The sequence below is a fragment of the Nicotiana tabacum genome, chromosome 12, assembly GCF_000715075.1.
Source record: "Nicotiana tabacum cultivar K326 chromosome 12, ASM71507v2, whole genome shotgun sequence".
NCBI lineage: Eukaryota > Viridiplantae > Streptophyta > Magnoliopsida > Solanales > Solanaceae > Nicotiana > Nicotiana tabacum.
Genome location: NC_134091.1, coordinates 79,780,556 through 79,852,644, shown reverse-complemented (window position 1 = coordinate 79,852,644; position 72,089 = coordinate 79,780,556). Strand labels below are relative to the sequence as shown.

At 38.8% G+C, this 72,089-nt stretch overlaps 2 protein-coding genes across 3 annotated transcripts; one reads left to right on the top strand and one right to left on the bottom strand.

Annotated features, from left to right (window-relative positions):
• The first annotated feature begins 19,732 nt into the window (after positions 1–19,732).
• On the top strand, positions 19,733–51,500 carry LOC107771488 (katanin p80 WD40 repeat-containing subunit B1 homolog KTN80.4). 2 transcript variants are annotated; one of them, XM_016590851.2, is made up of 19 exons: positions 19,733–20,289; positions 20,595–20,725; positions 21,017–21,134; positions 21,228–21,454; positions 21,953–22,055; positions 31,373–31,443; positions 31,588–31,662; positions 31,757–31,900; positions 31,999–32,227; positions 32,414–32,935; positions 35,230–35,289; positions 35,370–35,491; positions 41,107–41,232; positions 50,118–50,192; positions 50,279–50,391; positions 50,484–50,600; positions 50,676–50,744; positions 50,868–51,031; positions 51,136–51,500. In XM_016590851.2, exons 1-18 carry the CDS (start codon positions 20,259–20,261, stop codon positions 50,926–50,928), a joined length of 2,394 nt encoding a protein of 797 aa, XP_016446337.2. In that variant the 5' UTR covers positions 19,733–20,258; the 3' UTR covers positions 50,929–51,031; positions 51,136–51,500. The 2 variants fall into 2 exon arrangements, with proteins under 2 accessions (XP_016446337.2, XP_016446336.2); XM_016590850.2 differs by having other exon boundaries at positions 50,865–51,031.
• A 5,695-nt stretch (positions 51,501–57,195) lies between these two features.
• On the bottom strand, positions 57,196–59,237 carry LOC142167236 (uncharacterized). The gene is made up of 4 exons (XM_075227394.1): positions 58,916–59,237; positions 58,500–58,663; positions 57,754–58,048; positions 57,196–57,296 (listed from the first exon to the last, which is right to left on the bottom strand). The coding sequence occupies exons 1-4, from the start codon at positions 59,235–59,237 to the stop codon at positions 57,196–57,198; spliced, it is 882 nt and encodes a 293-aa protein (XP_075083495.1).
• Between the last annotated feature and the right edge of the window lie 12,852 nt (positions 59,238–72,089).

The following is a 72,089-nucleotide window of genomic DNA, read 5'->3' as shown; positions in this document are numbered from 1 at the left end:
ATTCTGTGAATATGTCTTATTTGAAACTAACGATGTTACTAAATTTTATTGGGATACTTTTGATTATTTTAGGAACATAGGCAAACCTAGGCCCATAGGTAAACAAAAGAGAATCTAAGTTTACAATTATGTCTGCTTTAATACTGTTTATGTTTTAATCACTTATCTCTTCTCATAAATGAAAGATTTTACCTTGCTATCACTAATCATCTTCAACAAAGTTTTGGGGCCAAACAGGTTTAAGAAAGGCAAAAACGAATCTCTCTTTGGAAAGATCAGAAGCCAATTTTAAAAAAAAACAAAACCAAACACAGTCTTAGTTTGCAAACTAAATCTCAAATGTTGTTTCAAAGAAAATACAAGCCCGGTTGAAATCAATTTACAAAGAGGCATACTTATCCCAATTAATGGTAGATTTTCTAATAGTCTTTCATTTCACAAAAATTATACATGAATAGCCTCATTTTTTCAAAAGATGTAAACATTCAAATCTTCTTTCAAAACGTAGAAGTCCCTCACAAGTATTTCTAAACTCTTGTAGGTATAAACATCTCAAAAGAATTTTCATAAGTTGTAAACTTAAAACCCTACAACTCTTTTCCAAAGTATGAATGCAATCCTCTTTTCAAAATAGTAGATCTTTACACTAGACTTAGAACACTTCACAGACTTTAAGCACTTAATTAAGCAGAATATAGACATTTACTTCCCCGAACCTAGCCTAAGTTTAAAGGAGCTACTTCAGGTTGATTCTAAGGGATGCCTAACACTTTTCCCTTAGAATAATTAGAACCCTTACCTAAATCTCAAAGGTTAGTAGACCAATAGGATAATAATCTAACAAACATATAGGTACCCTAATATACCTTAAATATTAGGTGGTGACTCTCTTTTATCAACAATAGAATAACCACTAGTTGAATCTTATTTTAACCTGTGCAAAATAGGGTGTAACGACATGGCGACTCTGCTGGGGACTTTAGACTTAGGTTTTGACCTTAGCAGACATAGGCTAGATCTGAAATTTGGGGATGTTTGTTTATGTTCTACTTTGATTGTGCTTAAATTCTGCAAATGCGGTCTTACATATCTTACTTGTTAATATTTCTACAACCTTTCAATGTGTACTTATTTTCCTGCTTTTAATATTGCTACTGTTATCACAATTATTTGTTACTGTTTTATATACTGTCATCACACTTTTTCCTATCTAGTCTTGGTCGTACACAATCACACACAAATGACACGCGAGGATTGTATTTTATACCCCTCCGAACCTTCTTTCAAAATTCTCTAGTTTTAGAGAACGACTTTGTCAAGTCAACTGACATAATGTCTCGCAGTTGTTCAGTCAAACTCTAAAACTAGGAAACACTCTACTCTAATAAACATAGGTCCTGCTACATAAACCTTAGGTGAGTCGTTCCTTGGTATTGACTCACGATTAGGAAAGCCACCTTAATGTCAATGGGTCATGCACCCAACGACATACCTTTTGTGAAACAACGAACCAATCAAGATAAGACGCTAAAAATCCGGAGCAAACACTTACTAAACCTCTTCACTTCTTTATATGGAAATCAACTGGAATGTCCCTAAGATTAACATGGTCATGGGTGCACCACACAAGCTGAAGCAGTGGTGGAGAAATATTCATCGGGAGCATGGGGATGAGATTAGACACACTCGGGAGCACTGACCGCTTTGATGAACATTCGAGCCGACAAAGTCCTTACCAGACTATTGATAGAGTTTTGGGACCCAGCTAAGGTGGTATCAAGTTTGTCGATTGTGAATTAATACCAATACTGGAGGAAATCACTAGCTTCATAGAGTTACCATTTGCCATGCGAAAACCAATACTGCCAGTTGTCATACCTGACCACAGGTTTCTTCATGCATTTGGTCTGACAAACAACAGAAATTTGAGAAATGTGAAAGATGGATGGGTGAGCTTGGACCAATTGTTCGACAGATTCGGACACTGGGAAAGTTACGAGTGGCACCTTGAAGAATTTCAATGCGATCAAGTAGCATGGGAGAGTCTCCGCCCCCAAACCTTTTCTCTGGCACTATTGGGATTACTAGTCTTCTCGCAAAGAAAGGGACGAATCAACATCAACTTGTTGCCCCTGATCTTGGCAACTTTTTGAGGAAATCTACAAGTTACCCTTGTTCCTATGATATTGGCAGAGACATTTGGGGTACTATCAGCATGTTCGAGAGGATATGACTTTTTCAAAGGCTGCAACCTACTACTCCAGATATGGGCCAAAGAACATTTCTTTCAGATGGAGGCAACTGTCGACTATTTTGTGGGCATCAGTAACATGATCAGGAGCCATAATGAAAGGATGAGACACTGGGTTACACCGCACGGGCAAGAGGAGTGGCGAGACATATTGACCCATCTGAGTAGAGAATTTGTGAAATGGAAGCTTTCATGGTTAAGTGGCAGGGCAATATTGAGGAGCCCGGGAAAGTATTTCATCAAGTTAGTGGGACTTGAAAGAATTCAGTCGTACGCACCTCTAAGGGTTATAAGGTAATATGGGCTGATTCAAAACGTACCCCTCTGGTCAAGGACAACTTTGTATGAAGATGATAACAATGGACAAATTCTAATCCCGAGTGTGAGGAGGCTTCACGATGAATGGAACGACTTGATCATGATGCCAATGGGGAAGAATTCCTGGTTTACACCCGAATACTTCGTGTGGATCAACGAGGAGGATGAGTAGGCTAGGCCTAGTAGAGAGGGATTGACCGGACTAGAGGATTCAACAGCAGCTCTGCATATATCATAAGATTTTTCCACACTATCTCCTCACCACCGCCATGCATGGACAAGTGGTTTCAGGGTCGGTCGACCACATGTTGCCACCACCGGAGGACGATGATAGGGTGATTGAGTACATACAATTTGCGTTAGAGACAGAGCTGGAGGAGGATCCCAAGGAAGAACTAGAGTACACAATGATGAGGAGGAAGAAGAAGTTGAATATGACCCTAAAGAAGAAATCCTGGGAGGTAACTCCGGGGATGATTATTAGGAGGCTGGTTGATTTCCTTTTATCTTATACCCCCTTTTCGTTTCCCTAAGAGAGAACCTATAAGCCCATGTAACCTTTGAACTTTAAAAACAATGTTGTAACCACCGCTCCTATCTATTGTAATCCAAAGCCTTTCAATGACAAAACCAAAGTTTGCTCTGGCTCGAAGTGCGTCAACATCTTATTATTCGTTAGACATTCGCGACATAGACCTATCTCCGGCAAAGAGAGGTCCTTCGTATCTTATGAAACACGCTTACCTGAATACGTGAATTAATTGCTCTATATGCCTATATTTGTGCAATTTCTGAAGCTAACTTCTACTTTTCCTTATTTTCTCGCTTTATTGCCTAATTTTATCCCCGAAACAGAGGTTGGTTTGTGTTGATACGCAAAACTGGCTGAGCCACCGTACAATCTGAGATCCAAGGGAAAGATGTCTGTAACCGACGACCTGCCGATAATGCTCTAGTAATAGCCGATAACCTAGGGCAATCGGGGGAAAAGGACGAAACTCGAAATTATGAGCACGTTGCTAGAATGGCACAGGAAATGGAGTCGCTAAGAGAAGAAGTACAGTATATCCGGGAGCTAGCACACTTGGTCATGACGACTCTTCCACAACCACCCTCGCTTCTCTTTATTAGATTCAATCCTTGATCATTTCCCTTCAGCACCCAACAAATAACCACTACCCTAACCGTTGTCACTACGAATCCTGCAGCCCAAGTTATACCACTAGTAAACCCCACAAATATGCCAAATCCCCATATACATACACCATATGTCCTAAATTATGTCCAAACACCACAAAATCAACCAGCCACCACAAACTTAATTCACATCCCTCCTCGTGACAACATCACTTTTGCCAACAACCAAACCCAGCACATACCTGCGGCAAACACCGCCACACATGAGCGGTATGTTCCATCTGTATATGCCACCTCTGAACCTACCTTTACCGCGCCCGTCACGGTCAGAGTACCCTACGAGATCAATCAATATTCTGAGATGGAGAAAGAAGAGAAGTATAAGGAAGAGGAGTCAGTGTCAGAACAGCTGTGAATGTTGAGAAAGCAGATGAAGAATCTCCAGGTTGCTAGAGGGAGCGAAAGCCTGGATTATGAGGACTTATGTATACATCTCAATATTGACATGAACGCAGGGTATAAGCCTCCAAAGTTCGATATCTTTGACGGAATGGGTGACCCCCACACATATTTGAGGGCCTACTGCGATAAGTTGGTCGGGGTATGAAGAAAAGAAAAGCTGAGAATGAAGTTATTTATAAGGAGTCTGACAGGAGAAGTGCTTACTTGGTATACCCGGCAAGATACCGGGAATTGGAGAGCGTGGCAGGACATGTCGGAAGATTTTATGAATCACTTCAGATTTAACACCGAGATCACTCCAGACAAGTTCGCTTTGGTGAATTTGCAGAAGAAACCCACGGAGTCATTTCAAGAGTACACTCATTGCTGGAGATCGGAAGTTGCCGAGACCCAATCCTTACTGGATGATAATGAGTTAACCAAGTATTTTCTCTAGGCCCAAGAGGGGATTTATTTTTAAAAGATGATGGGTATGATGGGTCAGAAATTTACCGAGCTGGTTAAAATGGGAGACTTCTTGGAAGAAGGAATCAAATCAGGAAAAATACAGTCAATGGCTACATTGCAAGCTGCCAGCAAGGATATACAATCTGGTTCCATAGGCAGTGGGAATAAGAAGAAATAAGAAGTAACAGCAATCGTCCCCTACTATCAGCTAAGTCCTCCTCGCAGAAACAACTCCTACCCCATAAACACCCATCGCTCATATCAACCCACCTACACCCAGTATATAACACCCAATCGTACGACAATGCTCAACCTCAATACAACCCACCTCAAGCCAATATAAATCCAAACCCACCACAACCATATGCCTAGTTAAAACTACCACCCACCAAAATAAACCCGCCTATGCACCACGACCACGCCCAAACTATGAAGAAAGAAATCCCAAAAGTTTCACTCAAATCGTTGAACCCTTGGCCTAAATGTTTGAAAGATTGAGGAGAGCCGGATTGATATACCCAGTGGAAGGGAGAATTCCCGACCAACCCTCTAAATATTTTGATGCAACCAAGAGTTGTACCTACCACTCGGGTGTTCCTAGGCATGATTTTGAGTACTGTTATAGATTGAAGAATGAGATCGATCTGCTAATCAAAAGTGGAGCCATTCCAATGTACCCTAGATCGACTGAATGTAAACTATAACCCATTGTCGAACCATAAAAATTAGGGAGCCAACATGATTGCATTGGACGAGGATTATGATTTAAAGGGGACCATCATCATTATTGGAAATGCTTAAGTTGCAAGAGGAAGATGCCAACTAAAGATGATTCCGTGGAAGAATAGTTGAGAAAGACTCCTGCTCACATATCGATCATGGATTTGTTGATGAGCTTAGACAGTCATATGGATGCTTTGGTGAAGGTGCTAACGGGAGTAAGTATGCCAAGTAAAGTGAAGCATTAGCAACAACCACTGGAAAGATGGTCAAAGCAAACATGATTTCCTTTCGGAGGAATGAACTTTCTGTGCAGGGCATGGATCATAACAAAGCTTTGCATATCACAGTCAAGAGTGGGCATTAAGTCGTGTCTCGACTACTTATCGACGGAGGGTCCAAAGTAAATACTTGCTCGTTTTCTACTCTACGAGAATTGGGTATCCATTTGAGGGAAGTGAAAGAAATCCATGTAAGAGAAAAAGCTTTCGATGGGTTGCAGAAGGATGTCATCGGAGAGATCTACTTAGCCTTACAGATTGGACCAGTCGAGTTCACGATATTGTTGCAAGTGATGGACATTTTATCGTTATATAACATGTTGCTGGGAAGGCCCTGGATACATATGGCAGGGGCAGTTCCTTCCACCCTTTATCAATGTATGAAATTCGGGTTGGATTGCCAAGAGATTGTGATACATGGGGAATGGAGCCGGTTGACTTACCCGGAGCATGCGGTCCCTTTCATAGAAGGATTAAATGGGGTCGCCTTTTATGCGGTCGAGATCATGCAAGTGACAAAAATGGAGAAAAGTGAGCAGAACCATGGTATGCAGTCACCGTACAGGTCAAAGATGGCGATGCGAGAGATGATTAAGTACGGGTACCGACTAGGGACGGGGCTGGGAGCCCAATCAGATGGGATAACAAAGCTAATTGGACCGAAAGGGAAGAAATATACCGTTGGCTTCGGGTATCAACCTACAGTTGGAAAGACCTATACCGGTAATGCTAGGAAGAAGGTTATTTTACCAGAGCGTGTTTCGGTCCCGAGTCAGAGCTCACCATCAGAGGACGACGTCATTGACGGAATGGGAATATTGTTTATAACTATGATAGAGGAATGTTGCGGTGAAGCTAATATCAAGACACCGACCATTCGGGGTGCCGAACCAGAAGGGACCTTGCAGAATTGGACCGCCAATCCATATCTGGTTCGCCAGGAGTCTTGGTAGTGTAGGATCGTAGTAATTTTGAAAAAAAAATGCACGGTCAATTAAGGCCTGAACCATGCATGTACTTTTTTGTTAATTGCCTCTTTGAATGCTGAGACGTTCCTTTTGATGAAATAAAAAGAATTATTTTCCTTGAAATCATTGCAAATTCTTTTTTAGCTCTTATTTATATTTAGTTTTCCTTTTTAGTAATCAAATCGATAAAAACCAATGTTCCGCGATTATGACATGTAACGAAACCCTTGAGCAAAATGATCCAGACTATGAAGAGTACGACGAGAGCATGATGCCTAAGAACCTCCCACAAAAGATTGAGCAGCTAGAGAGCCAGAAGAAGCCCAACCTTGAAGAAACAGAAGTAATCAACTTGGGAAGTGAAGAGGACGTGAAAGAAACTCGAATCAGCATTCATCTGAAGATAGAATAGAGGGAAGAATTGGTAGAGCTCCTCCGACAATATATCTATATATTCTCTTGGTCATATTACGACATTCCCGGGTTAAGTATTGACATCGTCTCACATCGATTGCCCACCGATCCCGCCAGATCACATGTCAAGAATAAACCCAAAATATTCAAGCCAGATTTGAGCCTAAGCATAAAAGAAGAAGTCACCAAGCAGATAGAGGCGAATGTGGTGAGAGTCACCAATTATCCTACATGGTTGGCAAACATCATACCAGTACCGAAGAATGATAGGAAGATTAGGATATGTGTGGACTAATCGAGATCTCAACAAAGCCAGTCCAAAGGATGATTTTCCTCTACCAAATATTCATATCCTTATCGACAACTGCGCGAAGCATGAATTGCAATCATTTGTGGATTGTTTTGCCAGATGCCACCAAATTCGGATGCACAAAGAAGACACAGAGAAAACAGCATTCACCATGCCATAGGAGTCTATTGTTATAGGGTCATGCCATTTGGTCTCAAGAACATCGGAGCTACCTACATAAGGGTCATGCCGACCCTCTTTCACGACATGATCCACAAAGAAATTGAGGTATATATGGACGATATCATCATCAAGTCTTAGAAGAGTGCAGATCATCAGAGTGACTTAACGAAGTTCTTCGAACATTTGTGGAGGTACAGTTTGAAGTTGAATCCCGTGAAGTGTGCATTCAGAGTCCCCGCAGGAAAACTATTAGGTTTCATCGTTAGTAGGAAAGGGATAAAGTTGGACCCTTCAAAGATCAAGGCCATACAAGACTTGCCACCACCCAAAAGAAAGAAGGACACGATGAGATTCCTCTGTAGATTAAATTACAGTAGCAGGTTCATAGCCTAGTCAACAGTAATCTGCGAGCCTATTTTCAAGTTGTTGAAGAAAGATCCTGCTACAAAGTGGACGGAAGAATGTCAGAAAGCTTTTGATAGGATCAAGGATTATTTGTCGAATCCACCAGTGTTAGTTCCTCCCAAACCCGGGAAGCCGCTATTGTTATACTTGTCCATTTTGGATAATGCATCGGATGCGTGTTGGGACAACACGAAGAGACTGGAAAGAGGGAGCAAGCTATCTATTACCTGAGCAAGAAGTTTACACCGTATAAAGCTAGATATACCTTGTTAGAACGGACTTGCTGCGCTTTGACTTGGATCACTCAGAAGTTAAGGCACTACCTGTCAGCATATACCATGCATCTGATATCCCGACTCGATCCGCTCAAGTACATCTTCCAGAAGTCAGTGCCTATAGGAAAGTTGGCCAAATGGTAGATTCTTCTTAGAGAATTCGATATTGTGTATGTGATGCAAAAAGATGGACGCAGAAAGCTATCAAGGGACAAGAATTGGCCTATCATCTCGCATAGAACCTGGTATTGCATAGTCATGCCCGGGGTGGAGAATGTTTTTCGACCGAGTAAAAAATTCAAAGGTGTAGGGATTGGGGTAGTCCTAATTTCTGAGTCAGGACAGCATTACCCGGCTTTCAGTCAAGATAAGGTTTCCTTGCAAAAATAATATGGCAGAATATGGAGCATGCATCCTCGAGATTAGGATGGCAGTCGACATAAACATCAAGGAACTTCTGGTCATAGGAGATTCTGATTTTCTAATACACCAAGTTCAGGACGAATGGACCACCAAGAATGTCAAGATCCTTTCATACTTGCACTACGTGAAAGAGTTGTGTAAGAAGTTCACCAAGATTGAGTTCAAACATGTTCCTAGAATCCAGAATGTGTTCGCCGGCGCTCTTGCAACTTTGTCATCTATGATCCATCATCCAGACAAGAATTATATCGACCCCATTGAGATAGAGGTTTGAGATTAGCATGCATACTGTTTCCATGTGGGTGAAGAACCAGATAGTAAGGCTTGGTACTACGACATCAAAAGGTTCCTCTAAGTAAGAGAATACCTATAGAATGCCACCAATGGTCAGAAGTGAGCACTAAAAAGACTAGCACTTTTTCCTTAATGGGGAAGTCCTGTACAGGAGGACCCCGGACTTCGGTCTGTTAAGGTATGTAGATGCTGCTGAAGCAACAAGATTACTAGAAGAGATACATGTAGGAACATGCGGTCCTCACATGAACGGCTTCACTTTAGCCAAGAAGATTTTAAGTGCAGATATTTTTGGATGACCATGGAAAATGATAGTATTTGTTACGTGCAGAAGTATCACCAGTGTCGAATTCATGGGGATTTCATTTGGGTTCTACCTAATGAGTTGAACGTAATGGGTTCTCCTTGGCCGTTCACCGCTTGGGGCAGGGACGTGATTGGACCTATAGAACCCGCCGCACCAAACGGACATCGCTTCATCCTGGTAGCCATCGACTACTTCACCAAATGGGTCGAAGCCTCTATATACAAGGCTCTCACAAAGAAAGTAGTGGCAGATTTTGTCCATAACAACAAAGTTTACAGATTCTGGATCCTAGAATCAATCATAACTGACAATGCAACCACTCTCACCAGCGATCTAACGAGGGAGATTTGTGAGAAGTTCAAAATTATCCATCGCAACTCCATAGTCTACAGGTCACAAATGAATGGAGCAGTTGAGGCAGCCAACAAAAACAACAAGAGGTTCTTACGGAAGATAGTGGATAATCATAGGCAATGGCATGAGAAGTTGTCCTTAGCATTACTGGGTTATCGCACCACTATGAGAACGTCCACTGGAGCAACATCATACATGTTGGTATATGGCATGGAAGCTGTGATATGCGCAGAGGTCGAGATACTATCTTTAAGAGTCATTCAGGAAGCCAAATTAGATTACGCAGAATTGATACGAGTCAGGCAAGAATAACTCATGCTCATCGATGAAAAGAGAATGAACGCAGTATGTTATGATCAAATATATCAAAATAGGATGGCCAACGCGTTCAACAGAGACGTGAAACCTAGGCAATTCATATTAGGGGCAGTTGGTTTTGAAGAAGGTATTCCCTCATCAAAAAGAGGCCAAAAGGAAATTCGCACCAAACGTGCAAGGTCCTTACGTGGTCCATCGAATATTGTCGGGAGGAGTATTGATCCTGGCAGAAATGGACGGAAGAGTCAGCACGAAGCCCATCAACTCAAATGCAATCAAGAGATACTACATTTGAAGATAGTAGAATTAGGGTTCGGTTGTAACAAAACTACTCTCGACCTGACTTCACATGGTGGGATATGTAGGCAACCCACGTAGGGTCCGGTCTCCCTATCCCTTTTGTAATAGAAAATCCAAATGTCATTTCGTATGTATTTGGAACTACGCCACGACTTGATTTTCTTTGGCGGGGAATACATAGGCAATCCACATCGGATTCAGTCATCTATTGTAATTGAACTATATTTTGGCCTGATTCCATTTGGATAAGGAGGAAGTCTAAGTCAGACTCGGCCACTTCATTTCAATTTATTATCATTTTACATCCATTGTAACCAAACTACGTTTTGACTTGATTTCATTTGGATACGTAGGTTGCCTGAGTCAAGCTCGGTCATTCTACCATAATTCATTTATCATCCTCGAACTACGTTCAGACCTGATTCCGTTCGGATATGTAGGTAATCTGAAAAGGTTCAATCATATCTCTAGGAAAGCCTTTGTAATACATTTGTTTAGATTAGGACACGATCGCGGCGGCAAGAAATCGTCATCAACGGGGCATCTCCAGAAATCGTCATCAACGGGGCAGAATCAACCAGAAACAATACTCGCGTCAAAGGGAACTTCCAAACATGTCATAATCAGTAACACCAACATTTGCCATAAAAATAAGCGGTTTTCAAAATGTTTTTAAGAAAACTCTATCTTTCCACCTACCGAACATAGTGGCATAATCTACCATATCCGAGGAAGGCCAGGCCCACAATCAACACAAACCAACACCCCCTACTAAGAATTTTTCTTTGAGCGCAGGATTGACAGGAATCAAAGAATACCAGAGCGCACCAGAAACAATGACGGACCCACTACAAGCTCATGAGCCCCTATCTATCCTTTATTATTCAATTTACTTTCTCATATGATCAAGGCCTAATCCTCGTTAAGCCCGAGGTATGTAGGCGATTCAAAGCCAGAATTCAGCACCTATCCTTTCCCTAATCTTACAACTCATAATATTCCCCAAATTCATATGTCATTCATGCAATACATGCCTAAATTTGGGATAAAATTGGTCTAGGTTCAATTGTTTTGCCCGTAAACTCTTTCATCGTCTCCGGTCAAAGAAGGGCATCCGTTGACAATCAATTTTGACCCTTCCTTTAAAATTAAATTATTTATGCTTAATAATTTACAATAAATATGGTAAAATATTTTCTAATCAATAACACCTATTTTTATATAAATATAATAGGAAATTAGTAATTAATAGTGTTGAATTAATAATTCGATATTAAATATTTATAAAATATATTACCCTTACTATTTTTAAACTATTAAAATAACCTTTATATTTTGATACACAAGTTTTAAAATTAATTTAAAAAATTAATCTTTGATCTTTAATTACATCGCTCATTATTTTAAATTAATCGGAAATTAATTTCATAATTTAGTAAATAAAGTGTTTTAATAGATAATTAATTAATTATTAATTTGTAATGTATTTGATGATTATATTTTTATCACATATAATTATAAATAATTAATTTAATTTTAAAAGGATTAAAAGATTAAAAGGCTACAGTTGCAATTACCTAATCAAATATAATGTGGTCATTTGTTAAATAAAAAACCAGTCAATTTAGCCCAAAACACAAGCCCAATATCGCCTAACCCGGTCGGGAATTACCCCCCTCCTATCCACTTTGGCAATTCATGCCAACTCCTAAGGACCAACGGCATCATGTCACGTTCCCCGTCCCACTCACTCACAAAACAAGCACAACGAATTTGAGTCGTTGATCCAAATCATCAACGATCCATATTTATTCTTGGTTTTTCCCTTATTTTAAACCTCTCATAAGATCACTATCCCAACCGTTTGATCACACATATCCAACGGTCCTCGTTTTTTCCATTAACTACGAATTTTATACCTTGAATTGTCAGGGCCGTTGATCAAATGATCCAACATCCCACAATTCATCTGCCACTTTAAACCTTAGAGACCAACCAAATGAACCCTAACCCTAATCATTTCTTACCTTGAATGGCCTCCTCCCTTTCCTCTTTTTCTCTCTGTTCTCTCAAACCCCTAACACTCATCAGTCATGAATCCTTGCACAAATCGGTGCAAGGTCATAAATTCGAACCCTAAAGCACTCAATCTGCCCCTACCTCCGTGAATCCCGTCTAATTCTTTACCCTTTCATCACCCAAATTAAAATCCCCAATCCGAAACCCTAGGCCTAAAACTGTGTAGCATGTAAATCTTTTAATCTGTCCTATGTTCCGTTGAATCGGATCATACATGGCTGTATCTTCAGCTTCATCCTCATTATTATTTGTCCAGAGGTCAAACGCATTGACCTCTGGACATTAGGGTTTGACCACTGTATTGAAGACTTCAACGGTCGACTTTCTCTCATGCTCAGGTAAAATTCATCACGGATTTCCCCTCTTTCCCTTTTGATTTCACCTATTCACTATCGTCTTCTACCATATTATCATCATCCATTACCTGTTAGAACCGATTTGAAACCCTATGTGACTTGAATGCCACTATAAATATGGCATTCAATGTCCTCACCTAATAGACGAACATACTTAACATTACTAGCAAAAAGACATTGAAAGGTTCAAGTCTTTCAGCTAAATTTCAAGTTCCAGTAGCTTCTCCTAACTTCTTCTTTTCCTCTTTACATTTCTGCTCGATTTTGATCCCTGTACGTGATTAGTCTTGGTTTGGACTCCTAAACGGCTAAACAAAGAACTCATGTTTAGTTTGTTGCTCTACAGAAGGTTAGTGTATAACTGACTCTCTCTCTTATTTGATTAACTGTGTTATTTTGTGTGTATGATGTCTTCTTTGTTGATTACCTGTTGATTACCCAAGGATTCTTTTCCTTTGCCTAATATCGATCGTATGATCGATGCCACGACCGGTCACGAGACTCTCAGTTTTCTGGATGCCTACTCCGGGTACAACTAGATACAGATGAACCCGTAGGATCAGGAAAAGACCTCGTTTATCACTAAGTACGACGCCTACTGTTATAATGTAATTCCATCCGGTCTAAAAAATGCTGGTGTAACTTATCAACATCTAGTAAACCAAATGTTTGAAGAAGAAATAGAAAAATCAACGGAAGTTTATATTGATGACATGTTAATTAAGTCTCTGCGAGCAGAGGACCATTTAAAGCATTTGCAGGAGACTTTCGATATACTAAGGAAGTGCAATATGAAGCTCAACCCCGAAAAGCGTGCATTCGGAGTTAGCTCAGGCAAGTTTCTTGGTTTCATGGTATCCAACCGGGGAATAGAAATCAACCCCGATAAAATTAAAGCTATCGAGGATATTACAGTAGTTGATAATGTAAAGGTCGTGTAGAGATTGATGGGGCGGACAACCGCCCTAGGTCGATTCATTTCGAGATCCTCAGATAAGAGCCACCGATTCTTCTCGCTGCTTAAGAAGAAGAGCAATTTTGCATGGACTCCGGAATGCCAGCAGGCCTTGGAGGAACTAAAACGGTATTTATCAAGCCAGCCATTGCTTTACACCCCGAAAGTGGACGAACAACTTTACCTGTACTTGGCAGTCTCGAAGATAGCAGTAAATGGAGTCCTGGTCCGAGAAGAACAAGGTATGCAATTCCCTGTCTATTATGTTAGTCGGACCTTAGGTGAGGCCGAAACTAGATATCCACACTTAGAAAAATTAGCGTTTTCTTTAATAAGTGCCTCTAGGAAACTAAAACTATATTTCCAATATCATCCAATATGTGTTGTAACAACTTATCCTCTTCAAAATATTTTTCACAAACCGAGCTTTCGGTCGATTGGCCAAATGGGCCGTAGAAATCAGTGGGTACGATATTGAGTATCGACCCCGAACCGCCATCAAGTCTCAAATCTTAGCGGACTTCATGGCTAACTTTACTCCAGCCCTCGCACCCGAAGTTGAAAAAGAACTACTGATAAAATCGGGTACATCTTCGGGAGTTTGGACCCTCTTTACGGACGGTGCTTCGAACGCGAAGGGGTCCGGACTAGGCATCGTACTAAAATCACCCACAGGTAATGTAGTTAGACAGTCTATCAGAACTACAAAATTGACTAACAATGAGGCCGAGTATGAGGCCATGATTGCAGGTCTCGAACTAGCTAGAAGCTTGGGAGCGGAGGTCATAGAGACTAAGTGTGATTCTCTCCTCGTGGTAAACCAAGTTAACGGGACTTTTGAAGTCCGAGAAGACCGAATGTAGAGGTACTTGGATAAACTACAGGTGACTCTACATCGATTTAAGGAATGGACCTTGCAACATGTACCTCGAGAACAAAACAACGAGGCTGACGCTCTTGCAGACTTAGGTTCGTCGGTCGAGGATGACAAACTCAACTCGGGGACTGCCGTACAACTCATGAGATCAGTAATCGAATAAGGTCACGCCAAGATAAACTCCACAAGTTTAACCTGGGATTGGAGAAACAAGTACATGGAGTACTTAAAGAATGTGAAGCTTCCATCGGATCCAAAGGAGTCGAGAACTCTGCGCACAAAGGTAGCACATTTCACTTTGTCCGAAGACAAAATGCCATTTAGAAGGACGTTCGATGGACCGTTGGCAATATGTTTGGGACCGGGAGATATCGACTACATCCTACGAGAAGTTCACGAGGGCACTTGTGGAAATCATTCCGGTGCCGAATCGCTGGTCCACAAAGTAATCAGAGCAGGGTACTATTGGACTTTATGGGGAAGGATGCAAGGGAGTTCATTCGAAAATGCGACAAATGCCAAAGGCATGCGACCATGACTCATCAACCCGGGGAACCACTCTACTCGGTTCTGTCCTCATGGCCCTTCATGAAATGAGGAATGGACATCGTTGGCCCTCTCCCGTCATCCCCATGTAAAGTTCAGCTTATTTTGTTTATGACTTATTATTTCTCTAAATGGGTTGAAGCACAGGCTTTCGAGAAAGTCATAGAAAAGGAAGACATACACTCCATTTGGGACCACATCATATGTCGATTCGGGATGCCCTCCGAGATTGTATGTGATAATGGAAAATAATTCATCGGCAACAAAGTAACTAAATTTCTCGAGGATCATAAGATCAAAAGGATCCTATCAACACCTTATCATCCCAGCGGCAACGGACAAACCGAATCGACCAACAAAACCATCATCCAAAATCTTAAGAAGAGATTGACCGACGCCGAAGGAAAATGGAGAGAAATACTACCCGAGGTTCCATGGGCATACCGCACAACATCGAAATCCAGTACCGGAGCAACACCGTTCTCGTTAGTTTATGGCGCCGAAGCTCTGATCCCGGTCGAGATCGGAGAACCTAGCATCAGGTTTCGATATGCAACAGAGGAGTCGAATAACGAGACCATGAATACGAGCCTAGAATTGTTAGACGAAAGACGCGAAGCCGCTCTCGTCCGATTGGCTGCCTAAAAACAGCAGATCGAAAGGTACTACAATCGAAGAGCCAATCTTCGACATTTTAACATCGGGGACTTGGTGCTAAGAAAAGTCACCCTTAACACCCGAAATCCGAATGAAGGGAAACTAGGTCCGAACTGGGAAGGACCGTACCAGGTTCTCGAAATCAACGGAAAAGGATCCTACAAGCTCGGCATGATGAATGACGAACAACTGCCGAACAATTGGAACGTATCGCACCTAAAACGATACTACTGCTAAGGTACGACCCCTTTCATTTTCATTTATATTTTAAACTAACTCTTGCAGGTGTTCAACCAGAAACAACGATGGATTCTTCGACACGAAGCCTTTAGGTCTGAAAGCACGCGTTGTACTCTTTTTTCCTTAGAATGGTTTTTTTCCTAAATAGGTTTTCCGGCGAGGTTTTTAATGAGGCAACCATCGATTGTGCTAACTTAGAACAATTCGACAGTATCTGAGGTTTCTTTACAATCAACCTCGAACACTAGGGGGCATTGCCCTCAAATGTCAACTTTGATGCGAGAAAGTTACTTCACGGCAGCAGGGTCTCGATAGAAAAAATTTGTAAGGGACAAATGGTCAAATGAACCGTGCCCGCGTAGTTTGCTCGAGCCCTGGCACAGAACATGTACGCATGTATAATCATTTATTAAGAGAAGTATTTTTCTTTACCGATATCTCATGCCTTAGAAAATTTTTTCTACTTTACAATTTTATACTCTCGATTTATTATGTAAACAGGCTTAAGGGCCGACCATAACCAGAGTTCGGATAATTACCCCTACGCTCGGGGACTGCCGTCCGAAAAATAAACGAGATCGAATTATTAAAATTCCGAGATCATGAGACCTTTTAGGCAACCCTCGATTTTTATAGGCCACGGCCAACCCACTAGGGGACTGACACTTCGGGCAAGCTCGAAGTAAAACGGGAAAATAAGCCCAAGGAGCAAATTCCGAACTAAAGAGGCTACGGCCGAATTAACACGGGTCGGAGACGTCCAAATTCCGTAACAAAACAGGCCTTCAAATTCTTAAATAAACCGGTTAAAAAGGCTACCCCCGGCAAAATCATAAAAGGCTTCGATAATATCAAGCCTCGAAAACTCTAATGAGTACAAAATTGTTCGAACTCTTGAACGATTCCTTATTTCGAGCTAAGGCATTACGAGTTTTTTGCAAATACAAATGATAAAAAACTTTTTCAAGCCGAAAAGGGGAGAAAGACATAAACAACCTTTCTTACAAAAGCCTAAGGGCTATATTACTTCGAGTTCGAGCAAGCACTCACTTGATCGAAAAATCTAAGGGCTATACTAGTTCGGTTCCAATCAAATTGTCTAAACCTCAGACACAATTTTATGCTAAGGCATTTTCGACCTTAGTAAAATACAGAAAAGCAAAGGAAAAACACAAGAATCAAAAGAGCAAGAAAAGCCTTATATATATATTCAAAAGTTTTTTTACAAAAGGACGAATCGGCCCCAGAAAAGATACAAAAGAAAAACAAGAAACCTAATATCCTAAGTGGCTTGGTCTTCATCGGAGGTTGTGTCCTCGGTATTTTCTCCGTCCTCAAATTCGCTCGAGCTCTCGGAGTCTTCCTCAGGGAAGGCCAGCCTTCGGGCTCTGGTTTCCTCCGCCTTATTAACTGGGCCGACGGGACGTTTGTTACATACGTCATAATCGGGCTCGTCGCTAACATCATCATCCACCAAGTCGGAGCCCGAAAATTCATATCGTTTCTCGTCTTTTTCCTCATTCCAGAAACGAGTGGACTATCTTTATACGGTCAAAACCGAGTTTTGCCCTTCGTATGATTAATCGAGATTGGAACATGATAGTCCAAGGTTCATCATTGTAATATCGAGCCATGGTGCGAAGTATATGTTGTCGAGCTCGAGACCCAGAGACCGATCAAGATCGAGGTCGGCCAAGATCGAGTTCAAAGACCTAGAGACCGATCAAGATCGAGATCGACCAGGATCGAGATCGAGCCAAAAAATAAAAAAGCCGTTATAGCCGCAATTAGGGGGAGAATCTCGGCGAAAATCACGGCACAAATCAAGGAGAGATTAGTTAGCCAATCATGGGATTTCTTACTGTATTTAGAATTGTACCATAAGTAGGATTCCCCTACTATATAAAGGGGATCTAATAATTTGTAAAGGGTGGATATTCACGCAATACAAAGCAATATACTATTCTTTTCTTTAGGTTCTCAATACTCTGTTACTCTGCTCACGCCTCATTTGCTATTTCATTTGGTTCGAGGGTAACTTAGCTCGAGGGCCAAAGCTGCATATCTCATTTGGTTTGCTTTTATTTTTCTTTACAGTCAATTTCAATAACAATTTGCATATTTTCTCAGTTTGTGCCAAGTAAAATCATGTGTCCTTAAAACCATATATAAATTCAATTATTATCCATTTTTAGGGTAAACAATATTGATTAGAGAAAGAGTACAAACAAGATAGAAAAATAAGGAATAATAGTAATTATTCTTTTATAAACGAAGTATTTATAGGCCGGAGGGAGGCATATATAGAAGCGAAAAATGTCCATAGTGTGAATAACAAATGTAAGGAGGAGACGTGAACAATTCAATGTTGTGATATAGAAGAGTGTGAGTATACAACAAGGAAAGGGGGACGAGGATAACGATTGTGTTAATTATCTGTGCAACTCCATTTTGTGTGTCGATATGAGTGCTCTTTTATGACAAACTGACGGAGGACCTAAAATCACCAATTAGTACCTTTTGGAGGTACATTTTAAGTATCCAAATGCAAATAAAAATAATTTAGTTTCAAAAGTTTAATATGATAACAAACAATTACATTACAGTTCTATTTATATTTCCTATTTGCTTCACATCCTCAAACAAAACTAAATCACTCAACAAAAAACGCTGATTTCATTTCACGAATAAACGAAGAAATATGCAACATAAATTCGACTATTAACTTACAGTAATTTTTTACGTTTAACTAAAAATTATATGTGGTTATTATATATGAAAAATTATTAATATTTTAAATACATTCACAGAAAATTAACTAAGCAATCAGAGTAAAAATAAATATTAATGTCTCTAATTTTAATTTGTATTGATATTGCTCCCAACTCTTTAAAATCTAATATTATTATACGAAATTTAATAGACATTACACGAGCATGGGTTTAAACCTAGTTTCTCATTTTTTTTACAACAATGTTATGCAATTTAATAATTTATAAGTTAGAGATCCCCTTGCGCCCTATGTGTCGAAGCTTACCTTCGCTTTATGTTAGGTAAAAAAAAATGTCTCGCCTTACGCCCTTGCCCTCTACTAAGATTTCCTAATTTTAAGAAATACTAGAATTATTAATTTTGCTTTTTTTTAAGTTCAAAATATTATTCTATATGTTAGGACACGAGAGTCAAATATTATTTTTTGATATACCTTTTAAGTATTTTGAATATTAATTATTATGATTTATATTATTTTTTATATTTTATTTTATTTTGAAAAAACTCGGAAAGACTAAGACGGTGTTTGGCTAAGCTTATAAGCTGGTCAAACTGGTTTATGAGCACCTTTTGGCTTATCTACGCGATTGGTAAACACTCAAACTACTTATAAGTCAAGTGCTTATAAGCTAAAACCAACCATAAGTCATAAGTTGGTCACCTACAACTTATGGTTTTTCAGCTTATAATCACTTTTAGTTTGACGAACACTTTTACTAGTTTATCCTTAATAATACTTTCTAATTCACAAAATATTTTTTCCCAAAATAAATTTGTTGACTTTCTCTTCATTCCATATTCGTTGTTAATTATTTTTTTTACAAAATTTTTTTTAATTTATATTCTTTTAAAAAAATTTATGGGTATTTTTGTCATTTTAACAAAAGAATAGCTTATCAACACTTTTTTATCAAACACATTAATTATTTATTATTAGTTTTAGCACTTGTATCCAAATACGTAAATATTTATTTTAAAAATCAGTTTCAGCAGTTAAAACACTTTTCAACACTTCAACTTATCAGCTATTTATAATTAGCTAATCGAAACATGCCTTACCAAAGGAGTATCATTTTAAAAATAATTACTCCTAAGATTAAACATTACTATTATTGTTGTTTGTCTACCTAAGATGGTGAAAGGGGATCTAGAAAACGCCATTTCTTCTCTTCCCCCTCTTTCCTTCCTTGTATATTTCGCCATCGTTCTTTAGAGGAAGCCATCAGAAGCTGTTGGAGCTACAATTGAGTAGAGCAAGGACGAGCCGTTGTTGCTAAACCCATTCCGTCCTCTGCCATTGTTGCAACTCTCAGTCCAGACCTAAGGACGAAATAACAAAAGGGCAGAACTGTCAGGGTCGCACGCTACGAATTGGAGAAGTGGTTCTGTAGGGAGCATTTTGAAAGAGAAGCCCTTTTCCTGCAGTACTAGTAGTAGTTGGCGGTGGTTGTTGCTGAAGAGAGAGCGAAAATGTGCAGGAGGTTCATGGAGATCCTGAGCGTGTCTCGCTCTCAGCAGATTCAGTAATATGACGAGAGCCGTACTGGCATTTCTCGCCTTCTACGCTGCCGTTGCTAGGTTTTTCAGCCGTTTCCATTTCCATTCTCGAGCCCGATTTTGACTTTTCTCCATGACTACTACTAAGCGTGCTTATAAGCTACGTATCCTTTTTCATTTGTTTTATTTATTTTTTGCTTTTTCTGGAAAATGTGGTTTTGATCCTAGCGAGTGATTGATATTTTCTTAATCTCTTGTTTACTATGCTGGAAAATGTGGAGACATACCCTTGAGTTTGCTTGGATCTAGTGGATGGAGAATAAAAATAGCATCTTCCTTCTCCATACATCTCTTGTTAGTTAGTTGAAAAGCTTTGATTAGGTTCTTAATATTTGAGTTAGTTTCTTTGGGTAAAAAGGTAAAGAAGTCGAGCCATATTTTGGAAAACCTTGATAATACTTTGTTATAGAGGAATTCGTAGCACATTCTTTAAGCGTGAACTGCTTGAAGATTGGACGCAAGTCATCCAGGGTTCTTGTAACCGGAGGAGAAGATCACAAGGTTAACCTTTGGGCCATTGGCAAGCCCAATGCCATCTTGGTCAGTTTCTCACTTATCATCTCCTCTTGCTGTTATTTCATTTCAGGTTTGTCTATCTGCATTGAAAGAGAAGCTTTTCGAGTAAAATGGATTGAAACTTAAGAATGTGCAGCCGAATCTGCTGCGTTTTAGTTGTTGTATTTTCCTTTTCTGGATGGGCATAATGCATATTACCTGATTGAGGCCTTTAGTTGGGTGCTATCATTTTTTTTTTGGTTTCTTTTTTCATTGATGAAGAATAAATGTGGTGGCTATGTATTTACGCATGGTCTTCTTTGTGTATTTGTGTAGAGTTTGTCAGGTCATTCAAGCGGAATTGATTCAGTTAGCTTTGATTCTTCAGAGGTGTTGGTAGCTGCAGGAGCAGCAAGTGGTACTATCAAGCTTTGGGATTTAGAGGAGGCCAAGAGTATGCTTGTTGTAATACTTTTCATTGGGGAAAAATCATTTTCTGTTGTTTAAGAAATATATTAATCTCTCTCTCTCGCTCTCTCTCTGTCAGTTGTTCGCACACTCACTGGACACCGATCCAACTGCATATCGTTGGACTTCCATCCCTTTGGCGAGTTCTTTGCATCTGGGTCTCTAGATACAAACCTAAAGATATGGGATATCAGACGCAAAGGATGTATCCACACATACAAAGGTCACAGTAGAGGTGTCAATGCCATCAGGTTCACTCCAGATGGCCGATGGGTTGTATCTGGTGGGGAAGACAATACTGTCAAGGTCAGATCCCTCACTTTTATATTCCAATTATTCAATAATTATTTGATTATAAAGAGCTTGACGAAATAATCCACGCGAGAAATTTATGGAGTATGCCTGGACCTCAGAGTTCAAAATAACTCGCTGACAAAACCAATATACTACAACTTAATAAACATTCACTTTATGTTTTGACTTCAAACTTGCTGCATCCTACTGAGACTATTTTGCGTTAGATAAGTCTATTGCTAGCTTAACATGTTGAATGGATGATGACAACATAAACTTCTGTTAATCTTTGTCTTTTATCCATTTCCATGTCAAGGAAAAAAAGAAAAACCAATGGCCATGTCTGTGGCGGTAATAGCCATCTCATATTTTGAGTAGTTCCCTTCATCTCATGTGCACTAATCTTCTTCTATGATAATAGTGGTGGACATTGTATCAGGTAGATGTATGAACATTTAATCACTTTTTTCATTATTCTAATATTTTGATAATAATTCAATTTTGTGGCAGCTTTGGGATTTGACTGCAGGAAAGCTTTTACACGATTTCAAATGTCACGAAGGGCAGATTCAGTGCATAGACTTTCATCCCCATGAGTTTCTACTGGCAACAGGTGTGCTTAAAAGCTTTGACATAGTGTTACATTGTCTCTTTTATCAGAAGGGTCAATCTGGTATTCAAAATACTGGTCTTATTGCTTGCTGCATTATGCTTGCTCCAGTAACTTTAGTTGTGCTCTTGAAAATGAGATCTTCAATGCATGCTATGTTCTGTGTAAGATTTAAATTTTTTGGCGATCTCTTTCCTAATGCTGTATACCGTCGGTTAAGATAACTGAATATTTGAATTGACAGATGACGTGTGTGTACACAACACATAATGAACTTGTAGTTGATGACATTTGCCTGCCTGTTCTTAGTGCTCTAAATATTTTTTCAGTTTGAAACTTTTTTTTTCCTTCCTCTTTTTGTTTTGACAATGAATATTTTGCTCTCACAATATTTTAAGAAAAAGTGACTCGCTTACCAACCACATCAGTAGAGTACTCCCTCCACCCAAAATTTTGTAGTCCATGCAAACTTTTTATTTTATTTTAAATATCAGTAAATCATGCAAACTTTTCAAAAGTCAAATTGAGCTTCTATTAAATGCTTAATTTTATTTAATTTATACAGGTTTAGAATATTCTAAGCTCTCCCGTGATACACTTTTCTTGTAGTTTATTGTGAACGTTTTTGAAGTTCTGTCCAAATGACTCTGACGAAAGCCCAGTTTGGCTAGTAAAAGTCAAATCTGGCAAAATATTTGAGATAGAGGGAGTGTGGCAAGGAGCATACTTTATGTAACATAGGCTTATTATTCCAACCATGCTTCTCTCCAAATTAGTGGGTCTATATGCATCCTCTGTATTCATTCTGCTTTATTCGGGTTGGTTTCTTCCAATACACTGATGTAGCGAGTGAACAGGTAAGCATGTCCGGCGAATTCAATGTTCAAAGGAACCAGAAAAGTTTGTCTATCTTTTATAGACTAATATATACATTGTATTGAAGTATTGAACATTATTAAGAAAATTTCCATAAGTTTATACTTCCTAATGTTGTAAAATTCAAATCTTGAATTATATATTTAAGGTGTTAAATGATTAAATCATTATATAGCAATTGAGAGTTTTTTGTTTTAAGGTTCTTTAGTGTAAAAGGACCCCATTTATTCTTTAGTTTTCTTTTGTGCCCCATAGAAAAGAATATGTTTAATAAAGTAATGATTTATTAACAAGATAGGGAGAACCCTACACACAGGATGCACATGGAAAAGAATATTAAGTAAGTAGAAAGGCAGAAGTACTGTATGCTGTTAATCAACTTTTGCCATATTGCTATGATTGTCCAAGTTCGAAAGATATACTTCCTTTGTCTATATTTATATGGAACTTCCCAAAAATGCTCGATGCCATCCTACGCAACTTTATCCACTTTCAAGAATTCATATCGTATTAACTATTTAAAATCTAAATGGTGATGTGATATTTTTCTCTTTTAATCAACCTTTTTAACTTTTCAATACTACTGTAATATTTTCTTCCATTACTCATAATATAATATATAAGTCCAATTAACATCTTAAATTCCTTTTCCAATGAAACACCGTCATATAAAATGAGACAAGAGAGTAGGAAAAATTGTAGAAATGAATTGATGTGCGACAGTAGTCATGCATGTAAGTTGAATACACTGATAATTTGGTGATGGAGCTTTAATATTAGAGGATATGCATATTAACAAAAAAATAAAAAACTCAAAGCATTTATTGAGGTTTTGGTCCAGTGAAATTCAAGATATACCTAAAGGACAAATATAGCTTATTAGATCATATCAAAGATTGAGAAGTAGTCAGTTTAGTTCTGAGTATGATGCTAGAAATATATGCCATACATGCCTTGGTCGCATCCAATAACAGTGATTTTGGGTTTTTTGCCATAAGTTTTTATATTGTTGAATGGCTCCCAATTATTCCTTTAAATCTGTTGTACCACAAGGAAAAAGTTATTAGGATAAGTAGGAAACTGTGAAGTAAATTAAAAAACAATACACAGATGAGTTGATGCAACTTGTGTGTAAGTGATGTGATGCAAGATCAAGAAGGCCAAGAATCCAAGAAATTTAAGAAGTCCAAGATCCATCCAAGATTAGGATTTCTTTTCCTTGAAGATTATGATTTCTTATTTCTTGTTTTCTAGTAATTTAATTCTTATTTTAGTAGGATTATATTTGTAGTTCTAGTCAAACTAGGATTGTTAGTTGGTCTCCCATCCTTACTAGAATTCTCTTTTCTATTTTAGTTAGAATAGGTTTTTCTTACCCTTATTCTTATTCTCGTTTAATTAGGATTAGTTTTCCTCAACCTCATCAATTTTACTCACTGTAAGGCCTATTTAAAGGGCTCAATATGCTGAAAATAATGATGGGTGATTAGTTTTTCTAAGCTTTTGCTTCAAAAACGTGATTTACTTTTTATTTCACTGTTCTTCCTTTATTCAACGCTTCTTGTGATCTTTCGGGATTGAAGAACGTGTGCGTGAGGTTTATTTTCATCTTACATTCTTCTAACATGAGTTTGAAGAACGCTTTCGCTAGTTTTGTGAAAAACTTTAGCGAGGTGCTTTTGTTTTGATCTCTTCTTTGTACTTGAGAGGTGCAAAACTTTGAACGTACATCATGATGACTGGTGAATCTTTGGGATACTCTATCTGTACAAAATAGTAGAATCCTTTCGGGCTTGGCCGACCTATTCAACTTATCCATACATATAGTGATTTTTTGGTATCCTTGTGGTCTATGTTATGGGATTACCTGTGGGATTGCTTTTTCTTACTTTGCTGTACATTCCGAGGAGCCTTTGATACCTAGAAAGTTTTCTTCCAAATAGTCATTATAGGGAAGAGAGTTCAACTCAATATAGGCCCTCCTTTCCCAAGTGCAAGATGGAAACCAATGATTCTGAGTTTTCTTGCAGAGTCTCTGGTGAAAATGGACTAAGAACTCACTGTATAGTGATGCTACATATTTGTGTAATTACTGGGTGTTGAGTTTGCTGGATGCTTTACTTTCATGATTGAAATGGCAGTTCAGAAAAGGGGAAGGATAATAGGAATATGTGGACTATTATATGAAGTTTCTAGAAACTAAAAGGTCCTATCATTATTAAACAAAAAAAAAGAAACTAAAAGGTTCTTTTTATGTGAAGTTTGCATATCTAGTGGAAAGGGTGCTGAGTCACACTAGGAAGTTTGGGAGAAGATGGTGGAGAGGAGGATGAGGAGAAGTGTATCTATTTTCGAGAACCAGTTCGGATTTATGCCGGGACGGTCAACTACAGAAGCCATTCACCTTGTGAGACGATTGGTGGAGCAGTATAGGGAGAGGAAAAAGGACTTGCATATGGTGTTCATTGACCTTGAGAAAGCCTATGGCAAAGTCTCGAGGGAGGTTTTATGGAGATGTTTGGAGGTTAGTGGTGTCCCGATAGCGTATATTAGGGTGATTAAGGACATTTTCGAGGGAGCTAAGACTCGGGTGAGGACTGCGGGAGGAGACTCGGAACATTTTCCAGTGGAGATGGGGTTGCATCAGGCAGTGTTGTGAAGAGTGTAAAGCGAGGAAAAGCGACAAGCCAATTTTCGCTTAAAGCGAGAAGCGAAGCGCTCGCTTTTTTGAAATGAAGCGGAATTTAAAAAAAAATTATTGAAATAAATATTGCATGGACAACACATGTAACTGTAAGCAAATGTTCAATACTTCAACGTAAAAACTAAAGAGTAGCATCAATTAAAGCACAAAATGAGCATCCTATTCTTCTACAAGATTGTCAAATTCTTGTATTCCACTATCATTATTATATTGCTCGTCATCTTCTTCAACTTCTTCTTCTTATCAACTAGGGACAAAGTAGCTACTTCTTTTACCTTCCTCCGCGAGCTTGAAATTGAGGTACTCCCCCTCAAACCATAAATCTTCTCCCCAATTTCACGCGCCTCCGCAACATCACCCCAAGTGAAATCAGAAGTTTCCTCAAATACTTCTTCATCTGCATGATCTTCCGGGACTCCAATTAGCCATTCATTAGCATCATCGATGTTGTCCAAACTAATTGGATCAATTATATTGCGAGCGTTGTAACGACGCCTCAATGTTCTACTGTACTTAATGAAGACTAGATCATTGAGATGCTTCGAGGTTAGTTTGTTCCTCTTTTTTGTATGAATTTGCAAATAATAAGTAATTAGTAAGATAGACAATTGAGATATAATTTAATTATCTCAATATACTAAATCTTTCTTCTTAGTTCTTACATGTTCAAACACGCTCTAATTGCTTTCACACCCGGATGAGCTACACGTTAGACTTAGAACCTTGATGGCAAACTTTTGTAATTCTGGAGTGGAATGGCCATATTGCTTCCACCATTCAACTGTAGAAGTAGAATAAATATTCAAAACATAATATTTATAAAGAAATAACTTATTAACTGTAAAGCAACATATAAGCACTCGCTCACCTGGTGACTTCATCTTTCTTTGTCTAATAGCCACGTTTTTCCCAAAAAGTTGCTCATCATTCCTATAAGTACTAAATTGCTCTGTTATTTTATCTTGCACGAATTATTCAGGTATCAACTTCTCAATACATTCAATGTATCCATTCCACAATTCTTCATCTCCTATAATCCTCTCTTCATTGTCATAAAACAGTTCTGGGTTCAAAACAAGTCCAGCTGTATGCAAAGGGCTATGAATCTGATCTGTCCACCTTTTATCTATGATCTCAAAGACTCTTTTATATTTTTTTTGATCGCTAAAAGAGTCTCGAATAGCCTCCTTTGCCCTATCTATTGCTTCGTAAAGGTAGCCCATTGATGGTCTTTGCTCCCCATCCACCAAACGAAGCACTTTAACTAAAGGACCACCAATCTTCAATGCATGAACCACGCTATTCCAGAATAAAGTAGAAAACATAATATCTGCAGATTCTCTCCCACGAGCTTCCCTTCCATAGGCACTGTTAGTGTATTCATTTGAAACAACTGACTTCTTCAAATTGCTTTTTTGCTCATATTCAAATTGCTTTTTTGCTCATACATTCTATGCAAAGTCAAGAAAACGGTAACAAATCTTGTCTTTGCAAGTTTCACCAAGCTTCTTTGTTTAGTGAATCTCTTCATTATATTCAATAACAAAGGCCTTTGAACAATATAGGAATGCATTCTACTTGCCTGATTAAAGACTGAATTGAAGGGTCTTTCCTTGAAAATATCACCAAAGATCAAATTAATGCAATGTGCTGCACACGGAATCCAATAAATGTGCGAGTACGCTATAGACATCAAATCATCAGCTTTGACATTTTCACAGGCATTGTCCGTGACAACTTGAACTACATTTTCTGCTCCAATCGAGTCTATTGTACTTTTGAACAAGGAGTACATTTTGGTTGAATCAGTAGAAGAGTTGCTTGCATCAACAGATTCAAGAAACAAGCTTCCCTTAGGAGAATTCACCAAGATATTGATGATCATTTTTCCATTTCTTGCCGTCCACTTATCCATCATAATGGAACAACCAAACTTGTTCTATTCTACTTTGTGCTCCTCTACGATTTTGTTAGTCTCTTCCACCTCTTTTTTTAGATATGTACCTCTAACTTCATGATAAGTTGGAGGCTTCATTCCTGGACCATATTGGCCTACGGCCTCAATTAAAGCAGAAAAAGTGTCAGTATAATTAACACAATTAAAAGGAAGACCTGCATCATACATCCACCGCGCAAACATTGCAACTGCACGATCCCTCAAAATCGCTTTGGCATCAATTTGATGATTGCCACTTTTCCCTACCATATCTTTTGGTTTTTGCAGGAAATAACAATCCATAGGACCTTTAGTCTTACCAATAGATCCACAACTTGAAGACATTGTTTATATCCTTCCCCGTTTTTGTGGTTTTAATGGAAGCGACGGACCATCGTCACCTTCTTCTATTTCATCATCGTCATCATCATGATTATGCAGTTGTTCTTGTTCATGATGCATTTGAGTCTATAACTCTTTTTTTTTTGAAGGTATGCTTTCATTTCTTCCTTTACATGCGGCAAAACTTTAGAACAAGATGCAACGTTTGGATCACCACCGATTAGATGAAACTTTTGACGATAGATTCCCCCATTCGAAATCTTGTCACAAAAATGACATCTAATTGCCATCTTGTTGGTCTCGCTAACTCTTGCAGAATAAGCCCAAGTCGGGTCTTTCCTATCTTCTTTTGGTGCCATTAAAAGAACAACTGAATAACACATAAAAAAGGCAATAAGAACTAAGTGTAAATGATATGAAAAAATGGCAGTATAACTGAAAAGAAAAAATGGGCAGCATTTCGCTGCAATTTATCACTGAAACAATGAAAGAAATGAAGCAGAAGAAGAGGAGAATGAGAAAAAGAAGAATTGAAAGGGAAAAAAAATTTCGCCAGCATTTCGCTGCTATTTGGACACTGAAACAGTGAAAGAAAAAGAAAAAAAAAAGGAGGAGGAGGAAGAAGAAATCACATACCTGGGACCAAACTTGATGATTTTGAAGTTGAAAAGTGCAGAAAACTTGAACCCTAAGTCGCCTCTGTTGTTCTCTGTTGCTGCTGCTCGATGGTCTTTTAAAAAAAGAGAGCCTTTTTAATTAATTAACGTTGGCAACCCATTTATAAAGAGAAGCGCTCGCTTTGTCGCTTTGTTCGCTTTCTCGCTTCTCGTTTTTTTGGGGGAAGCGATCGCTTTAGTATACCTGATACGCTTTAGATCAGACAAGAGCCAGATGGTCCGCTTCGTATCGCTTCGCGCTTTAAGCGTTGAAGCGGTCGCTTTTAACAACACTGGCATCAACAACACTGGCATCAGGGATCGACTCTTAGCTCGTTTTTGTTTGCCTTAGCGTTGGATGTGCTGACGTGACACATACAAGGGGAGGTGCCATGATGTATGCTATTTGCTGATGATATAGTACTGATTGACGAGACGCGAGGCAGAGTTAACACTAAGTTGGAAGTTTGGAGACAGACGTTGGAGTCTAAAGGTTTTACGTTGAGTAGGTCGAAAACATAATACTTGGAGATCAAGTTCAGTGATGGGATGCATGAACCCGAATTGGACGTGAAGATTAATACTTAAGTCATCCCCAAAAGAGATATTTTCAAGTACCTTGGGTCTATAATCCAAAGCAACAAAGATTGACGAGGATGTTACTCATCGCGTTGGAGCGGGGTGGATGAAATGGAGGCTCGCTTCGGGAGTTTTGTGTGATAAGAATGTGCCACCTAGACTTAAGGGCAAGTTCTACAGAGTGGTGGTTAGACCGACTATGCTGTATGGAGCTGAGTGTTGGCCCGTCAAGAAGTCCCATGTCCAAAAGATCAAAGTAGCTGAAATGAGGATGTTGAGATGGATGTGTGGACATACCAGAAAAGACAAGTGTGAGAATGCACGGGAGAAAAATCTATTTTTTTTAACAATGATACAACGAGCCCTATATATAATGCATATTCTACTCCTACTACATATGAGACTAGGACATATTCTACTCCTACTACATATAGGACTAAAACTATTTACACATAACTATCTAACACTCCCCCTCAAGCCGGTGCATACAAATCATATGTACCGAGCTTGTTACATATGTAACTAATACGAGGACCAGCGAAGGACTTGGTGAAAGTATCTGTAAGCTGATTATTCGACATACAAGGCCACTAGACTCCCCCTGAGCAACAAAATCAAGTGGTTGTTGATAATCAAAAGTTGGCCAAAAGGTCGCCGGAAAAATTTGAAAATAGTGAGACTAAGCCGAATTCCACACTACAAAATAGGTTCTAAAACACCACCAGCAAACATAAACTTTTCTGGAAATTACTGTTCACACCGGGAAATCACCGTTCACGCCGGAAAGAGTGCACTGTTCACGCTGGAGAAAATAAAATTTGTTAGAATTTAAAATTTGTTAGAATTTGATGTAATTTATATGGGTAGGCCCGGAATCACTGGACGAGTAAGTTGTCTGGAATAAGTTTTGTCAAACAGTGGCCGAAATAGCTCACACGCGCCAGAAAAGTTACTGTAGCTCGCCGGAATACTAGTTCTGGCGCGTGACTTTCTGTCGGAGCAATTGACTGTTTCCGAACAAGATAGTAGTGTTGGTTTTCGCACAACGCTTACCGATGAGGAGATAACACAAATCAATCTTGAGTCGTCAACCGGAAAGATGCACGGTGACCGACTTTTCTGTTCCGATGGGGCTGGAATTTCTGGGGTTTGATCGCACAAGGTTTCGGATCCGATGGTGATACTGATATATACACAGTACCACTGTAGTAGTGATGAACCTTGGGAACAAGACGAACTTGCCGGAAAATTGCACGGCGATGAGATCTTTCTTCTCGGATGTCGCTGGAATGATGCAAAGCGATAATTTTCTCACTAAAGCTCTGATACCATATGAGAATGCACGGGAGAAAAATCTATTTTTTAAACAATGATACAATGAGCCCTATATATAATGCATATTCTACTCCTACTACATATGGGACTAGGACATATTCTACTCCTACTACATATAAGACTAGGACTATTTACACATAACTATCTAATAACAAGATTAAGAATGAAGTTATTATGTACAAGGTAGGAGTGGCTTCTGTGGAGGACAAGTTGCGGGAATCGAGACTGAGATGGTTCGGGCATGTGAAGAGGGAGAGACATAGATGCCCCGGTCAGTAGGTGTGAGAGGTTGACCATGGTGGGCCCGAGGAAGGGTAGGGGTGGGCCAAAGAAGTATTGTGGAGAGGTGATTAGGTAGGGCATGTCATTGCTTCAGCTTACCGAGGACATGACCCACGATAGGAAGGTGTGGAGGTCGAGGATTAGGGTTGTAGGTTGACAGGTAGTCGTGAGTTTCTCTAGGCTTACCAGTAATACTAGTACTATTCTTGTATTTTCTTATTCCTGGTTCTTTATTATTACATGTGTGTCATTCGCTTCCGTTACTCTATTACATTGTTGCTGCTATTGTTTGTTGCTTTTTTTTACTGTTCCTTGAGTCGAGGGTCTATAGGAAACAACCTCTCTACCTTTATAGGGTAGGGGTAAGGTCTGCGTACACACTACCCTTCCCAAACCCCACTTGCGGGATTAAACTGGGTTTGTTGTTGTTGTTGCATATCTAGTGGAAAGCTAGTAATGCTGACAACTCAATGAAAGCAGGGATTGGGATGGTGGTGGTGGGAGGATCAAACGAATAAAAAGAGGTCTTCATTGTTAGGTGTTGTATTGATTCTGATCATCATAGCAATAAGTTGCCTCGTTGTTTGTTCTTGTTCTTTTTCTTCACCAGGTTCTGCCGACAGAACTGTAAAATTCTGGGACCTCGAAACCTTTGAGCTCATAGGTTCAGCTGGACCTGAGGTTAATCTTTTCATCCTTTTTGCATCTTCTCTTTGTTCGCACATCTTCAATAAATCAATGCAATATTGCTTCTGAGTGCTTCTCATGTTTCTTGGAAGTCTTGAGATTGTATAAAGCTTAACTATTTGTTTATCTCAATTCTAGACATCAGGGGTGCGTTGTATGACCTTCAACCCTGATGGGAGAACCCTTCTCTGTGGTTTGCATGAGAGTTTGAAGGTAGTCTTGGGTATTTGCTGTTCCTTCAGAAATAGTTGTTCCATGTATTGTAGCATTTATGTTGTTTCCTTAAAACTTGCTCCTTTTTTTGTAGGTATGCTCTTGGGAACCAATTAGATGTCACGATACAGTAGATGTTGGATGGTCTCGGCTGTCGGATCTTAATATTCATGAAGAGAAACTCCTTGGCTGCTCTTACAATCAAAGTTGTGTTGGAGTGTGGGTTGTGGATATTTCGGTAAAAAGTTTTCTTTTGATTGGAGTTATCTTTGATGATATACTTCGTGTTATGATTTTGAAGTAAGGTTTAATTTGTTTCATGCTTTCTTCATGCAGCGTCTTGAACCATATGCAATGGGTAATACTGCTCGATTAAATGGTCACCCTGATGTAAAATCGAATTCGGGTGGGAATTTATCCAATCTGGCGGATGATGGTACCAAAGCCAGTTCTGGTAGACTCTTGATTTCTCAAAATTGTGATCCTGTTAAAGAGACCAAATCTTTTGGAAGACTTTCAGTATCACAAAACTTGGAGCTTCAAAGAGATTCTAGGACCCTTACTAGTATGCTATTTATCTTTTTTTTTTTTAATACCTTTTTCGTTTGCGTAAATTTGTTAGCTTGGTACCTTGTGTCGAGATTCTTTTATTTCCTCCCATTTTGTTAGTTGATAGCATTTTTATTTGTTTCCTTCTCTGAGTTTGGCTCCCCGAAAGTTCTGACAGTCTTCACTTGTCTTCTCAATGAAGCTACTGCAAATGCGCCTGGCACTCCTCAAAGAATAAATCTGAGTGTTGGTGCGAAAGCACCTCCAATTAACACCACAGCATTTCCTAATACAACTGGTCTGAAGAGGAATTCAGCTAAAGCCCAATCAGCAGCAGCTAATTCTTCCATTGTCAATAGGTCAGAGGTCATACCCATTATTGTTCCAAGAAATAATGACAGAATGGAGCAAGTATCTGAACCCAGGAAAGGAGTAGTTGCAACAAGGGCAATGCAGCAGTCATTGCAGACAAAAGTCTCTGATTCACGGAGGTTTTCAACTTTCAAGGAAGACCTTGGGAGACCAAATGCTGTGTCACAGTTTGACATTGAAGTCCCCAAGGCTATTGAATTCAGTAGTACAGCAGACAAGAGCAATTTCCCTTCAGTAATTGCTGGAGCTGCAGCAACTGAGAAGAATGTGAAGGATGACAAGAGTCTGGTCTCAGCAAAACTTGAAACGCATTCAGCACCTGAGTTATTTTCCGGAAACCAAAATGAAAATTGTGCGTATTAACTTGTCAGCCATTTTCTTTTTATCAAATACTGACATTTAGTGATTACTTTCGTCTATCCTATTGTTGTCCTATATGTGCTTGTGCTATGAAATAGCCTATTCATTTATTTCTTTCTGTTATCATCCACTATTTATTAACCTTTGAGTGGTAGAACTTGTATATGAATCGTCGAAAAGCAGTACCAAGTGGACTCTTTTACTAGTAGAACAAATGTATAATAATATTAGCCGCTAGCGAAATATTTGTCATAAATTATGGTTGTATACAGGAAGCCCCCTGACTTTTTCATAATATGCATTTCACCCTTCAAAATTATTAAATTTTGAAAAATTTGTGATCATTTTCTTAACCATTTCTATATGTAGAAAATTTGCCCCTCTCTAGTAATCCTGCATCTGCCATTGATTCTACAAACGTGTGTATATATATATATATATATATATATATATATATATTTGTCACCGAACAATGTTCGTTCATGCTGCCTTTTATGTCAACGCTTGCCTTGTCTAAACTTGATTGATATTTTTCGTTGTTCTTGCGGTTACTTATCTTCCTAGAAGAAAACACGGTGCTAGAATTTGGTCTCCCAGTTGTTTCCCTTATAGATTGGTGGCCTTCACCATCATTGCTGTACAAGGAGAAGACACTTCTTTTCTTTGAGTGGTTTATTTATGCTTTTCACTGATCTTCGCTGCACTTTATTGTTTTCTTCTGTTTATGGGATTTCTTGGAAGGTAAGTATCATTGTTTATTGGGAAAAGGGTCGGATATACCCTTGTACTATTAGAAATAGTCTATATTTATCCTCCGTTATACTTTCCGTATAAATATGCCCTTGCCGTTAATAAAGTAAACAAAAATACCCCTATTACTAACGGTGATCCAACCTGGCTATTGAAATTATACATGACCTGACATTTGGGGTGATGCGGACGCCATGTGGCATACCACCTCACCATCCTCTCCCCTTCTCTTTGTTCCTTCACTCCATCCAAAGCCACCAACACCTCCAACCAACCACTAGGAAGTCTGAGATCTGATCTCTGAGTCCACTCTTATTCGGCTATGGAGCAAGACTTAGCAAATGGGTTTTAAGGTAGAATTGTGTAGAAAGGTGTTTTCGTTTATACAAAAGAGATTGCTAAGGGATTTGCAGATAGCACCAAATTGTAGCTCATTGACTTCATTAATTGTTGTCTTCGCCGTGTGAATTTTGCCAACAAATGAACAAATCATACGAGAAAAATATAAGATGACAACACTTGTGTAACTTGTATTTTCTTTTGCTTTTTTCAGTTCTTGTTTCTAGTCAACTGCGATTGATTTTACTATTTTTATCATAAAAACTTCTCAAGAACACCGGAAACTAATACTCTCGAAGAGACCCCAAACAATGGTGATTTGAGATTTCCTCCGCACAAACTAACGAAACAGCAGTGAAACTTCAAGGTTAAGCTCAATCAAACGAGTCCTAAAACAAATTCGCAAAGAATCATCAACGATTTTCTGATCTGGATTTTGAAATTTCAAACCTCAAGCTTCATCCATGGTGGTTCAACAATGGTAAAGTTAATTTCAAACCTCAAGCTTAGGTGGTATTGAACCATATTGATCTTAGAGTAAACTAACTTCAATAGAGCCAATTTCTCAAGATTGCCTATTGTTTTTAGAATGGAACACTTCGATGAGTTATAAGAAAGACAAGTTTGTTCAAAGATTTCAACTTTGATGGATTATGACAAAGAAATTCTGGAGGAGGAAGAAGGTTGTGATAGAGAGAGCGAAAGGGTGGCCGGGAGAGGTGTTGGGCAGGTCTAGTGAGCAGAGAGAAAGAATAAGAAGGGAATGTGTGGGGGAGAAAGGGAGAGGATGGTAAGGTGGCATGGGTGGCGTCCACCTCACCCAAATGTCAGGCCATGTCTAATTTCAATAGTGATGTTGGATCACCGTTAGTAATAGGGGTATTTTTGTTTACTTTATTAACGGCAGGGGCGTATTTAGACGTAAAGTATAACGGAGGGTAAATGTATACTATTTCTAATAGTACAGGGGTATATCCGACCCTTTTCCCTTGTTTATTGGACCTTTTACCTCTTGGATCGAAATTGACCTAAGTGGAGACAAATTTATATAGCTGAGCCAAACTAGTTCGAGATCGAGTCATTGTTATTGTTGTGTTGTAATTAGCAGATGGAATTTTCTTTATCCCTTTTTCTTTTCTTGAATAATGTGGATTGTGGATTAGATACAGTTTATGAAATCTGGCAATTTTGTTTCAGATGAAACACGTGGAAATGTTATTAGTAGGAGTGCTTATCCCATGGAAGGTCAAAGAAGAGGTAAATTTTCTCTTTAATCTTGAGTCTGTTGCTTAACATTCCTATGAACGTTACTTATTACACTATTTTTGTTAAATTAGCAAGGACACGGTCTGTTGTTGCAAATTGGGAGAAGAGAGACAGGATCCCATCTCACGAGGGTCTTGCTTCCAACACTGTTGTTGGGATAGTACCTGCTCTGAATATGCTTTCCACCAACTTGGTATTTGTCTAATCTGAGATTTCTTCTTTAGTAGTTTTACATATCTTTTAATACTTTGTTAAGCTCTCTCTCTCTCTCTCACACACACACACAAACACACACCTGCTCTGAATATGCTTTCTACCAACTTGGTATTTGTCTAATCTGAGATTTCTTCTTTAGTACTTTTACATATCTTTTAATACTTTGTTAAGCTCACACCACACATATACACAAACACATATATACACACACATTCTTTTGTATATTGTTTTTGTTATTCATGTATAATTTCATGTTTGTTGATATTGAAAATGATGACGTGCTTCCACGTTTTTAAAGCATGTGGAGGAATTATATTTAGTTGAAAAGCTGACCCCATTTGTAGCAGTTAAATAGGTATTTGGTACAAAAAAGAAAAGCAGTTTTGGTCCTTCACTTATTACCTAATTTCAGTTTTGCCTCTTTAGTCTTTATAAAGAATTAGCATTTAAAATCTGCGTGTGAGTACAGCTATTCCAATAATTGATGGCCTGGTTAGTACTGGTCGGAAATTGAACAAGTGGTTCATGTGCCTCCCTCATAAATTTTTGAGGGGTTTAAGGTAGTGATGTGATAGATTTGTGTCCACATGACATGAGCACCCACTAATTCGTAAAGGAACAACCTGAGTGAGTCTTGGTTGGTTATTCTCTTTTACCAGTTTCATTTTGTTCTGATTCAGTTGGCTTTATAGGTTTCTTTGACCTTCTTGGGTTCAAGCTGAATTTTAACCTGGCCACACTTGAGGATGCTTGTCGGAAGCTGTTTCTTTATCTTTCACATGTGGGAAGGTGTTCAGGTGCTGGCAGTAGGATCCTTGAGATCTCCCTTGGATTACGAGTTGAGCTTTTTCCTCTCCCATATGTGCCTTCTCCATTGTCTTTTCTAAGTTGAGAGCGGGTGTTTGTGTCATTATCTTTCTAGTACCTGCTCTCTTCCTTTGTCCGACTGGTTATGCACTGATATAGAGAGTTGAGAATGCCAAGATAGGTCCATATTTCCGATGAACTCCTTGAAAAACCTTGGGATGTTTTTTGGGGGGAGGTGTGTCGTCTAGTTTGGATAGAGGCTGGAGGTTTGTAGGTTTGAGGTCACCTTTATCTCTGGCAGCGCCTCTCCATCTTCTCTGCCTGTCTCGTCCGGATAGCTTCATCTCGTTGCCTGCTTTGGTTATGATTTTATCTTAACTTGCTATTTAACTCTTGCACAAACTCACATGGGAAGCTCATGGGCATCTTGGTCCATTTTCTGTTAATTTCAACTAGGGCGGTCAATTGTTGGACCAAAAGCTCTCATGCGGAGAGTAAGCTACAAGTAAGAGATCAAAACTTTTTTTCTCTTGATACAATCAAGGAAATAGTACAGTGTGGGAAGAAGGGAATGAATGCCATTCAGCATTGGCTGCACATCAATCGAGCAGGGCTTGCGTTGGCATGGCTAAGATAGAAGGGCTTGAGGCTTGAATTAATGTGATGATTGAATACTCAGGTGGTAGTTCTTTTGGAACTTTTTCGAAAAATTTTCCCCCCGAAAATCATTAGCGTTTTCGAAGAAAAGTTTTATATAACAATTCTTTCTTTTTGAGAAGTGAACAAATTCACTAGGAAACACCAAGTCAGTGTAAAAAAGTGTGTATAATGTAACTCTACTTGAGTCATCCACAGTCATTTATCAAGTTTTACCATCTGTGCAACAAGTTCTTTTTTTCCTTACACCAATATGCAAGTGAAATAAGAGGGATCTCTTACTGCTTTTTACATCATTCTCAGTATTATAAAATAATCTTCTCCCTCTTTCGTTGCATACGCTCCAAAAGAGACATGTTGGTGCCATTTCCATGTTGGATTCCTTTCCTTTCCAATCCTATGTAATCTCCAAAACGTGATTGCTTTCTCAACTATCCTCGGTAGCACCCAGGAGATGCAGTGAGAACATGAGGGACCACAATTGCGAAGCCAACTTGCAATACAACAAGATATGATTAGTATCTTCTCCATATTCTTTGCACATGGAAGTCAAACTCAAATAAATTCCCCTTTAAATTTTTCTCGGTTGATATAGCATCTACCACTGCACACCAGTCAAGGAAGCTACTTTCTTTCGATACTTGGTCTTTGAAACTTTTTTGTGTAGCTCCCTCTTAGCCCCTTTTCTGGTAATTCTGAAATAAGATTTAGTTGTAAAAGATTTTGCCCCCACCTCCTCCATATCTTCTTATCTCCCTCCTCATTCCCTGTTTTGTAGTTATATTCATTATTCTCTATAAAAGAAATCATTCCCCATTTTATAGCTATATTTTTTATAAAAGAAATGATTCCCCATTTTATAGTTATATTTTTATAAAAGAAAATCTCAACTTCGTGCCATTCCTAATCTTGAATAGCCTTGCTAAAACTTACATCTCATATGACCCCATTATCGTCTCGTCTCATGTAATCAGCTATCATAGCATTTCTCTGTTTAACTTCTGAATATTTGTGGGATATGGATTCTCCATGCATATCCCCCTCGCACCATACGTTCTCCAAAACCTTACCCTCAAGCCATTACCCACCCTTTTATGATCCCTTCCACAGACTCACTCCATAAATATTTACTCCCTTATCAGAAATCATCAATTATAAGTAGTGCCATAGTAGTATATGGTGACTTCTCTCAGTAAAGCATTCTCCTCTTGAGTGTATCGCCACAGTTCCAACATTCCAGTGTTAAAAGTGATTCCTAACCCCTTTTCCCACATGGGGATGTAATCTTTTTCCACTCTACTACGTGATATTTCTTTTCTCCCTCCTTTCCCTCCCATAGAAAATATCTCATCCTCCTACTTGTTTGCAACACCTATAGGAATACGAAATAAGGACATAAAATAGGTGGGTATGTTGGAAAGGTTCGGCTTTAGTAATGTTATCTTTCTTCCTCAGATATTGTCTTTTCCATTCACTGAATCTTTTCTCCAACTTCCCAACAACCGATTGCCACAATTCTTTATTTTTGTAATTACACTCTCGAGGCAAGCCTTACACGGTGAGTAGTGCACTACATTCCAGTATGGTTGTTTTGTGCTCCTCCCGTATACTTTATATAACAATTGTGTTTGGATTGAATGTTTCCCAAAAACAGATCACTATTAGCAACCTTTTGTTTTTGGAATTATCCATCAAACCTCAATCTTATTAATTCTATATTTCATTAAACACTATAATAGTTTTCTAAAACAACATGCGCTAAACCAATAGTAAGTTTGTAGAATAATACAAGGGCAAAGGTCCAAATATGCCCTTGTACTATACGAAATTGAGCACATTTGCCCTTCGTTAATACTTTAGCTCAAATATGCCCTTACTGTCACATAGTTTGTCCATATATGCCCTTAGAGTTACACAATTGGCCCATATATGCCCTTTTCGAAACGGAATCCACCCAAACTAATTAGCTCTTTCGTTAATTGTATTAAAGTGTATTACAAACACTATTTCCATTTTATTAGTACTTTTTTTTCTTTACCTTTCTCTTTTCTTTCTTCTTTTTTCTTTTCTTCTCTTTTTTTTTCCTTTTTCTTTCTCCCTTATCCGTTTCCTCCATTACTGATGTCTTCTCCATTTTCGTCACCAATTTCACTTGACAAAACTCATGAATTCCCATTACTAAGAAAAATCTCCCATAAGGTAATCAAGTTCCAATTTCACTGGCCCTCTAAATAAACGAAATTAAATTGTTCCAAAAATTATGGTTTAAACTTAAAATAATAAAAACATCTCAACCTTTAACAATATTCAAAAGACCAAAATATTTAAATTGTTTCCAGAAAGATAATTTAATGATTAAAAGCCTAGAGTTCAAGTTGTAGTGTTATAAATTTGAGTTGTTAGTCTTTTTTCATCTTTTTTCAGCTGGACATTTTCTATTTTTTTTTATTAACTATGTAAATTAGGGGTGTAGGTGTACATGGAACGGGTTGATAAAACCAAACCAAACCAATTATATCGGTTTGGATTGTTCTGTTTTGTTGGATTTTTGGGGTTTTTTGTTACATTAATATTATTTCAATCTTACTTTGTTAAATTTTTTAGAACTAAATATATGTTCAGTAAAAATTAAAAAATTGACAAACATATGATCTATAAAAATATTCTTATGGGAGAATTTTCTTAGTAATTAGAATTCATGAGTTTTGTCAAGTGAAATTGACGACGAAAACGGAGAAGACATCAGTAATGGAGGAAATAGGATAAGGGAGAAAGAAAAAGGAAAAAAAAGGGAAGAAAAGAAAAAAGAAGAAAGAAAAGAGAAAGGTAAAGAAAAAAAGTGCTAATAAAAAGGAAATAGTGTTTGTAATACACTTTAATACAATTAACGAAAGTGCTAATTAGTTTGGGCGGATTCCGTTTCGCAAAGGGCATATATGAGCCAACTGTATAACTCTAAGGGCATATATGGACCAACTATGTGACGGTAAGGGCATATTTGAGCTAAAGTATTAACGAAGGGCAGATGTGCTCAATTTCGTATAGTACAAGGGCATATTTGGACCTTTTCCGATAATACAATATAGAAACTAGTAAATAGTAATTTTACATTTTGGAAAAATTACATAAGATAGAAAGAATTGTAGAGAAAATTTTAAACATTATAATAGAAGACATAAAATACGTGAAAAGTGGAAAGGAAAAATAACCTAAAAATTAAGATGGTAGAAATATCAATCAGTTGGTACGTGGTAAAAAGTCAAGCACACGTATTAAGATGACATGCCGTATTGTTTGCTCCTCTGCTCTAACCTACCTAATCTTTTATGATCCAAGGAAGAGAATATACGGTGCTTTATTTTGGGGAACGGATAGTAAGAGATTGACCTACAATATGCAGACATTTTTTGATCTCTGTCATTAGTTTTGGTTTGTAGCTTAAATGCCCTCTTCCTAGCTATTGCAGAAAAATATTGAATACGGCAAGACATTAGATAGACAATCCTTTCTATCTAAGTTGCTCGGACTCGGGTGCGGGCATCCGATACGGGCACGGATCCGAGTGTCGGATTCGGCAAAATCTAAAATTTAAGATTTGGGGGTGCGGATCCAGGTATGGATACGGGTGCGGGGATTCGGCTAAAAAAATTCAAAATTATAAAAAATAGAGCTATAAGTCCGAACTCAGAACACGACCCCTTGAATTCTTGTTTTTTCTGGAACACAAAGCAGCAAATATGAGACAAAAGTTCTACAATATTAAAGGTATACCATTTCCCATGTCTTAAATCTGTTTTATTTTTAATTTTGAGAAATCAATATCTCAATTTCCCCCAAAATTTGTCGATGGACCCAGGTCAAAGTATCCAAAGTTAGTTGACCGAATCGGGGACGTATCCCGCTCCCGTCCCGTGTCGAGACGGGTGCGGCACCAAAAACGAAGAGTCCGCGTAACTTAGCTTTTTATGGCTATGTAGACAATATATACGGCCGGAATTTGTAGATCCCCAAAAACTGCTAGTTCTTTGAAAGTCTTCAGGATGATGTGAAGTTATGTATATTTCTATATCACTTTCCTAATGCAGATTTTAACTCATCTTTCGTTCTTTTCTGCTTGTATGAAAAAAGAGAGGGCATCCTTCATCAGCTGAAAGTGTAACAGTTTCTGCTACAGATGAGGATACCATCACTGACTTGTTGGAACAGCATGACCAATTTGTTGGCTTAATGCAATCTCGTTTGGCCAAATTACAGGTAACTAATAATACAACTGAAGCAAAATGACTTACTAATGGTGTTTTTAGACGTTCTGATTTGTGATGTGAGTGTTAGTACACTCTTTATGCTATGATTTCTAATCTTTGGTTGTGCTCTACAATTTACAGTTTGGAAAGACGTAAAAAGGTTTTTTATGGAATAATGAGCTTTGGAGGATTAATGGATCTGCATGTAAGGTTAATGGGTCATTGACTTGCAGCACAATCAATCCTGTTTTGAGCATTTCAATGTTCTCAGAATTAGTATAAGTGGAAAAAAGTTCAACTGTAAGCATGCTTGATTTAAATGCAAAATCTTCTCATGCACTATAACTAGTAGTAGAGGTCTCGAACAGACTCTTTGCTATATGTTACACATCATTGGCTATGTCTCCTACAAATTTATTTGGATGTCTTTTTCACTATTTACTTGAACGCATGCTTCTAAGTTTTAACCATTCTCTTTCCAAAATAGGTAGATCCTCACTAAATCCCTTTTTCCAGCTAGTTTCGGATTGAGGCATGTTTGATTCATTGACTGATATGTTCTTCACTTAATCGTTTTATTAACCTGGACTTTGGAATGATAAGAATCCCATTACTGCTGTCTGTGAGGATGATCTTTTCTAGTTTAGAGTGTTGTACTTGTACCTGGCCAACATAGAAATGTCAGCATTGCCTTTCAATGCCTCTTGATGTGGTGGAAAGTAAGTTTTTACAGATGCCATGGCTTTTAAATGACCGTCAGATCGATTCATATCTGTCTAATATGCTACAAAGTGTGTTAACACAACATACTACCTGTATGGCTAGTGCATCTCTGTCAAATTAGATTCAAAGATATGGACAATCTGGTATGTTAAGGAGAAAGGAGAGACACCAGACTTGATCTGGTGCCCCAATTATAGGATACCATTGGAGGGTTCAGAGAGAATTCTGTTGGCAGCTGATGATGTATGCTATGCTTATCCTGAACACAGGTTCATGAGAAGGTGGCTTTTCCATATTTAGGTCAATAACTCAGTGTAGCATTTGTGGAAGAGAATGATAAAGGATTGCATTTCTTTTTGTTACATTTTTAATCCCTTCCACTATTTTACCTGACAAGAAAATGAGATATATATTGACCTAGGGCTTTGGTCTAGTGGTACGAGCGCATCACGGGATATGCGTGTTAGGCGCATGCAAAAGCCTGGTATTTAAGTGGAGAGAGGTAGAGGAGCGAGCTCATTATCCACCGAGTTTCGAACCGTGCCCCATTGACCTTCGAAGATTTATCGCTTATCAAATAAAGAAAAAAGAAATACAGACATATTACACATTATGCTGGACAAACTGACTGATCCAAATAGTGTGTTTCTCGTCTGATTATATTATCCCTTGAGTTTGGGTTAACTGCACACATGTAGGTCAAGCTGATTAATGTGCTCCTGAAAGTGCTTATGGAAGTTCTTTCTTGGACCTTGTTACTGTGGAAGTATGTGTGTGTATAGACAATAAAAGTACTTTTATTTTTCATGAAAAGATAAAAAATTCCGAATTTGGAGTGTGCGTGAATATTTAACTATCCCCTATACCGTGCCCAAGACTTCAATTGTATTCTTTAAAGGCAGAATGGCTTCCTGGCCACTTAGACTTGTAGGGCATTTGAAAGCCGATACATAAACTTTAAACTTTCCCATTTGAACACTCCAACTCATGATTCCCTTAACTAATAAACACATTTGACCGTTGACCATGCCTATGTGGCAGTGACAAATGTGATGTGGACAAAATGCGTGTCAATCACGCAGAAAATGTGCGTGAATGCAATAATCTGATTAAAGAAAATACTTTATCAATAGGGAAAAAAATTAAAAGATGAAAAAGAAAAGGAAAAAAAAGAACCCTAGCGTGTCAGTACTCATTTTCGCTCTCTTGCTTCTCTTTAACTTAAGCGAGGAGAGAGAGAGAGCATCAGGGAGTTTAATTCAGGCTAAATTCGATATGAAGATTGTGTAGTTTTACTTATATCTTATGATTTTGGAGTTTCTAGAAAAAATGGGGTTATATGATTGGTTGCCGGCGAAGTGGAGGTGGCAGCCATTGGAGTTTTTTGGTGGTCAAAAAGCACTCACCACTCTAAACCACCGATGGTCTAAGAAAAGCCTATCACCTAAAACATCTTCGTCAAAACACAAAAAAGGGCAGATATTTGCAATAGTTTGGGCGGCCTCCATTGTTTCAAAACCATGGATTCCTATTGATTTTTTCTGAAATTCCAAATTTTTTTTTCTAATCTAACCATGAGCATAGTGGTGTTGTGAATTTGATTTAGAAATAAGAGAGAGAAAGAACATTGAAGAAAAAGAGAAAGAAGAAGAATAAAAATAAGGAAAGGAATGGAGGTGGGTGAACGGAGAAGAAGGGAGATAGGTGGGTACGGGTTACTGGGGTAGTAGAGAAGTGTCAGGTCTTTTTCCTCTCTTTCTTTTTTCTTTTTTTAATTTGTAACTTCTTTTTTGCTGATTATTTATTTTAAAAAAGGGCCCACAAATAATACATGTCAAGTAATAAATAGTCTTTTTCCTCTTTTTCTTTTTTCTTTTTTTAATTTGTAACTTCTTTTTTGCTGATTATTTATTTTTAAAAAAGGCCCACAAATAATACATGTCAATTAATAAATAATCTAGTATATGACGTGTTGTACATGTCAGCGCAATTGATATACACGCACTACTGGATGTATTTATTAGTACTCATTTCGTCAAGTTGGAGTGTTCAAATGAGAAAGCTTAAAGTTCATGTATCGGCTTTCAAATGCCCTACAAGTCTAAGTGGCCAGGAAACCATTCCGCCTTCTTTAAACTGTCTTAATACCACCTGTAAGATGTTTGCTAGGTTGTCATCAGTAGCAAAGCTCTCAATCTTTTGTGGAAGCTAGCTATGAGGAATCACAACTTGGCATTTGTCAAGCATGGTTACAAAGACAGAGTTGTTTGTGTCACACTTGTCGGAAATCATTCTATTCTTGTTTTAATGAACGCCTATTTGATAGGATGAAGTATGAACATGTGTTCCTCAGTTTATTGGTGTTTTCTTTTCCTGGGACATGAGTATGTATGTCATAAGACTTAATCCCTTTTTGCACATTGTAAGTTTAAATTATGATAATTACTACTTAAAATTTCAAAAGGATGGTCCAATTAGAGAGACGAGAAAATGATGAAGAGCAGTACCTATCATTTGCTGCCAATTGATTAAGCTGTTCGTTGCCAGTTGGTTAGAAAAATGTGATCTAGGCAATAAAACATTGGTGTCGCGACCCAAAATCCCAACCAAAGGGTCGTGATGACGTCTAACCTATTTGCTAAGCAAGCCAACACATTCACAATAAGCAATGAAACAAGACTAAACAGTTAACAACACAATATCATAAATAAGGGTAAAAGCTCCTATAACAACGTAATAAGTCTAATACCAACACAACTGACATAACGACCTTCCAAGACTGGTGTCACTGAGTAGATGAGCTTCTAAGAGTACTAAATACAAAGTCTGAAATGAAGTACAACACTGTCTGTGATGCAAGATCAAGAAGGCCAAAAATCCAAGAAATTGAAGAAGTCCAAGAATTCCATTAAAGATTAGTATTTCTTTTCCTTCAAGATTAGGATTTCTTTTCCTTAAAGATTAGGATTTCTTAATTTTTGTTTTAGTAGGATTATATTTATGGTTCTGGTCAAACTAGGATTGTTAGTTGGTAGTCCATTCCTATTAGAATTCTTTTTCCTATTTTAGTTAGAATAAGTTTTCTTAGCCTTATTCTTATTCTAGCTTAATTAGGTTAGTTTTCCTTAACCTCATCAATTTTACTCATTGTAAGGCCTATTTAAAGGGCTCAATATGCCGAAAATAAACATTGGTGATTAGTTTTCCTAAGCTCTTGCTTCAAAAATGTGATTTCTCTTTTATTTGATTCTTCCTCCTTTATTCAACGCTTCTTGCAATCTTGCGGGATTGAGGAATGAGTTTGTAAGGTTCGTTTCATCTTACATTCTTCTGACTTGAGTTTGAAGAATGCTTTCGCTAATTTTGTGAAAAGTTTTAGCGGGGTGCTTTTGTTTTTCTCTCTTCTTTGTGCTTGAGAGGTGCAAAACCTTGAAAGTACATCAATTTGGTATCAAAACAAAGTTTCCAGGTCCCGAGTCTTGATTTGCTATTGTTCATCATGTTCCTAGAGAAGCAAGTAGCAAGTTTAGGATCCTCGTCAATCAATCTAAAATTTAAAATTCAGAGATTAAGATCTACATCTCTTGAACGAGGCAATGAAGAAATTAAAGTGCAGCTAGATGGCTTAAAGAAATCAATGCAAAATCTGACTGAATTGGTTGAAAGTTTGCTGATTCAAAATCGGCCACCAAACCAGTCACAATGCCTACAACCTCCACCCACCACCAAGACACAACATACATGTGTTACCGCGACGTCTTCGACTTCGAGATCCACCAATTCAACCGCGTAGAGCAGGATATATTGAGCAAGCAGAAGAAGCTATAGCTGACCAAGACATGAAAGTGCCAAGGCACCATGCCGAATATGATAAATTTTTGGATAATCAAGGGAGTGACCAAGGCATGGGATCCAAAAGTTGAGGATTTACCACCTAAGTTTTATGACGATCCATTGGGTTATCCAACTACGTGTGTCATTGACTTTCCGCCTTTCAGAAATGCTCAACACAATAACTAATATTGACTTGATTGTTGACTCTACCATTCAAAAAAAAAAAATCTAACAGTCTATAAGAATATGCAAGAACAGGATGGAGGACTACTTAAAAAGGAGTGGATAATGGAGAGTTTGAGTTCATATATTGGAGAAACAAGATGCCTTCACGTCATAAATATATATGGCTATCATCAACGTGACTATTGGTGTACAAGCGATGTAATTGATGCATTCCCAAGAAGAGCGTTGATCTCCATGCTTAATTCAAAGCTAGACATGGAGTTGGCTAAATTTCATGAAGTTCTAATACCAATAACTTCATATTGTAAGTTGACGTTTGAGAGTCAACGTAGCAAAGATTACATGGAGAAGACTTGGTAGAAAGTTGAAACTTAGAAAGTGGGATTTAGTTCGACCACATGCTAAGTTTTCGTACAACGCAAAGAAGCTATATGATAAGATACAAAATGTAACTTAAAACCTGGTGAGCATTGGGTCCCTATTTTTTACTATAGCAAATCTTGCAATCTATGGAAGTTGTTAGACTCGAGGACGAGTCTTTTCAACCAAGGGAGAATGATGCAAGCAGCAAGATCAAGAAGGCCAAAAATCCAAGAAATTGAAGAAGTCCAAGAATCCATTCAAGATTAGGATTTCTTTTCCTTCAAGATTAGGATTTCTTTTCCTTCAAGATTATGATTTCTTAATTCTTGTTTTAGTAGGATTATATTTATAGTTCTAGTCAAATTAGCATTGTTAGTTGGTAGTATATTCCTACTAGAATTCTTTTTTCTATTTTAGTTAGGATAGGTTTTCTTAGCCTTATTCTTATTTTAGCTTAATTAGGATTAGTTTTCCTTAAACTCATCAATTTTACTCCTTGAAAGACTTATTTAAAGGGCTCAATATGCTGAAACTAAACATTGGTGATTAGTTTTACTAAGCTCTTGCTTCAAAAACGTGATTTCTCTTTTATTTGATTCTTCTTCCTTTATTCAACGCTTTTTGCAATTTTGCGGGATTGAGGAAGGAGTGGGTAAGGTTCGTTTCATCTTACATTCTTTTGACGAGAGTTTGAAGAACGCTGTGGCTTTTGTGAAAAACTTTAGCGGGATGCTTTTGTTTTTCTCTCTTCTTTGTGCTTAAAAGGTGCAAAACCTTGAAAGTACATCAGTCTGATACAAGTAAATAATAGAAATGATAATGAAGGTGACTCCATGGTTTGTGAACAGATATGCAACACTACCTCGAGTCTCCAAGGTGTCCAAGCTAGTCATCCCTCTGAACACTGCTAGGACCAACGTTTGAATCTGCATAAGAAGTGCAGAAGTGTGGTATGAGTACAACCGACCCAATATGCTCAGTAAGTATCGAGCCTAACCTCGAGCAGGCAGTGACGATGCTATGACAAGACACATACCATATAAACCTGTATAATTAATAAGTAAGAGAAGTAGCAGGAGAAATAACAACAATAAAGACAAAAATAAAGGCGGGAAATGGTAAAAAGGATCAAATAAAGGAAATAACAACCATGTTTCTCAACTTTAAGCACCCAAATCCTTCAACAGCTCAAACCCAAACCCAAGAGGATAAAACAATATCGGGAACAATATAGCCCAAATCCACCAAGGAAGTCAATGTCATAAGTTAAACACCATAATTCATACCATATACGTTGAGGCGCACAACCCGATCCAACATAAAAGTTGTTGCAGCGGCAACCCGATCCCATGACCATATTGATGCGGCGAGCAACCCGATCCTATCATAACAATGTTGCGGCGAGCAGGGCATACCAATTCATATGGAAACATCTAACAAACAACCAAACATGGCAAGAGTCATATTATGATATCAAAGAGAATGGATAAACATAATTCATTACGGAAAAGATGAACATGAACAAGGTGTGCTAGGCAATCCAATACCTAAGAGCTATCATATATCTCAATAAGAACTCAAACAAGGTCATTAACACTTGAACAATCAAGTAGTCACACAATCCAACATAGCATAAAAGAATAAGGCATTAAATAAGTAAGGACATAAATAAAACTAGTTCTACCCGCATGCTTTAACCCATGATAACACATATACACTCGTCACCTTGCACATACCCTGCCCCAACACATTTAGCACATAGCAAATAAAGCATTTACAACCTAATTCCCTCATGTTAAGGTTAACCATCGTACTTGCCTCTTTCTGGTATAATTGAACAATCCAAAACCTCCTTCCCTCTAGTACAAGCCTTCAAACCACTCAAATCTAGTCAAATAATACTCAAATAAGTAAATACAAGCTTAAGAAATCCTCCTAATACTAAAAAGGTTCGATCTTTATCATATTTGAAAAAGTCGAAATCAAAAATCAAGACCAAATTCCGATTACCTATTCATCTCCGAGTCCAAGTATGTGGTTAGTTTCAAGATCGGACCTCAAATCGAGGTCTAAATTTCTAAAATACACAATCTTAAGTTGCGACCTAAAATCCTATTTCTACTCTTTAAAATCCTTGATTTAGGGGTGAAAATCTATGGGAGTAATGAAAATTAACCAAAACAAAGTTAAAATCACTAACCTATGAAGTTGTGAAGAAAATCCTCTCAAAAATCGCCTCCTTGTGAAGTCTAGGTCTAAAAAATGGAATAAAATGAGCTAATCTCGGAACCCTTCCTTTTATAACCAGTTGCTGATACTGAAATTGCAAACTACTGTTCGCAGTTGCGAAGCTCGCAAATGCGAACCAATGGTTGCAAATGTGAGGGCCACCTGAGTCACTAAAGTCGCAAATGCGACTGAAAGTTCGCAATTGCGAAGCTGAGCCCCCTTCCCAAACTTCACAAATGCAAGTTAACATTCGCAAATGCGAACCTCGCATTTGTGAGATGCGATGACTGCAACACCAACAATGGAAAAACTTGTAGAAAGAGCCCGAAACCAATCCGAAATTCACCCGAGCTTCTCTGGACCCGATCCAAACATTCAAACAAGTATATAAACCTTACATGAACTCGCTCGTAAGCTCGAAACATTAAACTAACATCAAAATTCAACAATCAAGTATCAAAACTCGAGAATTCACATGTTCATAATTCAAATTTTCAACTTTCAACTATTAGCGCCAAAACGGCCTCGGGTCACTCGCGACCCAAACCAAACATACGTACCATGTCCAAAATCATCATAGAACCTACTAGAATCATCAAAACACGGATCCGGGGTCGTTTACCAAGAATGTTGACTGTGGTCAACTCCAACATATACAAGCTTTCGAATCAAGATTTCTTTTGTTAAAACACATCTTAACTTTCCGGAAATCTAAAGGAACCATACACACATATCATATATCATCTAATGAAGCTATTCAAGGCTCAAATCACGAAACGGAAATGTAGAACTCAAAACGACCTATCAGGTCGTTACAATTGGTGAAGCAAAAAAAAAGTGATCTAGGCATTAAACATTCGATTCTTGCAACCTTCAACGACTGTAAACGTTTGTTCGGTGAAAAAAAACCCGTTAGTGAAGCCAGAGAGATTGCAAAGAGTGATATTCATTGTAAAAATATATGCATTTGAAGCTCTCTTAACTAAGTTGCTCTATCTTGAGATGATGAGCCTATGGGATATGTAGCATTCTCAGCGGACATTGTAATCACTAAGACACGAAGGATGAACATGTGTTCCTGTTAACAACACCTGTTTGACAGGATGAATGTGTTCCTCAAGGTCATTGGTTTTCTTCTCCTGGAACATGAGTATGTGTGTCATAAGGCTAGATCCCTTTTTGTATAATGAAGTTTAAATTACATTATTAATAAAATTTCTGAAGGATGGTCCAGTTGGAGAGACAAGAAAAAGATGAAGAGTACCAATCATTGGCTGTAAGCTATTGCCACCAGTTGGTTAAATAAAATGCGATTTATGCAATTAAACATTTGTGAAGCAAGAGAAATTATGAAAAGAAATTGTTTGTAAAAATATGTGCTTCTGAATCTCTTGTAACTTAGTTTCTCTATCTTGAGATGATTAGCCTATGGGATATGTAGCCTGCTTTCTCTCGGGGGACATTTCTAATCACCAAGACTCACAGGTGAAGGGGAAACAGGCGATCATGTTTTCTCCTCAAGATTCTGCTAACTCAAATATTGTATTCTTTTTCTTGCAGGTTGTCTATCAGTGCTGGCAAAGGCATGACATTAGAGGGGCACTTAGTGCAATGGAGAAGATGGCAGATACTGCTGTAAGTGTCTCTTTTCTATGCCCTATCCTCGAGCTTGATATTTATCTTTGTAACACAATGTGGTTCCTTTCTGATGCATAATACAGGTGCTTGCTGATGTAATTAGCTTTTTAACAGAGAAAAATGATATTATTACATTAGAGATTTGCACATGCCTTCTACCACTCCTTGTGGGAATGCTTGAGAGCAGCTTGGATAGGTACAAATTTAAGCTTGAACCTTTTTTTTTTTTTTTGTCTCTGCTGTAATAGTTTAGTGTGATTCTCATTTTATTTTATGGACATTCTTTAGGCATCAGGATATTTCACTGAATATGCTGCTCAAACTTGTTAAAGTATTTGGTTCAGTGATTTATTCTTCATTGTCTGCGCCAGCATCAGTTGGTGTTGATATCGAGGCAGAGCAAAGGTACCATCTTATATTTTCTTATACTTCCATTCTTTTGTATTTCTAATTCGAATACTTTTCTTATTGATAATAAAGGATGGATCGCTACAATCTTTGCTTTCTTGAGCTTGAAAAAGTCAAACATTGGCTGCCCACTCTTACAAGGTGCGTCGATGCATCTTTAGCCAGTGGCTTTGGTCCAAATGTTACACAACAAAATTTGCTCTTGCTGCTTTTATTTATTTAATTTTAATTTTAATTTTTAAAATTCTTCGTTTCACTCAGAAGGGGAGGGTCCATTGCCAAGTCCGCACAAGAGCTGAGTCTAGCACTTCAAGATGTTTCGTGAGTTAAGGGCAGTATTGCTTGGATTATTAAGAGTTATATTTTGGACAATAACCGTGATATTGTTCATATGGAGTGGCTTTTGGAGCTCTGGAGCGGCCTGCACTGCACTGTATGTTTTTTTACCTTGCAGAGCTAGCATCCTGTATGTATATTCCTGCCAAGATGAAAACATTGACGACTCATTCTTTGATTAACTGATTGGTGATAGCTAGGGGACAACTGCTCTGCACTGCTGCTGCTCCAAATGTCGCTGGTAATTGAACCTGCATGGTGGAGGATCCATCATATTTATTCTCATCTAACCCTGAATACCTGATATTCACATGTTGATTTGTAATTATAGGCTACTTGAGTAAAATCATGTATCCATATGATAATTTCTGTATCAATACAAGGGTATCTAAGCCAACTGAAATCTGGAAAATCTTGTCAGTCTTGATATATGGCCTTTCTAACCAGTTTATGGCATGGCACAAAGGATGGTGTGAAATCTACGTTACAGCTTGTATTTGAAAAAAAAAATACTGCAAATTGAATTTGCTAGTGTTGGTTATAAATTCTCATTTCTCATCTAATTACATTTGCTGTTGGCTGGATTAGATACAAGTGAACGCTCATGCACGAGCAAGTGTATAGTTTCAGAAGAGTCTCCAAGACCAGAATTTTACTTCTGGACTATTCCTTTAGCAATCGTTTGGTTGGTGAGATAAACGATAACATCTCGGGAGAAAATGTGGGATTATTTTATCTTGCGCTTGGTTATGGATATTAATTAGTCCTGAGAATCATTTTGTATTAATATGATGGGATTAGCTATCCCATAGATGTAACGACCCAATCGATTGTTTAGTGTTTTAGCGTCTCGTTCCATAATTTCAGACCTCAAGTAGATGTTTTAAGACTTGCATGTATGGTTGGTTCGGGTTCCGAAGGGTTCAAGGGTGATTTGGAACACTTGGTTGTCAACTAGAGGCTTTAAGTTATGAAGAGTTGACCAAAATCAAGACCGTATTCATGATTTGAAGGTTCTAATAGGTTCCTAAGATGATTTTGGACTTGTACGTATGTTCGATTCAGGGATGGAGTGGCTTAGGGTTAATGCGACACTTCAAGTCGGAAGTTGGAATTCATGTACTTAAGAGAGTTTCATAATTTGAATTAATGTTATTTGTGTTTTGAACTCTTGGACAAGTTCGTGAAGGATATACAAACTTGTTAGGATGATCGAACATGGTCTCGAGGGTGAGTTTTTGGGTGATTTCGGATCACTTTTAGCCACCTTGCATCTATAGATTTTTGGCAACAATTTAATGAATTGCGATCGTAGAGATTAGTGATGCAACCGCGAAGAGTGAAAGGCACTGGAGAAAATGGTGAAATGCGATTGCGAAAAAGGCATTGCGATTGCAAAAAAGAGCTGAACGTTATACACTGCGATCGCGTGAAGTGCTATGCAATCGCGAGAGGAAAGGGAGTTGGGCCAAGGGAGGTGAAGTGAATCACGATCGCGTGGGGATGGTCCACGATCAGGTAAAAGATCCAGGTTGAGCATCGGGGTCGTGTGAGGGGCAGATGCTATCACATAGAAGGAAAATCGGCACAAGCTATTTTGTGAATTGCCAAAGCATGGGTGGCAGTCGCGATCGCGAATAAGGTTTCACTGTTAGGGGTATTTTATATCTAGATTCCGAGATTGAGCTTATTTTCACCACTTTTAAGTTTTGGATAGGGATCAAAGGCGATTTTAGAGAGAGACTTCAACCAAATCATGAGGGTATATACTTCTAAATTGGTTTTGATTATCATGATTTCCCATGGATTATCACACATAGGTTAACAATTTAAAGAGTAGAAAACAGATTTTTGACTTGAAAGTTAAGATAATGTACTTGTAATGATCCGACCGGTTATTTTGTTTATTTGAGCTCCGTTCTCCTGTTCGATGTATATATATATGTTCGTGTCGAAAAGGTTTTGTAGTGAATTGAGACACAGTCTATTTTTGGAAGTTTGAGTTGTAGAAGTTGACCAAAGTTTGACTTTTGTGTCAACAACATCGGATATGTGATTTCATGATTCCAATAGATTTGTATGTTGATTTTAGACTTGGCGCATATACAAATTTGGATTTTGAGGTTCATAGGGTATTTGGCACTTTCCTAATATTGGCAATTTGAAGGTTTGAAGAGTTCACAAGTTTGACCGGGAGTTGACTTTGATGTTATTGGATTCGAATTGTTGTTCCGAAATTTGGAATAGGTTTTTTTGTCATTTGGAACTTATGTGCAAAGTTTAAATGTAATCCGGATTGGTTAGGCATGAATCAGACGCTTGATATGAAATTTGGAAGTTATTGAACTTAAGAGAAGTTCAACTTTTGTTTTGATCGTCTATTCTTGCTTTTGATGTTAATTATGGTGTTTTGAGCCTTTGGATAGGTTTGGGGGAAGGTATTAGGAATTGTTAGTACCTGGAGCTCGGGTGTATTTCGGATGGGTTCCAGACCATTTTGGTGTTGGTTGACAAGTCTGGTGCTGGTGCATCGCACATGTGGTAATGGGGTACATATGTGCGAAGTCGCTTCTGCGAGCATTGTGTGTGCAAATGCGAAAGAGTCGTCTGGGACAATGGTTGCTTCTGCTAGGCTTGTCCGCAGGTGCGAGCTTCGCATTTGCCCAGAGGTGTCCGTACCTGCGAGGTTTGGCCAGTTGAGAGGAGGTCGCAGATGCGCAGATCTGGACTGCATTTGCGGGCTCGCAGATGCGAAATCGCTGGCAGGCTTTTATATTTCGAGGGTTTAGCTCATTTTTTATTATTCGGAGATTTGTAGCTCGGCTAGAGGCGATGTTTTAGGAGATTTTCATCACCACCTTGAGGTTAAGTATTTTCTATTTGTGTATCTCAATTCCCATAGATTTGTGCCCTTAGAACATGGATTTGAAAGAGGAAAATTGGGGGTTTTTGCTTACAACTTATGAGAGTAAAATTTGGGGATTTAAAGGTCGAGTTGGACTTGGTTTTAGAATCTAATCATATATTTGGACTCGTGTGGTTATGGATTATCGAGATCTACCCCTTGACTCAAGTTTTGACTATATGGGCCCTTGTTGATTTTTGTTGACTTTTTGGGAATTGAATAAAGATTGAAGCTTTATAGTTTGGAATTGATTCCTATAGCTTTATTTGATGTTATTAAGTTAATTTTGGTTAGATTCGAGTCGTTCGGAGGCCGATTTGGGAGGGGAGGTGTTTTTGGAGTATTGATTTGGCTTGTTTGAGGTATCTTTGTTGACTTTTTGGGGATTGAATAAAGATTGAAGCTTTATAGTTTGGAATTGATTCCTATAGTTTTATTTGATGTTATTAAGTTATTTTTGGTTAGATTCGAGCCGTTCGGAGGCCGATTTGGGAGGGAAGGTGTTTTTGGAGTATTGATTTGGCTTGTTTGAGATAATTATCTTGCCTAGCTTTAGCTTGAGGGACTAGTTGCTTGAATTGTTGATGTTGGCTACGTGATGTGGGTGGCGTATATGCGAGGGATTGAGCATATGTCTGTACACCGGGTTTATCTGTCATGCCCCGAACCATGGCCTAGGCGTAACATGGCCCTCGATGCTTGACTGCACGTGACCGAACGAACCAACCGGATGACTGGACCAACATGTGGTATAATTGTAAGCTGAATATAAACACGCAACATGCTCATCTACTAAAGAGTTTGACGAAATATCATAAATACGAAAAATACTTAAAAGTCTACAAGTATAAACGAGTAGCCGACAAGGCTAACACATAAAAGCCTGCTAATATCTGACTGACTGGACTATAGTCTACGAAGCCTCTAAAGAATACCGAAATGCTACCTGTTTATCGGGACAAGGTCCCCCCGACATACCTTACTAGATGAAATACTATAAAGACTAAAAAAGAGGGATAATGCCCCGGAAGACTGAGGCTCACAAATAGCTGATACGAGATGTCCTAGCAAGCAAAATCGTCAACTTGTAAATCGTTACCTGCATCGCGAGATGCAGACCCCGAGCAAAAAGGGACGTTAGTACATTTGAATAGGACTCGTATGTAAAATAACTAAAAGAAAGAACTGTAAATACTGAAGCTGAAACTGAACTGATAATTGATAACTGAACTGAACAAGGAAGTAAAGATATAAATACTACATATTCTGAATGAGAAACCACCTGTTTATCTGAGTAAACAATCTGCGGCCTCAGACCCAATATATATGTGTACAAACTGCAGGCTCGGGCCCAAGTATACATATACATAACTGCGGCCTCAGGCCCAAAGATAGGTGTTCAACACTCATGGATTTAAAATCAGGAATTGAGAATCATACTATAATAAATGATACTGAAATGCTGAATCATATTGAGTTACATGATACTGGAATGCTATATAGAACTAGACTGAGACATGTACTCATAATAAACTGATTTGTAATAACTGATATTCATGGGATATTTAACGAATTATGAAACTATGTCATCTTGAGAATAGAAGTTCTACAATTATTCATGGAACTGAGGCATAATTATTTTCTAAGGCAATTCGTAATAGTCATAAGAATGAGACACATGGAGAATCATAAACATTCTGAAACGTAGAGAGTTAGCCTCACACACCTTGACTCTTGCTTTTTTAAGCGTATCACAATGGTCGTCTCCTCTTTCAACGATAGTCCATGGCATTATATAGATCAAGAGGAGCCAATATTAGCACTGATGCTCATGTTTTAGTCACTTAGGCATTTTATCAAACATCTTATATGCGTAAAGCCTTATATCCTTTATTAATGGTGTTTTCTTCACCCAATTCTCATTCTACTACTTCTAGGTGATCCTATAATCCCAAATAGATGTAACTAACACAATTTCTCATCACCCAAATATTTGCAACAACCTTAAACCCTAGCATAGTTCATATGATTCTCTTTATCAAACCTATTTACTATTTTCCCAAGAACTCATCAATTCACAGCTATAAATGATTAGGGAGTAAAAGCCTTATCTTTTTGAAGTTCAATCCTCTTGAGTTCGAGTTCTAGGGTTTCGTTTCTCAACAATGATGTCTCAATTGAATATCTAATGATTTGAAGGGGTTTACCCATGTTAATAAGATGTTGGAGAATTGAAATTAACTTAGAATCATCATTAGAACTTACCTTGGATGTTGGAGGGACCTTGGAGGAAGTTGGGTTCTTGAGAGCTTCCCTTTCTAGAGCAAATTTACGTGTTTGTGGGTGTAGGGAACAAGGTAGGGCTTTTAAAACTTACCTTGGATGTTGGAGGGACCTTGGAGGAAGTTGGGTTCTTGAGAGCTTCCCTTTCTAGAGCAAATTTACGTGTTTGTGGGTGTAGGGAACAAGGTAGGGCTTTTAAAACGACTTACCAGGTGCGCGTCGCGCACCTGACCACGCAACAAGGGCAGTGTCATTGCCTCGAGTGCACTGCCGCGCATGTAACGGCTCTTCGTGCAGCTGATAATACAGACTGCGCATTGTCAAGTAAAACGTGCATAACATTTTGAACAGAGATCCATTAGCGCTCCACAATATATTATTGGAAAGGTATTTCAAAGAGCTACAACTTTCACGGTTTAGGTTTTCTCAAATTCCTAACAGATTGTCACGAAATATGTCTGGAAGACATAACTTTCATAAACTTAGTGGATTCTATTGAATCTTATGCACATCACTTTCTGTCTTGATTCCAAAACAACTATTTTCAACCATACTCATCCCATTAGGACTTCAATTGTCTAAAATGTTACATTAATACTCATTTAACACATTCATACCTAACACAAATTTACGGAGTGTTACATTATCTCCCCCCTTGGAGTCATTCGTCCTTGAATGATTGTCCTGATTATTACTACGGTTAACTCTGGATCTTAAATGAGACTGATTGAAAAATGTGAACACTGAACTGTCATGAACACATGCATACTAAACTGAATGAATAATGATTACTGAACTGCTGAGATACTGAACTGAATATGTACTAAACTGATTGACTACTGAATTGACTGAATATTGAGCTGACTGAATACTGAAAGACATGGAGATTATAATATAAGGTCTGAATGAAAATGTTAGTTACCTTCTATATTTTCCGCTTGCTCTTCAAGGAGATGGGGAAATCTGGACTTCATGTCCTCTTCGGCTTCCCACGTAGCCTCTTCATCCTTCTGATTCCTCCAAAACACTTTCACTGAAGCACTTTTCCTTAGTTCTCAGCTTGCAGATTTAACGATCAAGAATAGTCACTGGAATTTCTTCATAAGTCAAGCTATCTTTAACCCTTACAATCTCTGTAGGAACTACAGAGACAAGTCTTCCATGAATTTCTTCAACATAGATACATGAAACACTGGGTGTACAATATCTAATTCTTGTGGCAATTCTAACTCATAAGCCACTTGCCCGATCCTTCATAGGATTCTATATGGCCCAATATAGCGGGGACTAAGCTTCCTCTTCTTCCCAAATCTCATAACGCCTTTCATAGGTAGAACTTTCAAAAACACCCAATCATCAACTACGAACTCTAAGTCTCTACACCGCACGTCCGAATAGGACTTTTGGCGACTCTGAGCCGTCTTCAAACGCTCTTGAATTAACTTGAATATCTCCATAACATGATAGACCAAATCAGGTCCCAACAACTCCGCTTCGCCAACTTCAAACATATTGGCGATCAACACCTTCGCCCATATAGAGCTTCGTACAATGCCATCTTGATACTAGAGTGATAGCTGCTATTATAAGTAAACTCAATGAGGGGTAAATGATCATCCCAATTACCTTTAAAATCGATAACACACGCCCTCAACATATCCTCAAGATTCTGAGTGCGCTCTGCCCGACCATTAGCCTGAGGATGAAAAGCTGTGCTGAGGTTCACCCTAGTGCCCAATCCTTTCTGAAAGGATTTCCAAAAGTTCGTTGTGAACTGAGCACCACGATCTGAGATGATGGACAAAGGAGTCCCATGCAATCGGACGATTTCCTGGATATACAACTTAGCATAATCCTCTACTGAATCTGTAGTCTTCACTGGCAAGAAATGATCTGACTTGGTAAGTCGGTCTACAATCACCTAAATCGAATCAAGCTTCTGAAACGAGCGAGGTAAACCTGTTATGTAGTCCATGTTTATCATCTCCCATTTCCAAATGAGAATTTCTATTAAGTCAAACCACCAGGCCTCTGGTGTTCGACTTTCACCTGCTGACAATTTGGACACTTAGCCACAAAATCTACTACATTCTTTTTTATGTCGTTTCACCAATAAATCTCCTTAAGATCATGATACATCTTTATTGAACTTGGGTGAATAGAATACCTGGAATTGTGGGCTTCTGACATAATCTACTCTCTGAGCCCATCTACATCTCGAACACATAGTCTGCCTCTATACCTCAAAGTACCATAATCTTCCCATTGTTCAAAAGCCGCAGTCTTATGTTTGTGAATCCCCTTCTTCAGCTGCAATAAGTAGGGATCACTGAACTATTTTTCTTCACTTAGGCTACTAAGGAGGATTCAACCCTGTTCTGAAAAATAATGCCACCATCTTCGAAGTCCAGAAGTCGAACTCCTAGACTTGCTAAGCGGTGGACTTCCTTTGTCATAGTTCGCTTGTCTGTCTCAACATGAGCTAAGCTCCCCATAGAACCATGACTGAGAGCATCGGCTACAACATTTGCTTTCCCTGAATGATAGAGGATATCAACATCATAATCCTTGAGCAATTCGAGCCACCTCCTTTGACGAATATTTAGTTCTCTTTGCTTGAAGATGTAATGGAGATTCTTGTGATCTTTGAAAATATCAACATTCACTCCATACAAATAATGGGGCTAGATCTTTAGAATGAATACCACCGCTGCTAACTCAAGATCATGATTCGTATAATTCTTCTCGTGAGCCTTGAGTTGTCTGAACGCGTAGGCTATAACTTTACCGTGCTGCATTAACACGCACCCAAGATCAACCCCTGAAGCATTACAATAAACAACGAACCCTTCGGTTCCTTCCGGTAGTGTCAATACTGGAGCTGAAGTCAACCTATTCTTCAACTCCTCAAAACTTTTCTCGCAAGCATATGACTGCTGAAATATGGCCTTCTTCTGAGTCAGTCTAGTCAAAGGGGATGAGATAGAGGAAAATCCCTCTACGAAACGCCTGTAATAGCTTGCTAGACCCAAGAAACTTCTTATATTGAATACTGAGGTGGGTCTAGGCCAATTCTTCACTACCTCTATTTTCTGAAAATCCACCTTCATGCCTTCGCTTGAGATGACATGGCCCAAAACACTACTGATTTCAACTAGAATTCATCACTTAGAAAATTTCGCATATAGCTTGCGATCCTGCACTGTCTGCAACATGATTATAAGATGTTCTGCATGGTTTGTCTTGCTATGAGAATAAATTAAGATATCATTAATAAACACAATAACAAACAAATCAAGATAAGGCTTGAAGACCCTGTTCATAAGGTCCATGAAAGCTGCTGGTGCATTCATTAATCCGAACGACATTCCCAAAAATATGAAATACCCGTAACGAGTACTGAAAGCTATTTTATGAATATCAACTTCCTTAACCTTCAACTAATGGTACCCTGATCTGAGGTCAATCTTGGAATAACACTGGGCACCCTGAAGTTGATCGAATAAATCATCTATTATGGGAAGAGGGTACTTGTTCTTGATGATGACTTTATTCAACTGATAATAGCCAATGCACATGAGCAAAGACCCATCCTTCTTTCGAACAAACAATACCGGTGCGCCCCAAGGTGAGACACTTGGCCTTATAAATCGCTTATCTAGAAGATCTTTCAATTGGACTTTTAGCTCTTTCAACTTTGCGGGAGCCATTCTATAAGGCGGAATAGATATCAGCTTAGTGCCGGGGAGTAGATCAATTCCCAAGTCAATCTCTCTATCGGGAGGGACTCCGGGAAGATCTTCAGGAAACACTTCCGGGAACTGATTTACAATTGGTACTGACTGGAGAGTGGAAATCTAAGCATCTGTATCCCTAGCTCGAACCAGATGATAAATATACCCTTTAGAGATCATCTTTCTAGAGATGGGAAATAAATCTACCCCTAGGTGCTACTGCATCACCCTTCTATTCTAATATTGGTTCACGGGGAAATTCGAAATAACTATTTTGGTTCTACAACCCACTGTGGCATAACAAGACTCTAACCAATCCATGCCCATGATTACATCGAAGTCTACCATCTCTAATTCTACTAAGTCTGCTACAGTAAGGTGATGATACACTTTGATTGGACATCCCCTATAGATACGTCTAGCTATAACTGATTCTCCAAATAGAGTGGACACTTCAAAGGGTTCACACAACTTTTCTGGTTCTATCCCAAATTGCTTTGCAATATATGGGGTTACATAAGATAGGGTGGATCCAAGATCCATAAGAGCATAAACATCAAAGGTGAATACTGTTAGCATACATGTGACTACATCTCCATGAGCCTCTGTATCCTGACGGCCTGCTAGTGCATACAAGCGGTTCCGACCACCGCCCGTATTACCAGACTTTGCTGCACCACGCCTTTGTTGGGCTTGAGAGTTATGAGAGGCTGCTGAATTAGTGGATTGAGATACATTGACTCAATTATTCTACCATACCGATGGATAATCCCTCAAGAAGTGGCCCTACTAACCGTACACAAAGCAACCATTTGTGCCCGAACAACACCCCCTAGGTTCCTCTTACCACACGTGTTGCAAGTAGGGTAATCAGGGACTCTGTAGCCGACACTAGCCTATGACTATGAGCCTGCTGCTCTGAAATTCTGGCTTTTCTTGTTAAACTTGGACCTCTGAACTGGTGCACTAACTGAAGATGGAGCAGGTCTTGGTTTTGGTTTCGTGAAGAACTGACGGTTACCACCTCCATGAGATCCCTTATGGATAAAATTTCCTGCAGACTTAGCTCTCTTGCTGAATTCCATGTCCTTCTCTTTCTGTAGCCTCTCTTTTTCCTTCAGTCTGTCTTCGTTCCCTTGAACAAAGGCAACCATGTTTGTAATGGTCATGTCATTATTCTGAGAAGCTATATTAGCACAAGCAAATAAGTCATCTGAAAGCCCCAACACAAATCGCTTAACTCTAGACCTCATATCACGCACCATTTCTGGAGCATACTTGGCTAGAGCGACGAACTTGAGGTAGTACTCGTTCACATTCATCTCATTCCGTTTGAGTCTCTCGAACTCTAAAGCCTTAGCTTCCAAGACCTCAATGGGTAGAAAATTCTCAAGAAATGCGTCTGCAAACTCCTTCCAAGTCGCAGGAGCTGCATCTTCCACTCAAGACTCTTCCCATGTTTCATACCAAGTGTTAGCAACATCCTTCAGTTGGTACACATCAAACTCTGCTGCCTCAGTTTCTATAGCATGCATCACTCAAAATATCTTTCGAACATCATCAATGAAGTTTTGCGGATCCTTATCCTTTTCGAACCTTGTGAAAACTGGAGGTTTCATGTTGAGGAATTCCCTGGACCTAGAACTACCCATCTCATCAACATCACCTATTCCCTGCCTCTGAGCCTGAGTAGCAACAATCTAGGTGAGCAACTGGATGGCTCCCCTGACATCCATGTCTAAAACACTGGGAGACGGAGTAACTGGGACCTCCAGAGGCCTTCTGGTAGCAGGTGAGGTGCTGAGCCTGATGCAACTCCCTAGGCCAGAGTGTCCTTCTCCTGAGAAGCATTATCCGTAGCCCTCTAGCTAGTAGCTGAGGTCCTCTTGGAGTACTTTCTTTTAGTAGGCATTTTCAGAAATACGTAATTCGCACGAGTTAGAAGGTATCCTGAAAGCATAGCTCTAACTGTACGATCTAGAGTATGAAAGAAATGAAACAATCCTAGATGTTTACACGTGTGGTGCACACACATACATAAAAGTGACCCCACTGGACATGGTTTCATAGACTCCCTAGGACTACTGAACCTAGGCTTTGATACCAAGCTTTTTCACGCCCTAAACTATGGCTTGGGCGCAACACAACACTCGATTCTTGACTACATATGACCGAGCGAACCAACTGGATGGCTGGACCAACACGTGGTATAACTGTAAGCTGAATATAAACACGCAACATGCTGATTTACAAAAGAGTCTGACAGAAATATCAAATGCGGGAAGTACTGAAAAGTCTGCAAGTATAAACGAGTAGCCGACAAGGCTAACACTTAAAAGCCTGCTAATATCTGATTGACTTGACTATAGTCTATGAAGCCTTTAAAGAATACTAAAATGCTAACTGTTTACCGGGACAAGGTCTCTATCATACCTTACTATCTGAATACTATAAAGACTGAAAAAGAGGGATAATGCCCCGAAAGATTGGGGCTCACCAATAGCTGATACGATATGTCCTAGCAAGCAGAATCATCAACCTGTAATTCATTACTTGCATCACGAGATGCAGGCCCCGGGCAAAAAGGGACGTCAGTATATTTGAATTGCACTGGTATGTAAAACAACTAAAAGAAAGAACTGTAAATACTGAAACTGAAACTGATAACTGATAATTGAACTGAACAAGGAAGTAAAGATATAAATACTCCCTATTCTGAATGAGAAACCACCTGTTTATCTGAGTAAATAATTTGCGGCCTTAGACCCAATATATATATATATATATATATGCACAAACTGTATCCTCGGGCCCAAGCATACGTATACATAACTGCGGCCTCAGGCCCAAAGATGCATAAAGAATAAACTACGGCCTCAGGCCCAAATACAGGTGTTCCACACTCAGGGATTTAAAATCACGAATTGAGAATCATTCTATAATACATGATACTGAAATACTGAATCATATTGAGTTACATGATGCTGGAATGCTATATAGAACTAGACTGAGACATGTAATCAAGATTTGTCATAACTGGTATTCATGGGATATTTAACGAATTATGAAACTATGTCATCTTGAGAATAGAAGTTATACAATTATTCATGGAACTGAGGCATAATTACTTTCTGAGGCAATTCATAATAGTCATAAGAATGAGACACATGGAGAATCATAAACATTTCGAAATGTAGAGAGTTAGCCTCACATACCTTGACTCTGGCTTTTTTAAGCGTATCACAATGGTCGTCGCCTCTTTCAACGTTAATCTATGGAAATATATATCAATAGGAGCCAATATTAGTACTAATGCTCATGTTTTAGTTGCTTAGGCATTTTATCAAACACCCTATAGGCGTAAAGCCTCTTAGCCCTTATTAATGGTATTTGCTTCACCCAATTCTCATTCTACTACTTCTAGGTGATTCTAAATCCCAAATAGATGTAACTAACACATTTTCTCATCACCCAAATGTTGACAACAATCTTAAGTTAACAAACCAAAACCCTAGCATAGTTCATATGATTCTTTTTATCAAACCCATTTACTATTCTCCCAAGAACTCATCAATTCACAACTATAAATGATTAGGGAGTAGAAGCATTACCTTTTTGAAGTTAAGTCCTCTTTAATTTGAGTTTTAGAGTTTCTTTTCTCAACAATGATGTCTCAATCGAACATCTAATGATTTGAAGGATTTACCCATGTTCATAAGGTGTTGGAGAATTGATATTAACTTAGAATCATCATTAGAACTTACCTTGGATGATGGAGGGACCTTGGAGGGAGTTGGGTTCTTGAGAGCTTCCCTTTCTAAAACAAATTTATGTGTTTGGGGTGTAAGGAATGAGGTAGGGCTTTTAAAATGACTTTCCAGGTGCGCGTTCACGCAGTTGAAGGCTCAACTGCGCACCTGACCGCGCAGCAAGGGCAGTGGCACTGCCTCGAGTTCGCTGCTATGCACGTGACGATTCTTCGTGTAGCTGATCGCGCATACTGCGCATTGTCCAGTAAAATGCGCACAATCTTTTGCAAAGAGATCTGTTCGGTCTCCACAATATATCATTGGAAAGGTATTTCAAAGGGATACAACGTTCATGTTTTAAGTTTTCTCAACTCCTAACAGATTGTCACAAAATATGGCTGAAATACAGACCTTCCATAAACTTAATCGATTCTATCGAATCTTATGCACCTCACTCTCCGTCTTGATTCCAAAATAACTATTTATCCCCATACTTACCCCGATAGGACTTCACATGTCTAAAGTGTCACATTAATACTCATTGAACACATCCACCCCTAATCTAAATTACGGAGTGTTACATTATCCATGTTCGGGGTAGTCTTTAGTCTATATTATGCCTTGTTTTGAATATTTGGAATTCTTGCTACCATGGTTTATATGTTGTATGACTACGTGACTTTCTGAATTATGCTAGAGATCATGTGTAGGCTTACTTTTCTTGTTTGAACATGATACTCGTTGTTGTGTGGCGTATCCACCTAATCTGAGCTGTAGCGGTACATTTCGCACATAGATACACTTTAGCATTCTATTTTATCAGTCCAAGAGTATCTAATTTGATAACCAGTGACTGTATACATGTACTATTCTATATTATAGACTGGGTTGACAACACGTGAGTTGTCCGTGTGAGGTGAGTTGATTGTGGCACATGAGTTGTTCGTACAACGTGTGGATAATGATCCATCTCGTAGTGTCGTTTGCTCATGTTTCTCCTTGATGACGTACACGCGGTTATGTAACACTGATCAATTGTAGGATTTTGTGTATCTTCTCTATATGCACAAACCTTGGATGTATACGTGATTTTAATGTATATCTCCTCTATATGTTAGATTTGAAATTGTATACATGACTTTTTACACATATTTTCTCTATATGCTGCATAATTTTTGATGTAAGGATACATAACACATATCTTCTCTATGTCTCTTTGCGTGCAACTTGACTTGTCCATTTCACGCATATCTTATCTATATGCTGAACTGTTGTTCCGTTTCAATGCTAGTACATATCTTCTCTATTTCACCATAGGCCTTATCTGTATTTTGTGCATGGATTCCAGTATTTTTGCTGCGTATATTTGTATTCATGAATTATATAGATTTGACAAGTGAGTATCACTGGTGATTATTCCCACTACCTCTCCGAGGTTAGTCATGATACTTAATGAGTTTATAGGGTTAGTTGTACTCATACTACACTCTCACTTAATTGTGCAGATCCGAGAGTTTGACCCAACTGAGTCTCTTTTGGAGATTGTTGTTGCTACTGTGCTGCACCCTGATCGCAGTCTCTGGAGTCTCCTTCTAGTATTTTTATTGTATTTGATTCAGACAGTACTTTGTGTTATCAAATTCGTACTCTTGTATTAGAGCTCATGACTCAGTATCAGTTCTAGGGGATTTATGTATTGTCGCAATCTTTATCTATGGTTATTTGACTCTCAAACTTATTTATTATGTAATTGGTTATCATGTATTGTTATTGTTTTCTGATTGGATTTCCTAACAAGTGGGTTAGGTGCCATCACGACCAGTGGTGGTTTGGGTTATGACAAGTTGGTATGAGAGCTCTAGGTTCATAGGTTCTACGTATCATGAGTAAGTTTAACAGAATCTTGCAGATCAGTACGGAGACCTCTGTATTTATTTTCAAGAGGCTTCCAGACTGTTAGGAAATCTTTTTTTTAAATTCTCTGTCGTGCGGATTTGTTTATTATGAAGTTTGAATCTTTGCTCTTCTATTCTCTCACAGATGGTAAAGACACATTCATCTGGTACAACTGGGTAGGCATCAGTACCTAAGGCCAGGGCTGCGAGAGGCCAGAACTGAGGTAGAGGTAGGGGCAGAGCACGTGCCACAGTTAGTGGCCCCGCTAAAGCAGCCACTGTGGAGCCACCGGTAGCTCCCATTGAGGAGAAGGTTCCGGACTATGTTGAGCCGATGGGACCAGCTCAGGCACCTTAGGGACTAGCTGCTACACTGGGTCTTCAAGAGACTTTGGCTGAGATTCTGAGTGTGTATATGAGTTTGGCTTAGCCAGGTAAGATTCCAATTGCACCGGCTACCTCCCAAGCTGTGGGAGGAGTCTAGACTCTCGCGTATGCACACGAGAGCAACTAGATCAAGGTTATCAGACACCGAGGGTTCTGCCGGTGCAACCAGTCATTGCAGCTCAGACCGAGGATGCACAAGGTTTTCTTGACCAGTGTCAGCGGATTCTATGCACTTTGGGTCTAGGGAACTCAAATGGGGTTTACTTTGCTACTTTCCAGCTGACAGGCCAGCCTACATATGGTGGCAAACCTATGAGTTGAGTAGGCTAGCTGGTGCACCACTACTTACATTGGCTCAGTTCTCAGTTCTCTTCTTAGAGAAGTTCATCCCACAAACTCGCAGGGATGAGTGGCATAATGAGTTTGAGAATCTATGCAGGAGGGTATGATTGTGACTCAGTATGAGATGAGGTTCATGGATCTGGCATGTCATACAGTGTTCTTGATCCCTATTGAGAGCGAGAGAGTAAGGAGGTTCATTGAGGGCTTCAACTTTGGTATCAGGTATAGGATGGTGTGAGAGGCCGAGATTGATACTACTTTCCATATGGTTGTGTAGATTGCCAGGTGTTTGGATCCGGAGAGAGAGAAGTGAGATTCCAAGAGGGCTCATCGTTCAGGTGGTTTTGGTGGTGCCTCATCTGGAGGCTAAGGACATCACGGTAGAGTCCATCCTTTCAAGTATGTTCAGCCAGCCCATCAGGTTTATTATGGCTCTTCACACAGCCATGGTTCATATAATGCTCACCTAGGCCAGTCATCTTTCAGTGCATTGCCAGCACAGAGTTCACATCATGCTCTGTTGGTTTAGGATTCTTCGAGCGGGTATTCAGGTTCCCAAGGAAAATTACAGAGCCATCAACCTTGCCAGAGGAGGGGTTGCTTTGAGTGTGGATACTTGAGTTATCTCAAGAGAGATTGCCAGACTTCTGAGTAGTGCACCACATCACAGCACCTAACCCATGGTTCTAGTGCCAGTAGCTACATCACTCGTACAACTATCTAGGGGTGGGGCCCAGTCTATTCAAGGCCGCCCTAGGGGGGGGGGTTCAGTCATGTGGAGGACAAGCCGTTTCTATGTATTCCGGCCAAGCCAGAGGTAGTTGCTTCAGATACCGTGATCACAAGTGTTATTTCATTGTGCCACATAGATGCTTCAATATTATTTGACCCTATTTGCACTTACTTTTACGAGTTATCATACTTGCTCATTATTTGAATATTCCTCATGGTTCCTTAATATTCATGTGCATGTGTCTACACCTGTTGGTGATTCTATTATGATAGATCGTGTGTATCATTCTTGTGTGGTTACTATTTGAGGTTATGAGACTAGGGTTGATCTTTTGTTGGTTGATATGGTTGATAGGCCGATGAGGCCATATTCTGAATCATCTTAAAATATCGTCCATCTCATCTGAGGGGTAGATATACCCAAAATCTCATATACATAACTGTGCATTCTGACGAGGCTACCATGAATGTCTACAACCAGCAATACTAAACTGAACATGCACCCAGGGTTGGCATGGCCACAATACTAACATACAAAATATACATGACTCGTCTACAAGCCTCTAGAGATAACAGAACTGTATCATGGTCAGGACAGGGTCACGTCCTACCTATCAAACCTATATATACAAAATGGACTACAAGGTCTAGACATGGAAACACCGGGGGAGAGGAGCTTACCGATCAAGATGATGTCTGACTCTGTCTACTAGAAAGGTCTATCCGACTGTCTATTAGGACTTGTAGGCATGAAATGTAGTGTCCCCGATAAAAGGGACGTCAATACAAAATAATATACCGAGTATGTAAGGCAATATAATAACTGAAAGCTGAACTGATATTATAATAACTGAAAGTAACTGGGAGTCAAAGATGATCCGAAGATATGCTTACCTGCTAATAGTGACTCAACTCTCTCAATATAGTAAGTAAAATAACTGTCCGACCCTATAAGTCTCAGCACGTGTAACTGCTCGGCCAAGCTCGGTATATAACTTACCATCTGATAAGAGATTGCCCAATAGGGGCCTCTGCCCACCGATTTTGAATCTCCTTATGCTATGGTAGATTGAGTTGAGCTGTTTGAAGAGTTGCTTGGAAGGTATTAAGGACTCAACGGGGTTAAGGTATGTTAAGCCTAAAACTTTACTTCATTTTAGCATGATCCCGTAACTACATGCGTTTGATAACGAGACATAAAGAAAAGTTTGTATTCTTGAACTTATGTACATTATCTTAGTCTCATAAATTACAGTATTCTCCCTTATCGGAACTTTATATTCAGTTAAGTATTGTCTTCTTTAGGTCAGGAGAGCAGAGTGTCTATATATATACAGTATTACAGTGTTGTTACCACCATCGAGCTAGAGAACCTCCTCTCTCTTGACTGGAAGAAGACAATACTCAATTGAATATAAAGTCCTGTGAATTTGAATGGCATCATTGTAGCTGTTCCTAGAGTTTGTTCTTTTTGTAGTGAATCTAGACAAGGGCGCGTATCCAAGAGATGTTTGACATTCTGAGAAAGTACAACTTGAAGCTCAACCCGGAGAAGTGTTCCTTCGGACTGAGTTCTGATAAGGTCTTAGGGTTTCTGGTCTCTCAAAGAGCAATCGATGTAAGCCACGATAAAATCAAAGCCATCGAGGATATCCCGGACTAGCTGACAAGTGTGAAGGAAGTACAGTGATTGACTGGTAGATAAGCATCTCTAAATAGGTTCATATCGGGGTCTTCGGAAAAGTACCATCACTTCTTTTCACTTTTGAAAAAGAAGAACGATTTCATATGGACTCCGAAATGCCAACAGGCACTGAAGGACCTAAAAAGGTACCTGTGTAACCATCTGTTGTTGTCAAAACCGAGAGAATGTGAGCAACTGTTGATCTATCTGGCGGTCTCGGAAGTAGCGGTAAGCACTATTTTGCTCAGGGAAGAAGAAGGTACGCAATTTTCCGTTTATTATGTTAGTAAAATTTTATCGGGAATGAAGACACGATATCCGCACCTTGAAAGCTGGCCTTAACTCTCGTAGTTGCCTCTCGAAAGCTTAGGCCTTATTTTAAATATCATCCAATAGCCGTTGTGACAACATTTCCCTTAAGGAATGTCCTTCATAAGCTTGGGTTGTCGGGTTGCTTGGCTAAATGGGCAGTCGAAGTTTGTGAATGTGATATTGAATATAATCCCAGGACTGCAATCAAGTCACAAGTTTTGGTTGACTTCGGCAGATTTCAATCTGGGATTAATGCCTTTAGCTTCTAAAGAAGCATGTTGGTCTCGGGAATTTGAACCGTGTTTACGGATGTCACTTCCAACGTAAAAGGGTCCTTCAGGGAAACCATGAAGACAAGTCATTAGAACTGTACCATTAACTAACAATGAAGCCGAGTATGAGGCTTTGGTTGCAGGACTTGAACTAGCTCAGGGAATAGGTTCCGAGGTTATCGAAATAAAATGCGACTCTCAGCTGGTGGTGAACCAAGTATGTGGAATTTCCGACACCAAAGAGGAGCGCATGCAACAGTACTTGAACAAGGTTCAAGTATTGCTTTCCCGGTTAAAAGAGTGGTCAATCGTTCATATTCCAAGGAGTAAAATGTGGAGGCCTACGCATTAGCCAATTTGGGTGGGTTCGTCCGCAAAAATGAAACGATCTAATTCTGGTGCTATAGTTCAATTGTTGCATTCAGTGTTGAATGTGGATGGTTACTGTAAAGTTAATTCAACCAATTTAATCTGGGATTAGAGGAATGAGTTCATTGAATATCTAAGGCATGGAAAATTGCCTGAAGACCTAAAAGCATCCCGGGAGCTACGGACCAAGGCAGCTCGTTACTATCTTGTTGACGGACAATTTACATGAGGTCATTCCAAGGACCATTGGAGCAGTGTTTAGGGATATTGGAGGCTGACTACATGATGGGGGAAGTTCATGAGGGAGTCTGCGGGAACCATTCCGGTGCAGACTCGTTGGTTCTCAAGTTAGTCAGAGTTGGCTACTATTTGCCCCGGATGGAGCAAGACGCAAAGGCATTTGTACAAAAGTGCGATAAATGTCAACACCATGCACAATTAGTACGTCAACCGGTGGAACTTTTTCATTCAGTGGTGTCACCATGGCCATTTATGAAATGGGGAATGTACGTAGTCGGTCCCTTACCACAAGGGCCCGATAAGGTAAAATTTCTTTTGGTTTTAACTAATTATTTTACTAAATGGGTTCAAGCAGGTGCTTACCAAATAATTAGAGAACGAGAAGCGATCAATTTTATATGGGATCACATCATCTGCCGATTTGGAATACCAAAAGAAATTGCTTGCGATAATGGGCCAAAGTTTATAGGATCCAAAATCACAAAGGTTTTGGAAGGATTGAAGATCAAACGAATTACATCTTCACCGTACCACCCGAGTGCTAATAGACAGGCAGAGTCTACCAACAAGGTAATTATTCAAAACCTTAAAAAGAAGTTAGAAGATACAAAAGGCAAGTGTCTGGATGAGCTACCGTGTGTGTGGTGGGCATATCGGACCATGGAAAAGTCGAGCATGGGTGAAACACCCTTTTCACTGGTATACGATTTAGAGTCTTTGATACCGGTGGAAGTGGGGGAACTGACCTTAAGGTTTTCCCGAGCAAACGAAGAAACAAACAATAAAGCGTTGTTGGTTAAACTAGATTTGCTTGAAGAGCAGTGGGATTTGGCATATGTGAGGATGTTGGCACAAAAGCAAAGGATGGAAATGTATTACAATCGCAGGGCAAATCTCTAATATTTTAAAGTTGGAGATTTGGTTCTGAGGAAGGTTATTCAAAGCACTCGGGAAGTTAACGCCGGGAAGCTGGGACCAGCGTGGGAAGGACCTTACCAGGTTTTAGCTATAACCGGTAAAGGTTCATATGTATTGGAAAATCAGGATGGAGTTAAATTACCAAGCAATTGGAACGTGACTCACCTCAAAAGGTATTACTACTAAAGATGATACTGAAAGTATGTGCTGCACTATTTTTGCCTTCGACTAGTTTTTGTCCCAATTGGATTTTTCTGGAAATGATTTTAATGAGGCAGCAATGTAAAGCATACTTCGAAGGAAGGACCATCGACAAATGCAAGACTTCCAGTGTTTGAATTCCCATACTTAGCATCCGAACACTGGGGGAACTAATACATGTCAAGACACTAGATTCCTTCAGTTCTGGGTATGGAGCAGTCTCGATGGTTTTCAAAATGGTGTCACCTAATTTCCAGTTTTGAGAATATTGCTCTATATGAGATGCAATCTGTAGATAATCATTTGCCTTCACTAGTGAATCAACAACCATGAGCTCTATTTCTTTCACTTTAGCATGAGTATAAACAGTTCTGTATAGATCTACTCATGTGGAAAACAACTTGTGGATGGTTAACTAATTTTTGGATCGATAGCATATCTCATCTCCCAAAATTCTCATTGTTTCCATTAACCTCTGGAAACTGTCATTTTAATAAGGTAGCAATGAAAAATATACTTCGAAGGAAGTGTTACGAAGACCGAGGATTGTTAAAACTGGGATCAATGTCTTATCAGGATCGGGGACTGCATGATCAGCCCCGTAGAAATAAGTTGTACAAGTTAGCTATATGTATCGGCAGCTTTATTTACTTAAGAAAAAGAATATTTATGTAAATGAACTTTTAAAGATAAAAGGAATAAATCAAAGTCCTTTTATTTTTATCTTATTTCTTCTCCAAGTGATAAGTTAATTTGTTTTATCATTTGAAAGTTAACAACAACTTCAAATGATTGTATCGGAATGAACATGAGACATCTTCTTCAAGAGCACCATAAACATAAGTGCCTTCCTTTATGAAACCCTCATAGTAAAGGGTAGATTCCAGTAGTGTTTATGCCCGGAATCAAAAGCTATCGGATGTGAAAAGATTCCTCAAGCTTTGTCAGTTAAATTAAAATTAATATCTTTTGCACAATACTTAAACAAAAAGTTTCTTTTATTAATTAAAATACCAAAATTAGTAAAAGGATTTGGCATAATTACAAAAAGTAAAGAAAAATATATACATCAGCTCTTGCTGCTAGAACCCGAAAGGAGAGAAGAGTCTTCGTTTACTCTATTGGGA

What these genes read in the sequence shown, in the direction of transcription:
- LOC107771488 (XM_016590850.2), top strand. Translation starts at nt 20,259, where the DNA reads ATGACTACTACTAAGCGTGCTTATAAGCTAC. An exon ending in GCAAGCCCAATGCCATCTTG is followed by an intron (nt 20,726 to 21,016) that starts GTCAGTTTCTCA and finishes GTATTTGTGTAG; the next exon opens with AGTTTGTCAGGTCATTCAAG. An exon ending in TGTGGGTTGTGGATATTTCG is followed by an intron (nt 31,901 to 31,998) that starts GTAAAAAGTTTT and finishes TTCTTCATGCAG; the next exon opens with CGTCTTGAACCATATGCAAT.
- LOC142167236 (XM_075227394.1), bottom strand. Translation starts at nt 59,237, where the DNA reads ATGAAGGTGGATTTTCAGAAAATAGAGGTAGTGAAGAATTGGCCTAGA. An exon ending in GTGCGTGTTAATGCAGCACG is followed by an intron (nt 58,664 to 58,915) that starts GTAAAGTTATAG and finishes TCTATCATTCAG; the next exon opens with GGAAAGCAAATGTTGTAGCC. An exon ending in GCATTATTTTTCAGAACAGG is followed by an intron (nt 58,049 to 58,499) that starts GTTGAATCCTCC and finishes GATTCGATTTAG; the next exon opens with GTGATTGTAGACCGACTTAC.